At 40.7% G+C, this 72,089-nt stretch overlaps 1 pseudogene; it reads left to right on the forward strand.

Annotated features, from left to right (window-relative positions):
- The first annotated feature begins 3,233 nt into the window (after positions 1-3,233).
- On the forward strand, positions 3,234-25,461 carry LOC130232570 (uncharacterized; annotated as a pseudogene).
- Positions 25,462-72,089: the final 46,628 nt, after the last annotated feature.

The raw sequence follows: 72,089 nt of genomic DNA on the forward strand, positions 1-72,089 counted from the left end.
TTTGAATTAGTAAAATTAATCACCTTTTTAATGACATTCTAATTAATTGACATCCAACTGTATAAAGATATCTGGTCATCAATGTTTTAGAAAACAAATAAATCTGACACAAAATAAGTCGATTTATTAAACATAGTAAGTTTATACAGGGAAAACACTTCTATCTTAATCCTACCTGTATCACATGTAATTTAAACTCAGTATAGCATTTGTAATGAACTATATGATTTTTTCGACTCATGTTTAGTTTTAGCAGTCTACCTGCAGACAACAACAAAATATCACGACATTAAAGTTCTTCCATGAACCCGTTTTCTGAATCCCAGAATTTAAAATATCCTTTACAGCACAGCTCGAGGCTATTTGCTTGGTTTAGATGTCTGCGCGTTCACAGTCACGTGCATGAGACAAGCACGTTCCCGAGTGAAATTTTTACTGAAGAGCGCACCTTGGTCAGTTTTCGACGAGTCACAGATTTAATCACAACGCCGGACATCACTAACTTATATGGGTTATTCAGTTGAACGGATCGTTAGAGAAAAGGAAAAAAGCTGAAATTCGCCGTTTAAAACTAAGTGCGACCATAGTGTAACATTAAAGGACGCGCATTTTCAAAATGCAGCTGCCTCAGGGGCAGTCAACGGCGGGAAACCCCGCAGTGATACAGTGCTAGTCACAAACTAATTTTTAAGACACATAACGTTAAATATTTTGTCGCGAGAGGATTAAAACTGTATTAATCTGAAATCATAGCCATTTAACTAATCTTTTCGATATGTTTAGGGTCCACGTGCAAAATAAGCCAATGGCCTTACAACATGCTCAAATGAATTAACGTTAGCTTCGACGCCGTGCGACACTTCTCACATTTAAAAATATCTTAACTATTTGCTAAATGTAATTATAACGTTAGAGTATTTATTATCGTTTTATCAAACATTTCTTTAAAAAAAACGGCTAAAACTTACCACTTAACTCGGAGCCTCCAAGCCAACCTCCGTGGGATCTCCAACTGAAAAGACAGCCGCGGAGCTGAGCATCGTGGGAAATAGTGATGTCCGATTCGCGAACGAATCATTCAATTTACCTGGATCGTCTTAGTGAATCAGTTCACCAAGTCCAACTGAATCATTTGAAACTGTTCACAGTCTCCATTAATCACTAATCACAAATTACTTCAAAATAATTGCTTTTTAACCGTGCCTGACACTTTCTCTGATTAAAAAATAAATAAGTTAAATTATTACTTGAACAGCGTATGAACGTGCTTCACTTCATCGGCTTAAAAATTCCTAAAGAAACAGGTTCTCGTTCAGTGTACTGACGATTCGAAAACAGCTGCAACCGGTTCTCGAACCTCGTTCTGGTTGCAGCTGTTTTGGATCACATGTACACTGAACCGAGAGATACGTGAACGAAAAGCGGTTTCTTTCGGACCCGTCCGATTTGAGAACCTAAGAGCTGAAACTGTGCGCATGCGTGAAGTGCTGTGACTTCTGAAGCGGCCGAACACATTCAAGCTCATGACCGTTGTCTGAACCAAACTAATTCTTTGGACTATTTTGTAGTCCATCCACTATTTACGTATTATCATCTTATGAAACATTGATTTATTAAAATAAGATTATTTAATAACAATTGAATATTAATAGAATATGCATGTGCATATAGTTCACTGCTTCTGATGAGAATTAATTTTTTATATCATATAATTTATTATATCATCAAGACTCGTAAAACATACTGGTTTGATCACTGTTTGTCCTAAATAACCGGTTCAAGTAAAAAAAAAAAAAGGACTTCCCATCATTAATGAGAAATACACTGCATATTGGGTTAAAAGTTTAACACTGGAAAAAAAACTCTTAAATATACGCGTTTTCACACTCGTGGATTAAAATGTACTCCAGTTTTAACACTGAACAACACCAAAAGAAATCACACTGTATATTTAACACTGGAATTTTTGCTGTGTATATATATATATATATAGGTGTGTGTGTGTGTGTGTGTTAAAAAAACAGATCAAATTACTGAAGTTTGAGATCCAAGGTGTAATCATATCATTGTACTGGAGATGTTCTTCATGGCTGTAAACATTCTTCATTCCTACAGATGGCTGGTAACATGCATAAAGCCAGAACAGTCATAGAAATACATATTTTTGCATCCATGTTCTCAAAGAATTATTTGCATTAGAAATGTGCTACACAGTAGTTCTTCTGTGTTCATAAGACAAGAATAATAAGTATTGTTCAACAGTTTGAGGTAAACTTCAAAGTAACGTTTTTATCCACTTATCTTATCTCACACATACACCAAATAATTGACTGCTGTGGTCCTTTACAACATGTGTATGGAGTATGTGACCCTACTAAACACACAAAAACATTGGAATAAGCTCTTTCTTTGATCATGAAGTGGCTCTGAAAAGAGCCTTTTTAATGGAGGGCAGGCTGCCTCAAACCTGGTTGTACTGCCAGTGAACTTCACCACATGGGGAGTTAAAGTATTCTCTATACTTCTCCCTCACAGCAATGGCCTCCTGTGATGCAGTGTTGCTCCCCATCCGTCCACACGCATTTAGTGCAGCCCCTAGATCAGCACATCCAGTCATGGAGGAAGCATTCCGCTGACCCCATCTCAAGAAGTTGTGGAGGATGGTGGTTGCTTGCACTATTTTTTCCACATTACATGGCAACAACTCCATCACTCTGTGGTAGACACGGAATTGAGCTGCCATGATGCCAAATGCATTTTCCACAATCCTCCTTGCGTGTGACAGACTGAAATTAAAGATACGCTGGTCAGCAGGGATTGCTCTTCCTGGGTAAGGACGGAGAAGGTGCTTTTGAAGGGGAAATGCTTCGTCCGCTACAAACACAAATAGAACTGGACCAAGGTGTTGGCCATTCGGGAGGGGCTCATCTGCTGGCAGATGGAGCATTCCATTTCTGAGAGCTCTTCCAAAAGAACAGGCAGACAATAAACCACCATCACTACTCTTGCCATAGCCACCAATATCTACCACTTTAAACAGGTGGTTGGCATCCACCACTGCCAGAAGAACAATAGAAAATTGGCCCTTATAGTTATAAAAAAGGGACCCAGAATTAGCAGGAGCTTTAATTGTAATGTGCTTCCCATCAATGGCACCGAGGCAGTGAGGAAAAGCCCATTTAGCAGAGAACCCCTCAGCAGCCTCCCTCCAATCTGATTCCTGAGGCACGGGCATGTACTCTTCTACCAAACTCTCCCAAATGGCCTTAGCTACAGATGGCACAATTCCAACAACAGTGGGTTTGCCCACCCTGAAGCTCTTGGATATGGTTTGGTAGGAGTCACCAGTTGCCAAAAATCTCAAATTAAAGAAAGAATTCTAAAAATTAGTCTTTTTCTTTCTTGATACAAAAAATATTTTCATGAACGTGGCAGCGCATTTTCTTTGTAATTATATCATCAAATTAATGTTAACACTTAACAAGTAATTATATGGTAAAGAATGAGGTGGTGTGGTAAATTAATATGATGTGAAAGATGCATCATTTACTAAAAAACTTTTAATCTATAGTTTGTAATGTATATTACACACCTAAACACGTTATTCACTAACAGATGTCGTGACATTTAGTTTTCTGACGTTAAAATACTGACCGTAAACATATGGCAAGACGTTCTGCTGGACCTATTGCCTGACGCAGTATAGTGTCTTGCTTCTCTATTGCCGGGGCAACCATTGTAAGCAACCGATGAAAATCGGCTGTACTGAGGCGAAAATACTCCTTGTGGCGTTCTTCATCCAGACGAAGCTCTTGAATAAGGGAATGAAACTCCCCACTCATTCCTTGTCTGGAGAATAGGGTGAACCCACAATCTCTTCCTTTGCAGGCGTTTTCGTCGTCGTCGCAGCAAACACAGCAAAAGTACGTCGGAATCCATCTTCTGTACAAATCTAAACCATTTGACGTGTGACATCATATCCTATTACCCGCCCATATTCGCAGCGCCGTGCGACAGAATTTCGCACACACAAAGCCCAGTGTGACCGTAGCTTAAATCTTGGGCAACTTCAGGGTACAGATTATTTACTCTATAGGTAATATAGCCATTAATTAACTTTGATAGCATTTCAGGATTTGATCTCTTTTTGGGGGAGGGAGGTTAACAACAATGTGATGTTTTATTATAGACGCGTATGAGGAAACTCGACTCAAACTTTCACAGGCAACTGTGATGTCTGACTTGCAGACAGATGAGGACGAGGATCGCCCGTCATACACCAGAAAGAACAGGTTTCATTGCAATTATTTTAAACACATACTGTCAACATTATTTTATTGATCTGTTACAACCTGCGAGTATTGCCCTGGCACTATACTAAAATGATGTTTTGTTTTGCAAATGTATAAGGGGACATAAAAGACACAACTATAGTGACCGTGATGAAGGACATTTATTTGGAACAAAGAGGCTGAAAACAAAAGGCAGAATGGAGGATCTTTCAGAAGTTGATGCAGCACCACAAGTTCCATCACCACCACTGTGGCAGAATCCTGAAGAACACCATCAAGATGCACAGATACTGTACGTTTCAGTACAGTTAAGAACATTTACAGTCCTTGTTCCAGTGCAGTTGGAGATCAAGACGGAACTTATTGAAACTCGTCATGTCAGAATTCACAGCATCACTAAATTTGGAGATTAATGCAGCTAGAAAGTAAAGATCAACTAGAGAACATCAGCAGTGTCTAACCCACTGTTGTATTTACACAAGCTGTATAGGAATAAGCTACAGGTTGATTTATACTAATACATTATTGTTCTTTTTTAGCACTACTGACTGAAGTTTTAAAATCACGAGAGGTCATAAATCAGCAAAAACAAAAGCGTACTCTGCGGCCTGATGAAATTCCAGATATAAGCACATTTGACCTTCCTTTGTCCAATTTAATTGATGTGGTAAAGCTTGACAATCTACTAAAGGAGCAGCCTGAAGAAAGCTTTGGAATTATTGGCGTTTCACTAAGGAAGCAGTGTGGCGTGTCCTGGGATAACTTTTGGCTAACTCCTTGGCTAAACAAATTAACTGGAGTGGGGCAAACCACAAAGTGGCCTTTCCTGCACTCCTACTTAGGACTGTCATAGTCAGTAAGTTGGTTTTAAATATTCATTTCAATAAAATTATGGGCTGTTCCATCTGTGAATTTCTTTATCATTAACCAGAGGAACAAAATAAATCTCTATATATCATTTTTAGTCCCATTTAGGTTGTACTCATGTGAGAGCAAGCATGTTACTTTAACATTTGTACTTGTTCACAACAAATGATCTGTATATCTTTTAATCACAGATGCAGTGAGGACAAATGTCCATACCAAGAGCACCACTGATAAAGAGCTGGAAAATACATTACAAGGTGGCTACATTTTGCTCCTGACAGGAATGGAGGAAGGAAGGGAAAAGAGAAAGCTAAGGTAATGTGTCAAATGTTTAAATCACTTTATTATTTTTTTAAACAACATTTTAAGTATTAAGATGTTCCCTGATACTCGGGCAAATTGACCAATGTGCTGCACAGTACAAATTAAAACAAATAAAAACAAATATATATATATAAAATGATAGCTAAAACAGACAATTTTCACTGATCAAATGCTAAATCAAAGAGGTCAGTTTTAACCTAGATTTAAAAACAGACAGGGGTGAAACAGATCTGATACAGAGGGGCAGAGCATTCCATAGCCTAGGACCAGCTACTGCGAAGGCACGGTCACCTCTGCATTTCAGCCTCGACTTAGGGATGCATAACAGTCTCTGGTTAGATGATCGAAGAGACTGACCAGGCTGATGCTCAATCAACATTTCTGACAGATAAGACGGTGCCAGGCCATGTAGAGATTTAAAAACCAAGAGAAGCATTTTTAAAGTAACTCGATAGTGGCGGACACAGAGAACTGCGTTTTGCAGTGTTTATTCTGTAACAGAAATAAATATCCTCTGGCAACAGTCTGCATTTAAACATGCATCACCTCTCTGCATTCAGCAACCATCTCTGCTGGAGGCCCAAATGACCACCCGAGAGTGTTGCCTAGGGTTGGGTACTGAAACCCTATTATGGCACCAGTACCTTGCAGCGGACCGAATCAGTATGCAGCGGACCGAATCAGCATATGAATTTCGGTGCCTAATTCTGGTGCTGCGAAAAAGAACGTAAAGCAGATCGCACACCAGAAGCGCCACTCGGCGACGCGCAGCGCCATGCATTTTTGAATTCGCAAGTCAGAGCTGTCCGCGCCGCCCAGTCACGACTCAGGACAGGTTCATATTTCAGCCGCGCCACAGAACTCCATCTGAATAGTTTCATTTTAAATAACATGCCAATGTGCACGTCTGGTGTGTGACACTATCAACTGTCATGTGCGCTCCGTGCCGCAGCTCTGAGCAGCACATCCGCTGTGTGACGCCCTTAAGAAGCATCAAGGGGTGCATCAAAGGCACACACAAGTACGCGTTGTCACACCATCGCTAAATGTCTAATTCTAAACAGCTTTGAGGGATGCGGATGTCAGCGATGTCAGGCGTTTGTTATTGTTGCTTATAAGATGCAAAGTGTGCAGTACAGCACATACGGTAAGCGGCTCACTTCATCAACACGCATGATCACATTCATCTAATTTGCTTAAACTAAGCACTCTACAGTATGGCTGTACTTTACAAGCTAGGATTCTGACACACCGACATGCAGCAGATGCTTTACAAACGTTGCATGTAAGGGGGAAACACATCAAACATGAATCATGAATGAAACATTAATAAAGCAGCTCGTGTAAACACCTGAATCATATTACTGTCTTATTCAGATGAAGGCAGATCATTAGATCACTGATGTCCATGTAAGAGTAGTCACAAGAACCCAAACCCAGAAAAAAGCTGTTCCCTGATTTTGATGACAGCCTTTCCACAGGTTAGTAGTAAGCTAATGTAATGTTAAGAGCATAATGCTAATCTTACATTCATGCTAACAAACACATGATCAAAAGAAATATATTAATGCGAATTGATGTTTACTTTGAACTTATTATAAATATATATATATGTGCGACGCAGTGGCGCAGTAGGTAGTGCTGTCGCCTCACAGCAAGAAGGTCGCCGGGTCGAGCCTTGGCTGGGTCAGTTGGTGTTTCTGTGTGGAGTTTGCATGTTCTCCCTGCGTTCGCATGCATTTCCTCCAGGTGCTCCGGTTTCCCCCACATTCCAAGATATGCGATACAGGTGAATTGGGTAGGCTAAATTGTCTGTAGTGTACGAGTTTGTGTGGATGTTTCCCAGAGATGGGTTGCGGCTGGAAGGGCATCCGCTGCGTAAAAACGTGCTGGATAAGTTGGTGGTTCATTCTGCTGTGGCGACCCCGGATAAATAAAGGGAGTAAGCTGAAAAGAAAATGAATATATATATATATATATATATATATATATTATATATTTTGTCAATTAATTTTGTAGCTAAAAAGTATCGGTTTTGGCACCAGTATCGAGAAAAAAAAACCCAAACGATACCCGATACCCAACCCTAGTGTTGCACATAGTCATCTTTAAGCATTATTCATATGCAAAAGTTCAACATCCCTGGAACAGAAATATATCCTCTGGTAACAGTATGCATTTAAACATGCATCTAAAAAACAAAAACAAACTAAGGCCCAATCCCAATTCTACCCCTTAGCCCTTCCCCTTACCCCTACCCCTCGTTTTGCGCATGCACGCCAAGGGGTAGGGGTGTCCCAATTCTCTTTAGCTTGAAGGTGTAGGGCAACAAAGATTTGCCAGGACCACACTCAAAACCAAGGGGTAAAAATATTTTTGTCATTATTACAAATTTTTACGACAAACAAGCAGATGTTTTAATATTCTTAAACCGCGATCATGTTTTACTGTCATGCTTTAAAAAAATAAATCTGGCGATCTAAAATCTATAATAACTCCTGTACAGCAGGCCCACAACATTCTGACACTCGATGACACTCCAATACCCTGTCAGAAGAGTCTAGTGGCTGAGAATGAGCTGTTTACAGTGTCTGCTATAATGTTACTGTTGTGTTGGTGTGTTTACACAGATGAATATGGCCACTGTAAATACACAGTACAGTTATGATCTTATTACCACATTAGATTGTTATGATGACATGATATACGCCTTCAGTGATTTCCTGAAGATAAACACCAAAAAATGACCCAAATGGAATAACTACAGCAGTCACCATCGTCTGATCTCATATGAAGTAAGAGATGGCGATGACATATGATGACGTGTGCAGGTACTGTAGTGCGGTCCCAATTCTTAGGGGTACATTTTGAAGCCCTTCCCCTACACCCTTGGTTGTAAGGGGGAAGGGGGACAAAAATAGAATTGGGATTGGGCCTAATGGTAAGAATTCACCCCTGCTCATATTATTGTCATCATTACTTGATGTAGTAACCAGCAGTATGGATGCCATCTTTACTAGCACTCTAAATACTGTGGCACCCATCAAACTAAAAAAGGCTAGAGAGAATAAAACTACACTGTGGTATAATAGTCATACCCGCGCTCTCAAAACAGCAACCCGTGCCCTGGAACGTAAATGGAAAAAAACTAATTTAGAAGTCTTTAGAATTGCATACAAAGACAGTATGTCCAGCTATAGGAGGGCTTTAAAATCTGCCAGGGCTGAGCACCTCCGCAAACTGATAGAAAATAATCAAAACAATCCTAGATTCTTATTTAACACCATCGCTAAATTAACAAATAATCGGTCATCTTTGGAACAAAACGTTCCACCGCAAATTAGTAGTGATGACTTCATGAATTTTTTCAGTGATAAAATAGAAGGCTTTAGACAGAAAATAGGAGATATTAAACTTTCTGCACCGCCTTATACTTCAGATCCAGTAAACACGTCTCTGAATCTAAATAACCTACAGTGCTTTAAAATCATAGAACAGGAAGAGCTAGACAAAATTATAAATAGCTCTAAATCAGCTACGTGTATATTGGACCCAATTCCAACAAAGTTACTGAAAGAATTGCTACCTGTTATAGGAGAACCTCTTCTTAACATTATCAACTCTTCTTTATCTTTAGGCCATGTTCCAAATCCTTACAAGTTAGCTGTTATTAAACCTATTATTAAGAAACCACAACTGGAACCCAGCAACTTAGCTAATTATAGGCCTATTTCAAACCTTCCATTTATATCTAAAATACTAGAAAAAGTTGTTTCTGCTCAATTATGCTCCTTTCTGCAGACCAACAATGTTTTTGAAGTGTTTCAGTCAGGTTTCAGAGCTCATCACAGTACAGAAACTGCATTAGTGAAAATAACCAACGATTTACTCTTAGCTGCTGACCAAGGGTGCATCTCGCTATTAGTTCTACTCGATCTTAGTGCGGCATTTGACACCATTGACCATGGTATCCTTATTAATCGCTTAAAGTCTACAGGTGTCCAGGGACATGCCCTACAATGGTTTAAGTCATACTTATCTGACCGTTACCAGTTTGTAAATATAAATGGACAGCCTTCACAAATCAGCCCAGTAAAATACGGGGTGCCTCAAGGATCAGTTTTAGGCCCTTTACTGTTTACAATATACATGCTACCCCTGGGAGACATTATTAGAAGACATGGGATCAGCTTTCACTGCTATGCAGATGATACTCAATTATATATTTCAACTAAACCTGACGAGACGTCTAATCTGTCCAAGCTAACTGAGTGTATTAAAGATGTTAAAGACTGGATGACCAACAATTATCTTCTCTTAAACTCAGACAAAACAGAATTATTACTTATTGGGCCTAAATCCTGTACACAGCAGATCTCACAACTCGACCTACAATTAGAGGGATACAAAGTTAGCGTTAGCTCTACTATAAAAGATCTGGGTGTCATATTAGACAGCAATTTAACTTTTAAAAATCATATTTCCCATGTCACAAAAACTGCTTTCTTTCATCTGAGAAATATCGCTAAGTTACGAAGTATGCTATCCATCTCAGATGCAGAAAAGCTAGTCCATGCTTTTATGACTTCTAGGCTGGACTACTGTAATGCTCTGTTTGCTGGCTGCCCAGCATCCTCTATTAACAAACTTCAGCTAGTACAAAATGCAGCTGCCAGAGTTCTTACCAGGTCTAGAAAATTTGATCACATCACCCCAATTTTATCCTCCTTACACTGGCTGCCTGTTAAGTTTCGTATTGAATTTAAAATATTGCTTCTTACATATAAAGCTTTAAATAATCTAGCTCCTGCTTATCTAACCAATCTTCTGTCTCACTACAATCCAACTCGCTCTTTAAGATCTCAAAACTCAGGGCTTCTGGTAGTACCTAGAATAGCAAAGTCGAGTAAAGGAGGTCGAGCCTTCTCATTTATAGCTCCTAAACTCTGGAATAGCCTTCCTGATAACGTCCGAGGCTCAGACACACTCTCCCAATTCAAAACTAGATTAAAGACCTATCTGTTCAGTAAAGCATACACTTAGTGCACCACTTAGGGGGCTTACACACAGGTTATGCATCTTGCTGATATACACTGTGAACATCAGCTACGCTAATTATTTTCTTTATTCTCCATTTCCACCTGGGGATACTCTTCCAGAGGCCCTCAGACTATGCAGAGTCACTGATTCGATCCAAGACCAACGACGAGATGATCCCAAGGTTTCCATATCCTGGACCTGGCCGAATCCTGAACAACTACTGCGATGGTCATGGAAGAGTGGAGAACATGAGACTGTTTCCTATGACGCTCCAGAGACAGACGAGTCTTCGCTGAGGCCAGCTTCCAGCCTCCGCCACTGAGACTGCAGCTCTGCACAAGACGTTTGGCCAGCGGAGAAATTAAAATGGTCGTGCCCAACTGAGTCTGGTTTCTCTCAAGGTTTTTTTTCTTCACTTCCGCCTTTAGTGAAGTTTTTTTCCCTCTCCGCTGTCGCCACTGGCTTGCATGGTTCAGGATCTGTAGAGCTGCGCATCGTTGGATTTGCTCTTCAGTATTTGGACTCTCAGTAGTGATTATTAAACCACACTGAACTGAGCTAAACTGAACTGAACTTAAACACTACAAACTGAACTACACTGTTCCTATTTACTGTGACCTCTTATGTGAAGCTGCTTTGACACAATCTACATTGTATAAGCGCTATACAAATAAAGGGGAATTGAATTGAATTGAATTGAATTGCAGCTACACCACACGCAGTTGGTCACACACAGCACTTAATACATTTGAGGCAAAACATCACTGACTGTTCATATTAGGGCTGTATGTGATATTAACACCTGTTACAATACAGCACATTTACCTCCCGCCTCTCTCCATTCAGCAACCACCTCTGCTGGAGGCAAAGAGCCAATTACACACTGTTGCCACAAGAGGTCTCCCAACAACCATAAGATATACAATCCCACTGTTTTTGTTTTTGTTTGTTTTTTGTTAGTCTTCCTGTTTACTTCATTGTGTCCTTATTGTGCAGTTTTATTGTTATTTTTATACTGATACTCGCAGGCCGATTCTGGCTCGGATGCGGCAGCGTCGGCTCGTTTACAGCTGCCACATCTGGCACCATGGACTTGGGTTGGAATCGGGCAGTGAGTCCATAGGCATCCAGCCCGAGTGCAGCAGACTGAGTCGGGCCGAGGGGTAAGTCTCCTGCAGTCGAGAATCTAGCCAGAACTGGCCCGAGTGTATTTTGCTCTCTGGGTGTTCTGCTCAGGATGGGGATTGCTGATAAACACATTAAAGACTTTGATTTCTACAGCACTTTACATATTTCACACTGTCTTTAGCAGTTAAACGAGAACCATCAATATATACACCAGAATAAAACAGATTTATTGATCTGAAATAAGTTATAAATACAGCTGTTTATCACCTATCCTCAGATCTCGTCAGCATACACACTGATCAGGGCTCTTTTTGGTCTGCATCTACACGCAGTGACCAGCAGGTGTCAGCAGTGCATGCACTTTCACATGTTTCCAAACACCAATTCATTTAGCAAAGCGTTTGCTTCAAATATTTGGAGAGCTTAGGGGAGAGCGGGGCACAACGTAACACTTTCGGGTTTTGGCCAAATAATAAAGTAAGAACACAAGCCTCTCCTACAAATGAACAGCGAGTATGACTGCCGGATCAATGGTTTCTGTACAGTATTGCCAAAAGTGCCAGGAGTAAAAATGTTAGTACATACCTCACATGCAGGGCAAGCTGTTACAGACAGAGGGTTAGTTCTAACACATGCTTAAAAAGACAGGTTTCACATAATTAATTAAATTTACTTTACTTTAGTGTATTTCCCCAGTACCTAACTTTTGTTTATTTTACATATCAGCATGTTTATTTATTTATCTATTGGATGAACACATTTGGATTTATCGGCATTATTAGCAATACATTTATTTTTTTTTATTAAAAAACATTTTAATATTTAAAGTTCTCAACATTACACTCAAAATTCAACAATTATTTAGTTAGTTTATCTGGTGTCCAACAGTGTGTGGCTTAACTGTAACACCCTGTTACAACTAACCCCCTGTGTGGTGTTTTCCTCAACACTGGCCAGCAGACTCTGTGTGTCTTTTACATCTTTCAAAATGGTTTGATCTATTAGCCTAGACGACAGCAATCACAACAACAGGATTTCACTAACATACTTTCACAGATGTCAAGATGTCAAATTATATAGACTATAATAAAAAAATACCTTTATTAAAAATACTTTTATGCTGCAGAAATTGGTTCTCCTGTGTTTCTCATCCAAATTTTGCTGATCTTTTTCAATAATTGGCAGAAGATGTCTGCCGACAGTGTGGTGAAAACCTTGGAGGCATGCCATGGTTAACAATGAGCAAATACCTTAAAACTCTGTGTTACATTTTACCTCGTGTTACTTTGTGCCCTGCACTCCACTAGTTTCTCACATCGCCCGATTATCCACACTAAAGAGATTAGGTATTAAAATAATGAAGGTTTTTTTACATACTGAATGCATAATATCTATTAAACTACAACACAACAACAAAACCACACTAAACATTTAAATGATTATGGTCATCTTGATTTATCGAGCATCATATAAAACACCTGTTTGGTCAGATCAGATTTGGATTAAATATTCTCTAGTCTTTAATTCAGATTAAAGTGTCATTTAAAGACTTAACCATGTTAACTAGGAAAGTTGGAATAATTAGTCAAGTTAATGTATAACTGGTTTGTTGTGTAGACAGTCAAAAATACACAGTAAATATTTCTTAAGGCTAATAACACTGACCTTTCAACTCTTAATTCAATCTGCCTTTATTCAAGAAATAAACTATAAGAAATAAGACTTATTATGACTCCAGAATGATTCTTTTAGGAAATACTGTGAAAATCTCCTTGCTTTGTTAAAGATCACTTAGAAAACATTATTTTTAATTAATGGGAGAGCAAAAAATGAGTTCAGCTGCATCTGATAAAGTCTGCAGGTGTGAAAATGTGCCTTGATGAACTCGAATGTTAGAAATGTGTTGTTCTACTACAATAGAAAGCTACTCGTCAAATTAATGAACATGGATGTTATTTAATTATCTTGTTAATGAAGACTGCAGGGAGATGCATGAAAAAATGACTGAATAATTGTTTCAGTATTTTGTGATGCATGTTAAAGTGTGCCCCCTAAAAGCACAAGCGGCCCCTGCCCGGCCCCCCAGTCACTCTGGTCTAGAACCGCCAATCCTACAATGTGGAGTTTAATACCTCAGTATGCTTAACTGTTTCTTTGCTGAAGCTGTTCTGGAGCAATACCTATAAATGACCACCAGATGTCGCTGTAGAGACAGGTTTCTAATCTTCAACACATCTGCTTCCACTGTTTCAGTGTTTTATAAAGCCCCGCTCTGCTCACCACTAGCTCAGAGAAAAACTAATAATCTTCCAGTGGTTTCTGACTGCAGTGTCTTCTGTCTTCATCTCACACTGATAATGGATCATCAGCAGACTCCATCTGTGGGCTTTTATACTGATGGACTCAACAATAATCAACTCAACCAACGACTGCATCTCAAAATAACACACTTATTATTCATCCTCTAGCCTGTGTTTAATTACAGTACAGCTGTGTATACATAGTAATGGTAATCAATCAATAGATTATAAACCCCCTCCATCCACCACACTTGGTCTCTTCCACTTCCCATAATGCACCACAGCACAGGTATAAAACACCCCTCCAGCGTCTGCTCTGGTTTCTCTAATAAAGGAAGGTGTGTACAGGTAGACTAACATGGAGAAACAGGAAAGAGGAACTCTGATGTGGATGTGCTCCTACAGCTCCTGCAGCTCTCATCAGGTCTGTGTTTAATATGAAGCGTGTGATGTGGAGCATACAATAATGACATGTACAAAACACCATCCTGAAAGAAGAGTATCTGTATTTAATCTGAATTAAGATGGAGATCGATGAGATGAATGTGTTACAAGCTCATTTAGTAAAACTGTATTTATAAATGTCTCGTGTAGATACAGGAACACTGGTGTGTTAGACAGTGTGCTCAGATAGCAGAGTGGCACTGATTCACTGCTGAAAGTCTGTCAGAATCATCGGCTGGTTGAGGTGGAATATTCAGCATTTATTACATTCTGAATCAACATTAATAATTCAATCATTTCCCATTGTTGTACATGCTTACACTGACTGGACCAATGTTGATCATTTACTCATTTCCTAACACTGAAAATACTTACACTGAATTAGCGTTGATATTTTGGTCATTTACTATTGTTGAAAATACTGACACTGAAAAAATGTTGATTTCACACTGCAAATACTGACACTGAATTAGCATTGATCATTTACCCATTTATTAACACTGAAAATACAGTCAATCAGAGCTGATAATAAGAGAATGTTGATCATTTACCCATTTATTAACACTGAAAATACAGTCAATCAGAGCTGATAATTCAATAATTTGGCTTTGTTAAAATCACTGACATTTAATAAATGTTGATCATTTACCCATTTCCCAACACTGAAAAACGCACATGTAATCAACACTGATAATTCAATAATTTGGCTTTGCTGAAATCACTGACATTTAGTAAATATTGATGATTTCTTCATTTCACAGCATTGAAAATACTCAGATTGAATCAATATTGATGATTATTTTTTCTTTTTTAAAACTTCAGAAGCAATTTCTTTTATGTTTACATGCATATTATTATTACATAAAGTCTGAGCACAAAGTAAGCTAGCTATTATTTGGTAGTGGCTGTCTAACGCACAGCTCTGGCTCGACAGAAGGGGCACACAGACCGATCTCTCTCTGTGTGTGTGCGCGTGTTTGCGCATGCGCGCGGCCAACAGTGTCGCGAGAGCCGTTCAAATATTCACACAACCGCCAGATTTGTGTTCGCTCTCGAGGTACTCTGAGCCTTACACCGATTAATAAAACCGGTTAAGATGACTGAATAATCTGTCATGGAACTTTCCAGAGAATACAGTGGAAACCTGATGAGTTTTCAAGTTGGACCTTACGGGTTTTCAGTCTTGGACATGGAGTGACACAGAGTAAGTGTGACATTTTAAAGTAGATTAGCAAGTGTTTACAGTGTCATATGCATCGTCTGCCTCATGATATGTGTACCTTACAGCACACAATTAAATGTTTGTTGTAGATGAGTTGATCATGGATATTATATTCTACTAATGAACATAAATCTCCTCAACTCGCAGGTTCAGCCAAGTTCACTTGTTTTATGAACCTCAACAGCTGCTAATATGAAGATGTAAAGGTGAGGTGTTCCTCCACAGTCTAAAATTCTTCAGAATAACTCAGTTTGAGTCATTATAGCCATTAATACTGAAATTATATAAATATGTGTCTGCTAACATTAGGAGGTCATGTGAGTTTTATTTAAATGAAGCCTTGATAACAGTAAATTACACATGATGTGATCACAAATGAAATACTTATAAGTAGATCTTGAGTCTGAGTGTTTTGTACATGTAGGGATCGCTGATACTTTGCTTTATGATGACGTCCAGGTTCTGTCATTGTGGTTATAAGTACAAGGTACAGGTACATTTTCACAGCAATCTAAATTAAAATCTGAAATCTTAGATTCAGTCCAAACTGAATCTGAATTGATATGGGCAAATGAAATAAAACACAGCTGAGATATTCAATGTTTTCATTGTTGTATTATTCAGAGCATTTGTGAAGTCTAAATGTAGACTGAGTCAGCCTGAACTCGTCTTATTTCTGTTGTAGGTGTGTTGGTGTGACATTGATGCTGACTGGTCAGTACTGCATTTCATCATAAGAATAAGTCATGATTTATATTTAGCATTGCAGCTATTGTCATTTTACCATGAATGTGTTTGCTCTTTCAGAACTCGGGCAGTTGTGCTGGACCCTCTGTACTTTATACAGGAGACGACCGTAAACTTCCAAGTTTAAGAGGTCAAATGTTCAGGGTTTTTGTTTGATGCTTTTATTTGTATTATTTGGCTAAACCGATTACTGATGCTGTATTTTCACTAAGTGTGTTTACATGGACTCATTCTGCTTCACTTAATTTTGTTAACATGTACTCAAACTAAATAAAGTAACTGGGTTGATCTGGGTGTTTTATCCCACATGCGTCTGTCTTAAAAAGAAGACTTAAATGATGGAGAGCACTGAAATCACACACCCCACCCTCCCCTCAGATCACCATTCAAGACTGGATGATCAGAGACGACAGTACTCCTCTACATTGTGTCATTGACAGGTGAGAAATCTTTATAGTACAGTTCGTAACGGTACTACTAAACTATAATAATCTGTTTGCTGTTGTACTACTGTACCGCTACTGTAATCTGTTAAATGAACTAAGCAGTTCTTTATTTCTGCTATAATTGAAATGTTATGAGTTCTTTATTTTGGTTCTGTATGTTTAAAGAGATGAAGAAATAACTGGTCTACTGCTGAATCTCTGTTTCAGCCATCTGATGATGAGAAAGACATGTTCAAAGTGGGCATCCAGGCCTTCCCAGAGCATGTCCTGAACATGGCTGTAATACTGGTGGAGGGCACTATGATTTTCAACACAATCTCACGGCAATTCCTAACTTTCTGATTTAGTGGCTAATTCGTACATTTTCGTATGATTTGCTCATCCCCCAATGACGGTTGGGTTTAGGGGTGGGGTTTAGGTGCCACGCCTCCTTTTTATAATCGTACAATTTCATACGACTGAACTCATACGAATTAGCCACTATAGTGACAAAACGTAAAATACTTACATTTTCCCGTGAGATCAGGCTGGATTTTTGGATCTCAAAGGTTTCCCAGATGCAACATATTTTGAACTTTATGATTTGACCATAAACTATTTCATTGACTAAGATACACCATTGATCCAGCTAGTTTTTATGAAGATTTAGTTTAGCTGCATTTAAAAGACCTTTTTTTCAGGAGTGATGTTTCTGGTGATGTGATCTTCTTTAACATTTCTCAACAGAGCGATCCAATAGATGTCGGCACATGTGTTTTGAATATTGAAATTGCATATTAAAATATTGTAATACATTAGAATGTTCGAGGAGCTTTCAAAATGTACACTAAAATTACACAAACATTTCATTTAGCAAAAAGATGTTTGGCAAAACACTGTCATAACCTAATGGGGGATAAGAGTACAATTATATCATGTACAAATAATATTTTGTTTCCTCAATTAATTTTGTTTTTATACTCAACATGTACAACAAGTTAATGTTTGTGTGGGTTTTTTATTTTTAACTAACAATTTAAAAAAAACTGCATCCAATAAGTTCAGCATTTTTTCCAAAACTTCATTTTTTTCATCACAAGTTAGCTGAACTTCTCTAAATACTGTAAAACAAACAAACAAATTAACCAAGTCGCGTTAAAGGATTGTTAGCAGTGTAGAGTTATATACTTTAGCTCTCCTCTTTTCAGCCCAGTGGACTCTGATTGAAAGGAGGAAACATTTATTAGAATAAAATCATACTGTACTTACAGCAGGACTGAACTGATGAGTGTTTTCCTCATGTTAATATTGATTTAATTGTAGTTGAAGAAATGCAGATTTTGTGACCGTTTTAATCTATTTATCATCATTGAATTAACTTTATTTCTGGGTGTAAAACTGGCTAAAAGTCAGCTTAATATTTCAACATTGATTGTATGATAGTGTGGTTTATTATTTGAACACTTATTCAATGTTGGTTTCAGTGTTAATAGTGATTTAATTTTGGTTGAATAAATGCTGATTTTGTGACCATTTAATTAACATTATTTCAGGGTGAAAAACTGGCTATAAATCAATGATTAACGTTGTTTCAATGATAGTTTGGTTGATGTTTTAACATTGATTCAATGTTGATTTAACTTGCGTCTGCTATCTGAGGATGCTTGAGTGATGTTGGCTTGCACTAACCAGCAGGGGGCAGTAATGTGGCTTAAAGCTGTGTGCTTACCGCTGTTAAAGATAACCTGAAGCAGAGGAAGGTTTGAGAATGCAGTTCAACACAAAAACTAAGAAAGCAGAAGCAGGTGTGTTTTCTGCACTGTTCCAGCATCTGCTCCGACTGATCTAGACTGAAATGAGCAGATCAGCACACTGCAGTAAAGCAGCACAGTCAACATCTGACATCAGTTGGCAGTTTTAGTTCAGTTCATCTTTATTTCTGGAGCGCTTTTACAGTGTAGAGTGTGCCAAACACAGAGGATGGCTTTATAGCAGCTCTTATGTCAGTTATGGTGGTGTTTGTGTGTGAATGCAGAGTAAAGGTTTGTCTAATATGTTTATCTGTACTGAGTGTGTCTTTCCCTTTCAGGATCAACAGCAGAATAACCTGTACTGAGCAGCGACAGACCACCAGCGGTTCCCTGATCATCAGACAGCAGATCTCAGGACAGCAGTAAAGGTGTGTTTGTGTCTGTCTGATCAGTGTTCTGCAGGTGGCGCTGTGCAGGCGTCAGGAATAATCCTCCATCTGCTCTGAATGCAGGAGTCTGAGCACATGTGGCATTTATATTTGTTTATACTGCTTAATAATATCAGTTCAGATTAATGTTACTTGAAGAGTCCTGATCAGCCAATCACTATCACAGCACTGTTGACCGCCAGTTAAACAGGACTAATGTTGGTTTGAGTTTGTAGTTTACCGTCTGCAAGCTTACCACACTGTTATACTGTCATTAAAACACACACACACTCGCATACACACACAGATATTGTGATAAACAATGCAGTTTTACTATTTAATTCCGGCAGCAGGAAGAGTGTGTTGTTTAACCCTCAGATATGTTTAATTTGCACATGAAGTGTCTATTTAGACATTAACATCAGGGTATTCTGAGATCTTTGGTTTTATCGATTATTATTTAATCCCAGGTTTGTTGTTTTGACAAGTGTCTGCGTGTTTGACTGTAACATTAAACTTTTTATACTTTATACTTTAATAATGACTTTAAACATGACATTCAGCAAGAGAGAGAGGGCTGATAGGTGGGCATAGATTAATCTCACTGTACTCTTGGAATTAATCTAGATTAAAATGGCTCATTTCAGTTCTGCCGAAGGCATTCACAATATGTGTGCTACCCAAATAATAAGTCTTTGAGAACGGGTTTCTCGAGCCAGGTGGCGCATTAGACCAGGGGCTCATCTCCCGTTTCCAAAATGCATCACAGACTGCTGGAGAAACTGATCTACTATAATAGTTGGTGATGAAAATAAATGATGTTCAATAAGATGTACTTGTGTTTACTCACTGTTTATTCAGGTAAACATCAATGTTGAACTGTAGGCCTACATCAGCTCTAAACAGCGATTTTTAATGACCTTAATTAGACTAAAGTCATCACTGAACTAAACAGAAATGGACTTAAGTCATGTGGAGTATGCAGATATTAGAGGCATTACTGAAGTAAACACTGCAGTCAAACTATTACCGTCATGTAGGACTTTCACCATATTTTCTGGCAAGATCCACACACACGTCTGTCAGTAAAGGACCGCACACACACACACACACCCATGTGAAATGCGGAAGTTTCTTCTTTCCATTCGGCGTGCGTTATTAAATTCCATAACACTCTCACCTGTCCTTACTCTTTATTTGTGTCTAATAGCCCAGTTTGTCATGGGGGCATGAAGGAAATGTTCATGAGTGAAGGTGAAACTGCCGAACTGCAGTTAGAGTCACCAAAATTACAGGAAACTTACATGAAAGCACTTCACGTAAACACCTTCATTATGTTAATATCTATTAAGGTAAATAACTAGATCACAGATGTCCATGTAAGCGTAGTCAGTAGTGTCTTCAAATTAAGTGAAAGATCCAGAAGGGCATCCTGCTGATTTGATCCAGCTTAATGAGTTCATTACACCGCTGGTCAACCAAACGCACTCTGCAGTTGTCATAAATCTCAAATGATCAGTGTTTTCAATCACAAGTGACTTATTTTAGATTTCAAATGCTGAAATACACATTAGTAGCAGAACAATCATTTACAGTTGAGGAAATACACCACGGTTGTCTGTGAAAATGACAATAATCATATAAGCATGATCTGATAACGTGTTTACTTCATACAGTACCAAGTGTGTATAATTAGACAGTTTGTGCTGTCCGTATCGGTACTTTTGCGCATGCGGGTCAGTTTAGGACCAGGATCTGTTCACACTGCAGATCTGATATTGGCCACATCAATAAGAGCAGTGTGAACAGCCATGCAGAACGATCAGATCTGAGAAAACAGCAGATCTGAGCACTAAGCCGTGACAGCAGTAAATACCTGAACAATTATTTGAACTGTACAATCATTTGTCAATTATAAATGATCACTTTTATTCACAGAGTGTGCAGCTTTTGTCACTGCAGTGTATCTTTATGGGCTCCTGGAAGAACCTTTCCTGAGCCTCTCGGTATGGAAAGTCAGAAATGTCTGGCCCATTTATTGAGACGTTTATTAAACATGTCTCTTATAAAAATGTAGATGTGAACATGTCATGGCCAGGAGCAGCTGCACAGAAAATAATTCATCCACTCATTTTACTTCAGCTTAGTGCTTTATTTATCAGGGGTCACCAAAGCTGAATGAACCGCCACAGAAAATGACAAACAATGCAATTAGGAACCATTGCAGATGATGAAAGATCTATAAATCTAATACTTGTTTACTAAAAGGAAACAGGCTCTTAAACCACTTATAGCAATGAGTGTATTACAAGAAGTGATATTATTAAATATTCATGTTAAAAAACTAATAATTCCAGCCAGCTTTTAGTGGACGTGCAATATTGTCAACACTGAACGTTCAGTTCTTATATGTAAAAAGGCCTAAACACATGCAGAACCATTCAAATAATATGCTCATCTCCAACTATTGACAGCAGATCACTGAGGGATTTACACTCACGATATCCTTACTGCTCTATTCATTTAACCAATCAAATGTCATGTTTAGACCAGCACTGTGCCTCTCGCGATCTGTTCTCTTGCTCTTTCACTCTTGTCGCCATGATTTCTGGGTATTTTAATTAATTTAGGGGGATCACAGAGCCGGTATGAATTTACGGAAGACACACAGAGCTTCCAGGAGAGGTCATAACTAGACAATAGGAGATAGCTCCGCTCACATCACAGCATGGGATGTGCACGATGTATCTGAAGAGCGAGGAGGGATGCGGGACGTATTTGAGGACCGGGCCGGAGACGTGCGATTTCCGGGAGATTATCATTAGTTTGCAGGCATCCGGGAGTCTCTATGCATTTGTAGGAGACTCGCTGAACTTGTCTGCATCTGTATATTTTAGCCGTGACGCGAGCGCAGAACAGAAACGACATGCTGCTGTGTAAATGAGATATTACATACGCTGTTCAGCTTGTTTATTAGAAGAAGTTGTGATCTGGCGCTATATGGATAATACAATTAACGTGACTTAGAGAGGGGGCGGGTACAGCCGTTGGGAGAGCAGGGTGCCCCCTCTTACATAATGGTAGGTGAAACAGTATTTATGGACAGTAATGGACAGTATTTATTCAGAGGATAGTGCAAGAACATTACTGAATACACCAGAAATAAAAAAAGACAACTGTAAAACTGTCTCTCTCTCTCACAGATATTGAATTAGTGCAGGAGTTGTGGTCATTTTCTGTTTGTTGCTCTTGTTGCTGTTGTTTTCTACAGTGACTGTTAAGACTGATCATGAATGTTTCTAGTCCTCCTGAAGTGAGTCTGAGCATCACGAGACACATCCATCACTTTAATGACACTTCCTCCTCCGTCTTCTCCTTCACTGATAAACCTGTCAGCTATTATACTCATCAGTGATTTAAACACTCTCATTAACACCATAAATGAACTTCTTCATCCTCACAGAGCAGACCATTTCACTCCTCCTCTCGCTCTTACACACTCTTAGCTAATGTACGGTGGTAATGTGCTTTAATAATGTGATGCTGTCAAAGACCGGCTTTACAGTGAGGATAATCACACCAAGTCAATAGTGTTCAAGACTCGTTACGTCTGGGCTAATGTCAGGACTCTCAGCAGAACTGAGCTGTGTTTCCCCTGTGTTAGTTGACTCTGCTCATGCTGTGTGTTTTCAGCCATGATTTATTCCTCAGAGACACGTTTGGGGAATATTCCTGCGCTGGTAGCCTCTGTGATTGTTAGCTTGATCAATCGCAGGGCAGAATCCGATGAGGAAATCAGCTCGAGAATCAACTGCAAAGCAGTGTGAGGTCAAAACTGCGTCCTCTGGAGTTATTATTGAGGCTCGCTGTGAGATAAATGACAGATACAGAATCAAACTACAGCTCAGTCTACGTTTACTGTGAGGAATCATGACAGAATGAGGCACAGCGAAAGAGTCATGGATGATCAGAGTCAGGTCAAATTAATAAGAAATACAACACACACACACACACACACACACACAGAGAGAGCATGCAGATGATGTTTAACGGTGTAATTATCACACACAGATGCCCCTCAACAGAACAGGTGAAGTTATAATCTGAGAGGCAGGTCTGCAGGACAGATGTGTGTGTGTGTGTGTCTCCTCCTTCACTGCTGTAAAGCTCACACACTCTCCGTCCTCTTCATAGAGTACAGGTCTACTCATCCCTAACCTCTGCTCAGTTACTTTACTGAATAACACTAGCTCGATGAGTGACGGTGACTTCAGAGAATCGTCTGATGTACAGAGCAGTAGACCAGTGATGGGTAAACTGTGCCGGCTCTAGTGTTTAATGTCCTGGTGTCATCAGAGGTCACCGCTGTCTCCGCACTTCAATAGCCGCATATTCAGAAACAAAATGAAGGTCTCCACGCAGAACAGCCTGTGGTTCACATCAGTAAACATAGCAGGGTTTCCTCATCCAGATGTGCGACACGCTGCAGATGAGTCTCTACGACACATACAGATGTGTGTCCTCAGCAGACTGTTCTCCTAGTCTAACACAGCCTCTGTATGTGTTCTGTTCTCAGCCATACCCGGGTGTCCAAACTCGGTCGTGGAGAACCGGTGTCCTGCATAGTTTAGCTCCAACTTTCTTCAACACGCCTCCCTGGAAGTTTCTAGTATACAAAGTAAGAGCTTGATTAGCTGGTTTATGTGTGTCTGACTGGGGTTGAACTGAAATATGCTGGACACCGGCCCTCCAGGACAGAGTTTGGACCCCCACTGTGCTTCACAGTTAATACAGCTCTGTTTGGCTGACTACTGTACATTATATTCTCTGTGAACGCAGCTCAATAAGCAGGGCCTGTTGATCTTTCTATAGTTATCATGTTTTCTACATGGTATGATGTTCAAGATGTTTTTATGTTAGATTATGCATGATGATTGTAGATGAGGAGAGTGGTGCAGATAGATTTAATAGTTTAACCGTTTACAGTACAACAGAGTTCTCTGAGGAAACACTCTGCTATAATCTTCAAGCTTTAAATAAAGAGGTAAAGGATGAATCTCTCTCAGAGAGTCTGTGTGTGTGCTTTAGTTGTGTAATGAAGCCTGACGGCGGCCATGCTGTGTCTAATGCAGGACAATCCTGGTCTTACATTGACTCAGGACAGACGGATCTCTCAGACAGATCTCTTTTATTAAGGACAGACGGATCTCTCAGACAGATCTCTTTTAGTAAGGACAGACGGATCTCTCAGACAGATCTCTTTTATTAAGGACAGACGGATCTGCTTTATTAAGGACAGACGCATCTCTCAGACAGATCTCTTTTATTAAGGACAGACGGATCTCTTTTATTAAGGACAGACGAATCTCTCAGACAGATCTGCTTTATTAAGGACAGACGGATCTCTCAGACAGATCTCTTTTATTAAGGACAGACGGATCTCTCTTTGTCAGTGTGTGGATGTAGAGACGGACTGATGATGCTGAATGAACATGAGGTGTGTTTCTGACAGAATGAGGAAGATGATTAGCATCAGAAGATAAATCACATGAACACCTAAAGCTGCGGTCACACTAGAGCTTGTGTGTGTGAAATTCTGTCGTACGGCGTTGTGAGAAGGGGCGGGATTAGACATTTGAGAAGCGAGCGATTGGTCCATATTTTACAGTTCTGTCCAGAGAGGTCCAGTTTTGATCCTCGATTGGTCTCACGTAGTCAAGTGAGGCGATTTCACAGGTCAGAGTTCACCAAGCTTGAACTTTGCAATGCAGCAATCTGCGAAACTTGTCGCATGAGCTTGTGTTTCCAGTCTGACGCATTGGCGTGCGTATGAATGGAAGTCTGTGGGGAGAAAAGTCCAGCGGGACCCCAGCTTTATTCAGTAAACTTCACTAGAGTTACACCTGCACTTAGTTTTATCCTCATTACATTAGTGTGACGGCCAGGCCAGGCTCTCCCTACTTTGTCACCGCAGTCACCCTGAACACTGTTACCTGAACACTGATCAGCCCCGCACCTGCACGTTATTCTCTTTCATCACTCCAGCACCATAAGAACCCTCACCATCCCTCACTCAGTGTCCGGCCTTGTTGTACATTTAAAGGACTGTGCTGTCCTCATAGTCGGTGTCTAATCTGGTCTCCTAGTACTACCCTTTGTTCTCCAGCCTCTGCGTCTCTCCTTCTCAGAGTGGGTTCTCCTGGCTCCTCCTCTGGTTGTTGTTGAAATGCTTCAGTCATAGTTAGCTGCTCGACTGTATCGACTGTAGGACACAATACTCATACCTCATTTTGTTTGGCTTCATCTCTGAGAGGTATATCATCGTATGGGTCGCATATATCAACCATTTCTGTTTAATGTAACTGTGATAATTCACTGTGTACAGTTTATAAGCAGATACGAGGATGATCAGGGGAAACCAAACCTGAACTCTGTCCACCACTCAATGACTTCCCTCAACGCATATCGTTATCCAAACATCATTACAGCCTGATGGAGTTTTCCTTACACTTTCACCATTAATTATCAGCTAAAAACACTGAAAGATTCATCAGTAGAACAGAAGCTTTCCATCAGGCATCTGGGTGTGCTGAAACTGCTGTCTGTACGGCGTATACTGGAGAAATCCTGCATGAACACACTCACACTGGACGAGCTTAATGAAGATCGCTGGACTGTTCATTACAGCAGCTCTCCTGCTGGATTACAGCTCTGGACCCGGGTGAGATTAAGCTGAAATTCAGCTCAGTTTCAGTGTGAATGAATGAACATCTCCAGCTAACAGCTTCTGTTTGCGTTCACTGCGCTTCTTTAATAGCCTTGAGGCTCAGAACGGTGACCCTACAGCATGTACAACCGTAATCTCTGGAGCCCTTCATTAATAAATCATACAGCAACATGCTCTTATCCCTGACAGTGTAAATCCAGCAGGCAGATTGCAGATCCGCTGAGCAGGAATGGAGGAAAACTGATGACAACGGCCTACAGCAACAGCAATATATAGACTTTCCCACTTTCAACATGCACAGAGTAGCTAAACAGCGGCCTGTGATTGACTTAACTCATTTCTTCGAGGTTTAGATATACGTGTGTTTCTGTGGGAATAAAGGACACTGTTCTGCCTGGTGGAGCTTCCAGACGTCCAGGAAAGCAGCCAAAAAGCTCCAGTTCTCATTAGCAGCTGTGCGTTGTGCCGTTGTCCTGCTGTCAATAGCAGTTTCTCATTAGAATAGAACAAAGCCTCATTCTGTCAAACGGCAGACCTGAGCACTTTACAGCTGACTTTAGATGAGAAACTGCTGCTTTACAGAAGGGTTTTATCAGTCAGAGTCTTCACCAGCGCTCTGCAGAAGTCATTATAAGCATTATTTAGAGTGTGTGCATAAAGCCTCATAGATAAGAATCTCCATCAGCTCCTCAGGCATTCAGTGAAACTGCACAGATTCAGCCAACATCACAGCTCTGGTGGATTCAGTAAGATATAATGGATCACTTTACCATTCCTCAACACAGAGTTAATACTGAACTGAAGAGAATCTGGGCTTTAGATTGAGCAAATCTGCTTCTTGTTTCTCCTCTATCTTTAAGAGGAAGCTCATGAAGGGAGAGAGAGAGAGAAGACAACAGGAAAACAACACAAACCTCAGGAAACGTCTCTTCACTTTACACTATAAATAAACTCATCTGCTATGAACCACAAATATAGCAGCAGATATTCATCTACACAACAGAAACCCTCGCGCTCGGCTGCCGCTGTCGACAGCACTAATTGCTTCTCCTGAGTTTGGGAAGGTAAAATATTGTTGATGATGCAAACCTTTAATAGACGGTAGAGCAAAATTCATTTGTTTTTGACACATTTTTATTTAGTGTGTGTGTGTGTGTCTGCGTGTGTGTGTGTTCAGGGGCCTGTTTCAGTAAGGAGCTTCAACCAACTCTGTGTTTAAACTTGGTCTCTGAGTAGATTTACAGAGATTAAAAACTCAGAGTTTTGGGTTTCAGAACAGCTGATCTGAGTTGGGTCAATCAACTTTGAGTAGACCAACTCAGAGTTAAGCACGCACACCGTGACTATAAGAAGGCATTATCAATGGAGCGCAGATATTACGAGTGACCTTGGCAACATCTGAATAGAGATCAGCATTTCTCCAGCTGAACCTGATGTGCTCGAGAGTTATAGCAAATATGAGCCGATATTTAATACAGCGACACTGCATCAGGGAAACAGAGACAGTTAGTGTGGGAAAACAGCTGCTCAATGCATAATTTTACACTCAAAGTATTTAAATATTTAAGTATAATGAAATTAGTAATGTTATGTGTGACGTTTATTAACTTTTCACTTGTAAAAAGTGGAGAATTGGACGTAATTTTGAAGCTATTTCAGATGTAATGGCATTAAATGACATAGAATAAGCTACTGCATAGTTTCTACTACAAATCTGACAAAACAGGATGAACTCAGTGTTCAGTGGACGTGTTGAACTTCCCACTTTCACACACGCTGATCAGTTTAGGAGAACATGTCTAAAGTTGAGTTTGTAAGAGATATAGAAGTGCACTCGTGTGTGTGTCTGACTCTATTATTGATCAGTGATAGAGGTTGATATGGGAATGTAAGCAGAACTAAACAATAGTTTATAGAGCGAGTAATAATCCATTAATCTAGTTACAGCACATGTCCCTGTCGAAGGGCAGTGAATTTAAGATAATTATTCATTAATAAAGCACAAGCCATTCTCATACGTGACTGTGTTCTCTGTGTGACTGTAATGTAGACAATAGCTGTGTTTCCATCCAAAAAAGTGAATTAAATGTATGTGGAGAACTGGAATAAAGCATATAAAACATGCGAATAAAGCAGCGTTTCCATCCAACAAGTCAAAGAGAACAACATCGAGACTTCCTGATTAAACAGACGCTAAATATCAACAGTAAACACAGAATTTACTGCGGTAGAGGAAGCTGCGTCAGTCTTTTCTTTATTTAATAAATGACTTTCACCTGTTTGAAGCCATGAGCTGTAGAGAACAGACGCTGCAGAGGCTCTGGAGGTCATTAATAATATAATAACACTAATACTGAAACAGTTCAGGCGTTTTAGATTGACCAAAGCAACAGTTCAGATGTGTTACAGTGTGGAGAACAGACGCTCTGGAGGTCATTAATAATATAATAACACTAATACTGAAACAGTTCAGGTGTTTTAGATTGACCAAAACAACAGTTCAGATGTGTTACAGTGTGGAGAACAGACGCTCTGGAGGTCATTAATAATATAATAACACTAATACTGAAACAGTTCAGGCGTTTTAGATTGACCAAAGCAACAGTTCAGATGTGTTACAGTGTGCTCAGCCTGCTGGATTCTCCATTCACACACACTTTCATCATCACTTATAATGATCACTTAACAAAATCACTTGACTTTTTTTCTGTAATGTGTTCAGTGAAAGTGTTTCCATTGTGTTTTATGTGCCTCTTATTGAATAAACGTTTATCCTACTCCGTTATGCTCCCTTGTTTTTCATGCGTATTTTCAAAAGTTATGCATATCTTGGCGTTTCCATCAATGGTTTTTATGTGCATCTCCAACATGAGCATTAAAATAGGTGTGTGGAAACGAAAGGCTAAGGCCAGAAATACAGCTTCATCTTTAATAAAGTGAGGAGACGGACAGAAACTCTGAGTTTAGAGGATAAACCTGCTCCTGACCAGAGTAAATGACCACAGTAACTGACTCTGAGTTAAAGTCTCCTCTCTTTCAGACACAGGCTTGACTTACCCTGCTGTCTCCAGTTTAACAAACCTGCCATGCTGAAACAGAAAACCCAGAGTTTCTCTCGTGTCAGGGTTAAAATACTAGTTTTCACTTAACCTCCTTTAAGAAACAGGCCCAGGTTTGGTGTGGGTTAGGGTTAGTGTATTTCAGATATTCTGTGTCCTGCTGAACCGTAATGCACAATACCAGCAGTGAGTTAACCTTTCATTAAATGCCGTCCTGTGTTCTGCAGATTTCCCTAACCCCCCTCATCAAACCAAATTAACTCAATATTAATATTCCAGATCAGCACTACACAGGCTTTCAATCTAAACTGGCTGAATGACAAACCTCCGCACGTTCCCTTCCATCACTCCGCTCTTCTAATCTGACACATGAGATGCAGAAAAGCCCAGTCAAATCAATGTGCTGCTGATTGCATTGGGCTGTTGAGCGTTCATCAGATCAAGCACAGCTGATAGAGGAAGAGCGAATGTAGGACGCTGTCAAACTCATCAGTAGATTAGCGCACACACACACACACACACACACACACACACACACTTCAGCTATAGCTAACTTCATTACAGCAGCTAATGAGATTGTATTTGTGTCCGTTCACCACCGATATGTTCTGAAGACTTGATTACTGCAGAGATGATTGTGACAGAGGCCTGTAGACTCCATTGACTGAGCTGGAATGCTAATGTAGAAGATGTGATGGGGTTTCCAGCAGTGGAGTTCTTCTTATTGGGTGATGCGGTGGCGCAGTGGATAGCATGATCGCCTCACATCAAAAAGGTCGCTGGTTTGAGCCTCAGCTGGCTCAGTTGGTGTTTCTGTGTGTAGTTTGCATGTTCTCCCTGTGTTGGCGTGGGTTTCCTCTGGGTGCTCCAGTTTGCTCCGGTGCTCCCCCACAGTCCAAACACATGCGCTATAGGGGGATTGCGTAAGCTAAAATTGTCGTGTGTGTAAATAGATAAATTGATAATCCTCCGCTAATCATCTGGATTGTGTCTGTGGTTCTGGTAAACCCAAAGCTTTAGTCTGCGTGTTTTTAATGTCTGCTGGGATGAAGAGCAGATCTGCTGCTCACGCTTCAGAGATATGCTGTCCTCCTGTGTGTGTGTTTGTTTGGGCTTCCTAATGAACACCGCCCTTACTAATTAATAAGTGCCATTGTCTACTGTCGGCTGGTGTGCAGCAAATTAACCTGGAAAAGGATTAACATTCTGTTTACAATGCAAATCTGAGGAATGTGAGTCTGCTTGCTAATGTCAGTCTGTTCGGGTGCCAATGTGACCAGTTGAAGACTCAACATGCTGAAGCAAATCTAGTTAAGATAGTAAGAGTCAAATGTTCATCACTGTGGAGATATTGAGCGCCGCAGGAGAGTTAAATAGACACTGATTCAGTTCAGGTTAATGTGATGTCAGTGTTCAGTTCATCTGTAGTGCACAAAACTAGACTGAAGACGTCAGAAAACACAATAGAGAGAGAGAGAGAGAGAGAGAGAGAGAGAGAGCAATACATTCATTACTCGAATAACCTAACGAGTAATGAATATATTAAACTACACTGACATATAGACATGCACTAATAAAGTATTTAATAAAGATACACACACACACACACACACACACACACACACACACACACACACACAGAGATGTTCTTAACTGATGTAAGTCCCCTATATGTGCCCGTCCTGCACTCCAGCATGGAGGTTAACGCTCCTGTGAGCTGTTGTCTCTGTGTTTATTACGCGAGCGTGCGGTCGTGTCCTCGTATGAGTGTGTGTGTGTGTTTCTGCATCTGCTTGAGTCACTGCGCTCTAAAGCTCACACAGATCTCACACCCACAGGCTCTTGTTATTCTCCTCTTCCTCTGTTTCTGTCCTCATCCGCTGTGACGTGCAGAAGAGCAACAGAAGTAAATAACTCTGTCCTGATCCTGACGCTCACTGTCTGCCAAACCTCATCCGATCAGCATCGCACGCAGCCTGAAGCGCAGATAATTAAACGCTCATGAGCGAATCTGCTCTGTGTGTGTGTGTGTGTGTGTGTGTGTGTTCAACCCATGAGTGGGCATCTGATGCAGAATCCTCCACATTAACCCTTGTGTGTTGTTGGGTCAGTCACTCTGGGCTGTTTCTGAGTCTTAATTTGGCCTCAGCTTTCTCTGTGTTTCAGCAAATGGAATATTTTTTCCTGGCTCTTACACGTCTTATTAATTTAGAAACTAAACGATCTGCTCTGTTCAGATTGAGTTTGGGGCTGTTTTGGCCACATCCACTTCCATTATAATCACTTCCATGATCAGTTATTGATTGCAGAGCCATGACAGCAGATAATCATGCATTCTTGGTTGCTGGATTATGAGGAACAGTTGTTTAACTGTTAATCATCAGTTGCAATGAAATAACTGCTAAGATGATCCCTTTATATAGAGTTATATAGAGAACAGTGTAATTAGTTTATATGGCAGAACATGTCTTTCACCAAGAAGCTCCATACAGATTCCAAAGGCAGATACTGATTAGATCAGGGCCTGGTTCAGACGTGTGCGGGACTTTTATCATGTGGTCACATGTTGATTGGTCAGTTTGAATGTCTCAGTATTTGGGCTTTGGTCACATGGTCAAGGAAGATACAAAATATAGCTGCGGTCACACTGGGCTTTGTGTGTGCGAAATTCTGTCGTGTGGTGCTGTGAAAAGGGGCGGGGTTAAACAAGATGATTAGACATTAATAAAGCCAGCGATTGCTCCATGTTTTAAATTTCTGCCCAGAGAGGTCCTGTTTTGATCCTCGATTGGTCTCATGCAGTCAACTGAGGCGATTTCGCAGGTCAGAGTTCACCAAGCTTGAACTTTGCACCGCAGCAACCTGCGAAACTTGACGCCTGACCCTGCGTTTCCGGTGTGACGCATTCGCGTGCGTATGAATGGAAGTCTATGGGAGGAAAAGTCTATTGTGACCGCAGCTTAAGTGGTAAACTTTTCTCGGTCCGCTCTTCCTGCTCTGCCCCTCTCCTGTTCCAGAGTCTGTCTTCTCAGGCTCTACTGCTATAGCAGGCTCTCTTTGAGGCATACTCTCTCTCTCTCTCTCTCTCTCTCTCTCTCTCTCTCTCTCTCTCTCTCTCCATCTCTCTCTCTCTCTCTCTCTCTCTCTCTCTCAGGTAACGTTATTTTACATTTAAGCTAGACACAATTCTTATCATATGTGTTTATTTAAAGTTATTTTGTATCTAATTCAGTGTAACCATAGGTTATTATCATTAACTCATCTCTTTTTTTAAGTGTTGTCATTTTACTTTTGATTTAACATCAACACTTCACATAATCACAATCACTTCAACACAATCACATGACAGCAGCGCGCTCCCACGTTTGAGCTCTCATTACAGCCTTTATTTACAGTATAATGTTGCAGAAGGACGGTTTGACTAGAAATGTTCAGTCTTCACCATCATACTGATTACTTTATAGTCATTAAGCAGAACTACATTTTGAATCCCTGTAGTTTAAACCCATCCCCACAATTGTTTCTTAATTTGCTGACGTATTTTTTGCATGTGTTTTCTTAAATTACAGCATGGAAACTCTGTTGGCCACCGTAGCTTTGGGTCTAGAGTTTTGAAAGTTTACATCAGGGTTCTGGGAAAAGAAAAGATGGACAGAACATTAAAGGGCTAACTGTAAAATGTATGCTTATTAATATAGCTCCATGTTTTTACACGTTTTGCTTCCACATTTATTATAAATGATAAATATTTAATTTATTTACATTTGTGATTAAAAAGAAAGTGATTTGTTACAGTAAACATGTTTATTCAACAATATGAGATGAAAAATAAATTAAATAATAGTAAAAAGCATTACTGTACTCTGGTCACAAAGCCTCGAGGACTCTACAGATTATGGCAGGGGTTCGAAACACTGTGCAAGAGTGACCAACACATTCAATTGATAAAAGGGGGTACAAACACCCCTGCGTAATGTAATGACACTAATTGTTTCTGTCTAAGTTGGTCCCTGAGCTCCATTTAGCAGCAATTAAAATGAATAAGTAGAAAACTTACTCATACTTGAATGGGTTATAAACTGCTGTTCTGTTATCTGGAGTGTTCAATGAATAACCCAGTGCACATTACACTCAAATCATGAAGACATTGTACATGTACAGTTGAAGTCAGAATTATTTGCCCCCTTTGAAACTTTTTTTTTTTTTTTTTTTTATATATTTCCCAGATGATGTTGAACAGATTCAGGAAATGTTGACAGTATGTCTGATAATATTAGTTCTTCGGGAGAAAGTCTTATTTGTTTTATTTCAGCTAGAATAAAAGCAGTTTTTAATAGTTTAAACACCATTTTAAGGTCAATATTATTAGCCCCTTTAAGCTATATTTGTTTTCAATAGTCTCCAGAACAAACCATCATTATACAATAACTTGCCTAATTACCCTAACCTGCCTAGGTACCCTAATTACCCTAGTGAAGCCTTTAAATGTCACTTTAAGCTGTATAGAAGTGTCTTGAAGAATATCTAGTCTAATATTATTTACTGTCATCATGATAAAGAGAAAATAAATCAGTTATTAGAGATGAGTTATTAACACTATTATGTGCAGAGATGTGCTGGAGAAATCTGCTCTCTGTTAAACAGATGTTGGGGGAAAAAATAAACAAGAGGGCTAATAATTCAGCGGGGCTAATAATTCAGGGGGCTAATAATTCAGGGGGCTAATAATTCAGCGGGGCTAATAATTCAGCGGGGATAATAATTCAGCGGGGATAATAATTCAGCGGGGCTAATAATTCAGGGGGATAATAATTCAGCGGGGCTAATAATTCAGCGGGGATAATAATTCAGCGGGGATAATAATTCTGGCTTTAACCGTATTTGTGTGTATTTCTGCAGGTGTAATATAGACAGAACAGAACAGCTCTGTTTCATTGCTCCAGCTTTACTCACTGATGCTGCAGATACAGAAACATCGGCTCCATGTTTCAGAAACGCTCTCCTGTAGATGCCGCCTCTGTTGATGGTGTGTGAGCGGACGCAGGACGGTGTGTATCGTCAATATAATACACACCGCACCATACATTCATCAGCAGATCATCAATATTATATACACCACAGCATGCATTCATCAGCAGATGATCAATAAAGTACAGTGTTCTCCGCTGAATGACACTATTCTTCCTTGATAAAACTGAATATGATGACATGTTATACGTGCAAACTGGCAGCAGACTGCACAGCCCAGGCATTGGTAGATGTTTCTGACTGGTCATGTGACTCAGATCTCAACCTGAAGAAAAAGTAAAGCAGTTTTTGTCCCACAAACATTAGCTGTGACCCATCATCTTGATCTATTTGCTATATGAGGAAAGCTCAGGGTTGTCTCTAATTTGAAAATATTTAGGGCTAATTTTCATTTAATTCACAATTATCATTCTAAAGGGCATGGTCAATTAGTTAAATTTATCTTGGACAACTTTAGGAGCATACAGCCTTTCTGACAGTAGATGCAACTAAGCGTAATGCATTCCAGGATTCTTTCTCTGCTCTTATATTATCTTACTAGTTGGTCACATGCCAGTACAACAGCTCTAAAACCAGTTCAGGCGCTTAATAAACAGACACTTACAGTATTTGATCAGAAGACTATTAACTGACTCTAATATAATACAGAAACATTATTTACTGAGGTTTGATCATATTAAATGTTTGGCAGATGCTTGTTTGATGTTTAAAATGTTAAATGGTCATGCTCCACCTCCATTATGAGGATTTGTGACAGTAATAATAATAGTAATAATAATAATGATAATGGTGATCTATTACTAGAAGAGACACACATTCAGTTTAGTTTAAACCATAGACTGTAAAAGATATGGACGTAGTATCTGTGTAGTCACTCATAGGTTTCTGAAGAGCGCAAATTAAGCTACAAGTGAGCATGGCCAACTGTCGCCATTTTGTTCACACGTCATTGTACCAACTGGGGGATACCAAATAAGGGTAAAAAGGCGGAGCTACAGACGCCTGCTGGCATTTTGCTCAGATGAGATTTACTATGAGAGAAACTCTTAATACTGTATTACCTGCGACCCGTTTGTGTTCTGACCACATGTGCTTGGCTGTACACTATATCAATAAAGTGTTTAGACTTTTAAAAACACTGCTGTAACACATTGAGCCACTAAACATTGCTCTTATGACACTTTTCTACAGGAGGAAAATGCAAATTACCTCCAAACACTTCAGATATAGTGTGTGTTAGTAAATGCAAGACTACTGATGAACTCCAGCAGAATACTGTATGACAACATTTCAAACAAATACATTTACAGAGATGGTGTATAAGTGTATAATTTCACTCATCTGGGAAATGGAGGCCACGTGAATAGTTTGTGAGCACAATTAAGTGCACACAGCATCCCATATCATCTGATAATTGTAGGAAATAATCCCAAAAGACTAACTAACTGTGTAAAGCCACATAAAACAACACAAAAATATGATGAATATGCTGAGTTTAGCAGCTAATCAGCCGGAATCAGCTGAGGTGAAGTGACGGTGATCAGCGAGACCTAGCTGTCACTCACACACCTGTCAATCCTCCTGTTTCTCCCAGGATTCTCCCGTATTTTACAGTTCTATCCCGCTATCATCCTGTGAAGGTATATCTCCCGTATTTTAGGTCTTTCTCTAAAGGGTGGCAAATAAACATTAAAGAGCCGATCCTCCCTATAAGCAACCCATACCGCCGAACCAGCAGGGGCCGCCCTTGCTCTTAAATGCGAGTCTGTTCTGTGCTTTTAGGCATGAAAACGCTTTTAAATGTAAAAACGGCAGGATTCGATTCCTTTTCATTACAGGTGCCGTCTTCCCTTCATATGTTCCATTCAGTGCATGGCTGTCAGCTGACGCGCTCCATAGTGATCAATAGACGCTGTTTCCCAAATGGATTCTGTACACGCGATTTGAAACGGAGCAAAAGTCTGGGATTTGGTTACATGTTTAAACAGACATGTAGACATAATAATAGCATCTAAAGATGTAGATCTTGGTGTGTTTTTTATTATAGTGCGCATACCCCTTATTTTCACATCCCAATGTTGACAGGTATAGTCACTCAAGTGGCCACGCCCTTAATTATGCAGACTTAATAAAACCTAATATAAATGACACAGATGAGTTATAAAGAAATTCACCCCCTCACAGTTGTCATGTTGGGTAATATTAGCTCTATAATCCAAAATTGTTCTTTGTAGCAGGCTGTAAACACCCTTTTTTTCTGCTGTAAAGTCGGCCATTTTACCAGTGGAGTCAAGAGAAATCTGCTCAGTTATGGAGTCAGGACTAGCAGGATTTCCATGAGTTGCAGTTTCAGTTACTTCTGTATTAGCTTCACGAGGGAGAGCGGGAGGTTGCCGCTTGGTTTAAACTTAAATCCACACACTTACACAGACACAATGCATTTCTAAAGTGAAACATGACCATGATCCAGACTAGATTATATTCACTTAAACAAAACTAATATTATCTACTAATATTCTTCAGTTATAATGAAAAAATATGGCAAAAACCAGAGCTTCACGTCTTGTTGATCCAGCTGTACAGCACTATTTCAGCACTCATTCATCGGTTTTCCCTCTATCTGGTGAGGAATCTTTATACAGTGTTTTGTTTAGTTCATGTCTTGAACAAAAGTCTCATTTTCCCACAATTCCAGTCACTTACACATGATATCATGTATTGTCTCTGCATAGTGAATCACTGGATGTTTTGGGTGAACGTGTCTGCTAAATGTCATTACTTTATCAGAGATGGAGAAGATGGTTTCACAGTCTGACCAGCCTGATCTCACGAGAAAACGTAAGTATTTTACGTTTTGACAGTTTAGTGGCTAATTTGTACGAGTTCAGTCGTACGAAATGGAACGATTTTAAAAAGGAGGCGTGGCACCTAACCCCAACCGTCATTGGAGGATGAGCAAATCGTACTAATTTGTACGAATTAGATCGTACGAATTCGTACAAATTAGCCACTAAAAAAAAGTTACGAATTGCCGTGAGATTGTGTTGGTCTGACAGATAACACTGAGGATCTACTTTTGTCCACACTCTCATTTGCTTTTAGTAATGTGCCTATATTATATAGTGCTGTAGATTATTTCTAAATCCCTGTGAAGTTAATTTATCTCCACTGTATCTGACTGAGCTCCTGCTGTATTACTTGTTTAATTCTAGATAGTTGATTATTCCTACAGAACTCAGCAGCAGACCCTACTCTAATCTAAACAGCCTTCCATACAGTTCCCTGATCTGGCATGTAGTTCTGATAGATGCTAAATCAACATGGCCAGCAATGGACATTAGCCTACAGCACCACCTAGTGTCCAACAGTACAGATCCCTGAAGTGTGTGAAAAACAGGAATAATCAAGACCAGTAAAGCTCAGTCATGATATATAAACCCACACAGTGCTATCAGTGGCCAAATGCAGAGTCTGGAAATGAGTTTCCTCTTGAATTGTATTTGTAATGTGTGTTTATCATTGCTTTGGCTTCTGAGATGCAGTAACTGGGTTATGATTGCAACTAAAGACAGTAATTCACTAAACGTGTGTCAGATATTTTTGCTCAGATCAATTGTTTCTCATAATGTACATCGTTTATTTTAGCAGATCTCAGGTATTGTACAGGCGTCATGACCTGTATGTGAGATTTGACCTCTGACCCCTGGGTTTGACCTCTGGCTTATGTGACTGATGAAGAGCAGAGATGAACAGATGCAGCTCATCTAATTGACATTCCCGTGTCATCTTCACAGTCCCTGCTGATTAGACTCTCAACATATCACCTGCAGAGAAAATTAAATATTGATCTATTTTTCCCTCCGCACCTCTTTTTTCCTCTCTCGTTCCCTCACAATGACAGAATTTCATTGGACTTTGTCAGAGCCGAGCGAGGTGAACAGCACAAGTGACACTTCAGCTGGAGTTTTTTGCGTAATTTTGCCCTTCTGTGCTAATCTGACACCAGTTTATCTGTGTTCTCCGTTATCCTGCTATCTATCAGACTGCAAAAACTGAACCTACTATGTAGATAACACCAGGAAGGGCTGGGTACCCATATAATCCAGTGAACAGTCTGTGTAGTATAATAATAATAATAATAAAGACATTTGATCTAAACAAACATGTGAGTTCACAATGCTAATGCTAGCGGTTATGAGTAATTAGCATGTGACAGAGTCGTACAGCAGCTGAGATGAATATCTGACCTCTACACACACACAGAGTCTTTCAGAGGCTGAAGACGCCCTGCAGGAAACAGATCAAATGTGTCTGCTGTAAATGTTCCTCCATCAAAGCTTATAGCGCTTGACGGGACTGTATTGCGATTAGCTAAGCAATCTCTCGGCCCACATACAGAGTGTTCTCTGAGCAATATCTGGGCCTGAAACGCCTGACCTTTCAGTTTATTGACCATTAGGAGCACACACCAAAAACACTATTGTCAGATTCTCCTTACGGCTGTAGATTAAAGTGCCATCGGACAGGAAGCTGAAAGACAGAAGGAGCACATCTGTCTGTTATCGCTCTGCTTGAGAACATTTCAGTCCATACTAGAGGATAGGCAAGTTAACAAGCAAACCAATTATTACTGATCAACAGACAATGGAAGTGAAAACTCAAGTGACATGAGCTGTTGGCTCCGTTCAGTACAGTAGTGTTAAAATATATGTATACACATCACATGCTTGATCTACTCCTGTGTCTATATCACTCTATAGTGTCTTTATCCCTCTATAGTGTGTCTATATCAATCTATAGTGTGTCTGTATCAATCTATAGTGTGTCTATATCACTCTATATGGTGTCTATATCTCTCTATAGTGTGTCTATATCAATCTATAGTGTCTATATCTCTCTATAGTGTGTCTATATCAATCTATAGTGTGTCTATATCAATCTATAGTGTGTCTATATCTCTCTATAGTGTGTCTATATCTCTCTATAGTGTGTCTATATCACTCTATAGTGTCTATATCTCTCTATAGTGTGTCTATATTAATCTATAGTGTCTATATCAATCTATAGTGTGTCTATCTCTCTATAGTGTGTCTATATCTCTCTATAGTGTGTCTATATCAATCTATAGTGTCTAAATCTCTCTATAGTGTGTCTATATCAATCTATAGTGTGTCTATATCAATCTATAGTGTGTCTATATCTCTCTATAGTGTGTCTATATCTCTCTATAGTGTGTCTATATCACTCTATAGTGTCTTTATCCCTCTATAGTGTGTCTGTATCACTCTATAGTGTCTATATCTCTCTATAGTGTGTCTATATCTCTCTATAGTGTGTCTATATCAATCTATAGTGTGTCTATATCTCTCTATAGTGTGTCTATATCAATCTATAGTGTGTCTATATCAATCTATAGTGTGTCTATATCTCTCTATAGTGTGTCTATATCTCTCTATAGTGTGTCTATATCACTCTATAGTGTCTTTATCCCTCTATTTTGTGTCTATATCAATCTATAGTGTGTCTATATCAATCTATGGTGTCTATATCTCTCTATAGTGTGTCTATATCTCTCTATAGTGTCTATATCAATCTATGGTGTCTATATCTCTCTATAGTGTGTCTATATCTCTCTATAGTGTGTCTATATCAATCTATGGTGTCTATATCTCTCTATAGTGTGTCTATATCTCTCTATAGTGTGTCTATATCAATCTATGGTGTCTATATCTCTCTATAGTGTGTCTATATCAATCTATGGTGTCTATATCTCTCTATAGTGTGTCTATATCAATCTATGGTGTCTATATCTCTCTATAGTGTGTCTATATTAATCTATAGTGTCTATATCAATCTATAGTGTGTCTATCTCTCTATAGTGTGTCTATATCTCTCTATAGTGTGTCTATATCAATCTATAGTGTCTATATCTCTCTATAGTGTGTCTATATCAATCTATAGTGTCTATATCTCTCTATAGTGTGTCTATATCAATCTATAGTGTCTATATCAATCTATAGTGTGTCTATATCAATCTATAGTGTCTATATCTCTCTATAGTGTGTCTATATCTCTCTATAGTGTGTCTATATCTCTCTATAGTGTGTCTATATCAATCTATAGTGTCTATATCTCTCTATAGTGTGTCTATATCAATCTATAGTGTCTATATCAATCTATAGTGTGTCTATATCAATCTATAGTGTCTATATCTCTCTATAGTGTGCCTATATCTCTCTATAGTGTCTATATCTCTCTATAGTGTGTCTATATCAATCTATAGTGTCTATATATCTCTATAGTGTGTCTATATCAATCTATAGTGTCTATATCTCTCTATAGTGTGTCTATATCAATCTATAGTGTCTATATCTCTCTATAGTGTGTCTATATCAATCTATAGTGTCTATATCTCTCGATAGTGTGTCTATCAATTTATAGTGTGTCTATATCAATCTATAATGTCTATATCACTCTAGTGTGTCTACATCAATCTATAGTGTCTATATCTCTCTATAGTGTGTCTATATCTCTCTATAGTGTGTCTATATCAATCTATAGTGTCTATATCTCTCTATAGTGTGTCTATATCAATCTATAGTGTGTCTATATCAATCTATAGTGTGTCTATATCTCTCTATAGTGTGTCTATATCTCTCTATAGTGTGTCTATATCACTCTATAGTGTCTTTATCCCTCTATAGTGTGTCTGTATCACTCTATAGTGTCTATATCTCTCTATAGTGTGTCTATATCTCTCTATAGTGTGTCTATATCAATCTATAGTGTCTATATCTCTCTATAGTGTGTCTATATCAATCTATAGTGTGTCTATATCAATCTATAGTGTGTCTATATCTCTCTATAGTGTGTCTATATCTCTCTATAGTGTGTCTATATCTCTCTATAGTGTGTCTATATCACTCTATAGTGTCTTTATCCCTCTATAGTGTGTCTGTATCACTCTATAGTGTCTATATCTCTCTATAGTGTGTCTATATCTCTCTATAGTGTGTCTATATCAATCTATAGTGTCTATATCTCTCTATAGTGTGTCTATATCAATCTATAGTGTGTCTATATCAATCTATAGTGTGTCTATATCTCTCTATAGTGTGTCTATATCTCTCTATAGTGTGTCTATATCACTCTATAGTGTCTTTATCCCTCTATTTTGTGTCTATATCAATCTATAGTGTGTCTATATCAATCTATGGTGTCTATATCTCTCTATAGTGTGTCTATATCTCTCTATAGTGTGTCTATATCAATCTATGGTGTCTATATCTCTCTATAGTGTGTCTATATCTCTCTGTAGTGTGTCTATATCAATCTATGGTGTCTATATCTCTCTATAGTGTGTCTATATCTCTCTATAGTTTGTCTATATCAATCTATGGTGTCTATATCTCTCTATAGTGTGTCTATATCAATCTATGGTGTCTATATCTCTCTATAGTGTGTCTATATCTCTCTATAGTGTGTCTATATCAATCTATGGTGTCTATATCTCTCTATAGTGTGTCTATATCAATCTATGGTGTCTATATCTCTCTATAGTGTGTCTATATCAATCTATGGTGTCTATATCTCTCTATAGTGTGTCTATATTAATCTATAGTGTCTATATCAATCTATAGTGTCTATATCTCTCTATAGTGTGTCTATATCTCTCTATAGTGTGTCTATATCAATCTATAGTGTCTATATCTCTCTATAGTGTGTCTATATCAATCTATAGTGTCTATATCTCTCTATAGTGTGTCTATATCAATCTATAGTGTCTATATCAATCTATAGTGTGTCTATATCAATCTATAGTGTCTATATCTCTCTATAGTGTGTCTATATCAATCTATAGTGTCTATATCTCTCTATAGTGTGTCTATATCAATCTATAGTGTCTATATCAATCTATAGTGTGTCTATATCAATCTATAGTGTCTATATCTCTCTATAGTGTGCCTATATCTCTCTATAGTGTGTCTATATCTCTCTATAGTGTGTCTATATCAATCTATAGTGTCTATATCTCTCTATAGTGTGTCTATATCAATCTATAGTGTCTATATCTCTCTATAGTGTGTCTATATCAATCTATAGTGTCTATATCTCTCTATAGTGTGTCTATATCAATCTATAGTGTCTATATCTCTCGATAGTGTGTCTATATCAATTTATAGTGTGTCTATATCAATCTATAATGTCTATATCACTCTAGTGTGTCTACATCAATCTATAGTGTCTATATCTCTCTATAGTGTGTCTATATCAATCTATAGTGTGTCTATATCAATCTATAATGTCTATATCACTCTAGTGTGTCTACATCAATCTATAGTGTCTATATCTCTCTATAGTGTGTCTATATCAATCTATAATGTCTATATCACTCTAGTGTGTCTATATCTCTCTAGTGTGTCTATATCAATGTATAGTGTCTATATCTCTCTATAGCGTGTCTATCAATCTATAGTGTCTATATCTCTCTATAGTGCGTCTATATCAATCTATAGTGTCTATATCTCTCTATAATGTGTCTATATCAATCTATAGTGTCTATATCTCTCTATAGTGTGTCTGTATCACTCTATAGTGTCTATATCTCTCTATAGTGTGTCTATATCAATCTATAGTGTGTCTATATCAATCTATAGTGTCTATATCTCTATAATGTGTCTATATCAATCTATAGTGTCTATATCTCTCTATAGTGTGTCTATATCAATCTATAGTGTCTATATCTCTCTATAGTGTGTCTGTATCACTCTATAGTGTCTATATCTCTCTATAGTGTGTCTATATCAATCTATAGTGTCTATATCTCTCTATAGTGTGTCTATATATCTCTATAATGTGCCTATATCTCTATAGTGTGTCTATATCAAGCTATAGTGTCTATATCTCACTATAGTGTGTCTGTATCTCTCTATAGTGTGTCTATATCAATCTATAGTGTCTATATCTCTCTATAGTGTGTCTATATATCTCTATAATGTGCCTATATCTCTATAGTGTGTCTATATCAAGCTATAGTGTCTATATCTCTCTATAGTGTGTCTATATATCTCAATAATGTGCCTATATCTCTATAGTGTGTCTATATCTCTCTGTAGTCTGTCATTATCTCTCTATAGTGTGTCTATATCCATCTATAGTGTCTATATATCTCTATAGTGTGTCTATATCAAGCTATAGTGTCTATATCTCTCTATAGTGTGTCTATATATCTCAATAATGTGCCTATATTTCTATAGTGTGTCTATATCTCTCTGTAGTCTGTCATTATCTCTCTATAGTGTGTCTATATCCATCTATAGTGTCTATATATCATTATAGTGTGTCTATATCTCTCTGTAGTCTGTCATTATCTCTCTATAGTGTGTCTATATCCATCTATAGTGTCTATATCTCTCTATAGTGTGTCTGTATTCATCTATAGTGTCTATGTATAGCATGGAGACCACTAGGGTGGCGCTGTATATTCCTCAGTTCTTTCTTCTGTCCACCTTTCATGATGTCTTCATATTTGGTAAGTGTGTCCCTGCCCCGTGTTTCAGTCATTTAGGCGTTCGTCCAGCTTAGTGTCATTGTGGATGGTTGTATTATGAGTATTAATGGAAGTGATGGGTTTAAAAAGCATGAGCTGAGATATTCATCAGTCTGTACACTGTCTAGTTTGGGTGGAGGTTATGTGATTCATGCAGAGAGTGTTAGGGGTACGGTTAGTGTTAGGGATAGAGTCGTTTAGGCTTATAGAGGGATATATTATCTAGTGGCTGTTCCCATCCTGATTGTCCAGTTTGATAACAGCAGGCCGAGAGACGAGCACAGAACTCATCCTGCGACTCTGACTGTACACAGAACTGGAATAAGTGTCTAACATCCTGAAATGAGTTGTGTGGCACATGAAATGTTTATTACTGCACACTGTTTCTCCTGCTGTTTTAACAGGAATCAGCAGTTTTCAGCTCATGCTGCCATTTTGTGGGTCTGCTTTGTGTTGCCATGGTAACCGTCTCTCCGTCAGGTGTGTGAGATAATCACCTGTGCAGCTCTGCTAATCTGCTGTGAATAAGATGATCATATCCCAGAGCTCTGTGCTGTGAATACACTCGCTGTATTCTTCAAAACATCACCGGCATCAGGCCCCAGCCATGTTACTTGATGTTGTTTATAAGGTAGGCATGTAAATAAGTCAGAGTATAACTAATATAATCAGAATATCAGTACTATATTGTCAGGTAGACTGGCATGACTGTGCAAGTCATGAAAAGAAAATAGGCATTTTTGTAGAACATACGTGAGCAAACATAAGCTTTAGTGTTCATGAATTTGGTATATCTCATATATTACATCCCTATAGTCATGACGCCCTCTTGTGGTTCGGCTGTGATGTGGTTTGACTGTGATGTGTACACTGAGGTGTGAAGGTTAACGCCAGCTTTACTCGTCTGACATCAGTGTGTGTGTGTGATAACCTGCTCTTCTGAATGCTCCAGCTCTCTGAATGGACGCTTCAGTGTTCAAATATTCCTAAACAATCAGAACTAAAGGAGAAGCACAATCGCCCAGAATGCAGGTCTGTTCTTTATACATGAGACTGCCTGAAGATTATTCAGAGATCTGCTTTTTATTTAGAGGCAGAATGTGAGATAAAGTCACACAGCAGACACTCTCTGCTGGAATGATAAAAGACAACAGGCATACAGAAGAGCAGAAAATATCCTAAAACAAACATACGGAGCATGCTTGCGTGGACACCGTATCAATTACTGCCTTACACACACCAGCGGCTTCTCTTCATTACTATTTTCTAATTAACTTGTGTACTGATGCTTGTATCTCGAAAAGAGCAAACAATAGTGCTTTTATCTGAGGTCATGACATTCAGGCAAACACAGCAGTGTGATGTGCTGGTGACACACATACACAGTCCTCTGACAGCATCAGTGTTGATCTGATCTCCTTTATACTGTGAATGTACGTAATCTTCACAGCAGTGTAAAACTCTGAAACACCAGTGCTAATATCTAAAACACCAGTGTAAATCTCTGAAACACCAGTGCTAATATCTAAAACACCAGTGTAAAACTCTGAAACACCAGTGTAAATCTCTGAAACACCAGTGCTAATCTCAGAAACACCAGTGTAAAACTCTGAAACACCAGTGTAAATCTCTGAAACACCAGTGCTAATATCTAAAACACCAGTGTAAATCTCTGAAACACCAGTGTAAATATCTGAAACACCAGTGTAAATCTCTGAAACACCAGTGCTAATCTCTGAAACACCAGTGCTAATCTCTGAAACACCAGTGTAAATCTCTGAAACACCAGTGCTAATATCTAAAACACCAGTGTAAATCTCTGAAACACCAGTGCTAATATCTAAAACACCAGTGTAAATCTCTGAAACACCAGTGTAAATCTCTGAAACACCAGTGCTAATCTCTGAAACACCAGTGCTAATCTCTGAAACACCAGTGTAAATCTCTGAAACACCAGTGTTAATATCTGAAACACCAGTGTAAATCTCTGAAACACCAGTGTAAATCTCTGAAACACCAGTGCTAATATCTAAAACACCAGTGTAAAACTCTGAAACACCAGTGTAAATCTCTGAAACACCAGTGTTAATATCTGAAACACCAGTGTAAATCTCTGAAACACCAGTGTAAATCTCTGAAACACCAGTGCTAATATCTAAAACACCAGTGTAAAACTCTGAAACACCAGTGTAAATCTCTGAAACACCAGTGCTAATCTCTGAAACACCAGTGTAAATCTCTGAAACACCAGTGCTAATATCTAAAACACCAGTGTAAATCTCTGAAACACCAGTGCTAATATCTAAAACACCAGTGTAAATCTCTGAAACACCAGTGTAAATATCTGAAACACCAGTGTAAATCTCTGAAACACCAGTGCTAATCTCTGAAACACCAGTGCTAATCTCTAAAACACCAATGTAAATCTCTGAAACACCAGTGTTAATATCTAAAACACCAGTGTAAATCTCTGAAACACCAGTGTAAATCTCTGAAACACCAGTGCTAATCTCTGAAACACCAGTGTAAATCTCTGAAACACCAGTGTAAATCTCTGAAACACCAGTGTAAATCTCTGAAACACCAGTGTAAATCTCTGAAACACCAGTGCTAATATCTAAAACACCAGTGTAAATCTCTGAAACACCAGTGTAAATCTCTGAAACACCAGTGCTAATATCTAAAACACCAGTGTAAAACTCTGAAACACCAGTGTAAAACTCTGAAACACCAGTGTAAATCTCTGAAACACCAGTGTAAAACTTTGAAACACCAGTGTAAAACTCTGAAACACCAGTGTAAAACTCTGAAACACCAGTGTAAAAATCTAAAACACCAGTGCTAATCTCTGAAACACCAGTGCTAATATCTAAAACACCAGTGTAAATCTCTGAAACACCAGTGTAAATCTCAGAAACACCAGTGTAAATCTCAGAAACACCAGTGTAAAACTCTGAAACACCAGTGTAAAACTCTAAAACACCAGTGCTAATCTCTGAAACACCAGTGTAAATCTCAGAAACACCAGTGTAAATCTCTGAAACACCAGTGTAAATCTCTGAAACACCAGTGCTAATATCTAAAACACCAGTGTAAATCTCTGAAACACCAGTGCTAATATCTAAAACACCAGTGTAAAACTCTGAAACACCAGTGCTAATATCTAAAACACCAGTGTAAATCTCTGAAACACCAGTGCTAATATCTAAAACACCAGTGTAAATCTCTGAAACACCAGTGCTAATCTCTGAAACACCAGTGTAAATCTCTGAAACACCAGTGCTAATATCTAAAACACCAGTGTAAATCTCTGAAACACCAGTGCTAATATCTAAAACACCAGTGTAAATCTCTGAAACACCAGTGTAAATCTCTGAAACACCAGTGCTAATATCTAAAACACCAGTGTAAAACTCTGAAACACCAGTGTAAATCTCTGAAACACCAGTGCTAATATCTAAAACACCAGTGTAAATCTCTGAAACACCAGTGTAAATCTCTGAAACACCAGTGCTAATCTCAGAAACACCAGTGTAAATCTCTGAAACACCAGTGCTAATATCTAAAACACCAGTGTAAATCTCTGAAACACCAGTGTAAATCTCTGAAACACCAGTGCTAATATCTAAAACACCAGTGTAAAACTCTGAAACATCAGTGTTAATCTCAGAAACGCCAGTGCTAATCTCAGAAACACCAGTGTAAATCTCTGAAACACCAGTGTAAATCTCAGAAACACCAGTGTAAATCTCAGAAACACCAGTGTAAAACTCTGAAACACCAGTGTAAATCTCTGAAACACCAGTGTAAATCTCTGAAACACCAGTGCTAATATCTAAAACACCAGTGTAAAACTCTGAAACACCAGTGTAAATCTCTGAAACACCAGTGTAAATCTCTGAAACACCAGTGTAAATCTCTGAAACACCAGTGTAAAACTCTGAAACACCAGTGTAAATCTCTGAAACACCAGTGTAAATCTCTGAAACACCAGTGTAAAAGTGTGTGTGTGTGTGTGTGTGTGTGTGTGGATAGCCAGAATCTCCATAAAAACACTAAATAATATTTTTGTGTATGATTTGTTGATTATAACTGGCCTTGCTTGACACAAATAATAACTGGACTTCTAGTTGATGATCTGGTATCAGAAGTGTCTTATATGAAAGGTAAAGGCTTCTAGATGAGGCTTATTTGAGCTGATTTGAACTTGACTGATTTGTGTGAGAATCTTGGTCCATGATGGTTCCAGTAGGTCTTCTGCAGTATTGATGATGATTGGGATGCAGATCAGCAGATGATTGATCAGAGAAATCCACCTTCTGACACTTTATGATCAACTAGAAGTCCAGTTATTATCTGCTGCTCTCACAACTGAGCTCCACCACAAGACTTCTGTCAGGTACTGGTGTAAATACAGTATGTGTGTATATATATATATATATATATAATGTAACACACAAAATGACTTTATTCATGAAAGCCCCTTTTCTTCAGTTGATAGTGTAAGTCTGCATGTGAGCGCCTGATTTCTGCACTTAAGTTTTCTCCGAAGCTCTTGATCACTCTGCTGTTGAGGAGCGCCGGCAGCAATAACAGACTGTTAAGATTAATCTGGGCATGTGTGTGTGTGTGTGGGTGTCCACGAGGCTCTCGGCCGCAGGGGCTGAAGTCTCTGCTCTCGTTTGTTTAATTGCCTTCTTCAGTCATTGATCAGCAGCGGCTCCAGCGGCGGCCATTTTGTTTCAGTGGCTGCAATGAAGCTGTGAACGGCAGGAGCTCCAATCTGTTACACTGTGACTGTCCATCAAAGTCATGCTCCCCGGCAACCCTGTCGCCTGGCAACACTCATAGTTCAAAAAGAGAGAGTGTGTGTGTGTCTCTGTGTAACGCTGGTCTGTCGGGCAGGTTTCTGCATAACACATGCAGGTCAGTTTGGTCTTCCCTGGGTTTCCTTGTTTCCAGAACTAAATAAAGCAGGGTTAGGTTTCAATTGAATGTGTACGTTTTTATTTAAAGGATAACCTCTTGATAAGCAACAACTCATTTTCAGGAGGGTCCATAAAGACCTTTGCACGTGTGTGTGTGTGTGTGTGTGTGTGTGTGTGTGTGTGTGTGTGTGTGCAAAGCTTTCCCTGTCAGACAAATTCAAATCTAAATAAGACGTCTGTTTGGGAATCTTGAGATGTTCCCGATGTGCTGCGACTCTGGAAGCGGCACATTATTGATGAGCTGAAGAGTGTGTAGTGTTGATCAGTGAGTGCAGGATCTGAAGCTCCTCCACTGGTGTGTTTGTCTTTATAGTGTCTTTACACCAGCTGACCTGTGCCTCAAGTTTACAGCAAATATATAGTTTGGTTCTCCTATCCATATATATCTATATATTTCATATATGTGAAGTTTAGATTATTCTGTCATCATTTACTCTCTCTTCCTTACAAACCTGGAGTTTTCTTCATGTGTTCTTTTGTGTTAGAAAGAGGTGCATGCTCTTTCTGCGCGCACCCGTGTGTGTGTGCATGCATGTATGTCACCGTGTGTGTGCGTGTGTGTGCTGATGGAATCTGAATTGCGTGTGGGGCGTCAGGGCTTTTACACACTTCAGCCGCAATTACCTGCTAACAGCTGGTTACAGCACAGCAATCAGCAAACCATTAACACTCCACATCCAGCCTGACTGATAGCTTTTCTCTCTTTCACACACACTCGGCCTCTTCACACACACAAAACATACCCATGGCTGTCCATATGGGATCACACAAGTTTTATTTCTTTCGCTTTACTCATCTGTTCCTTTAGGTTTTGATATATTTTTATGGTACCAGCTCATTTCTTTATAAGTATTGACAAAAGAACAACTAAATTAACGTTTATGTATGACATATATATATATACATTTAAATTTACATATATTTGTTTGAATACATTCTCATATTCTGAATAAAAATGCAGACATTATATGTAGTACAGCCCCAAATCAGAAAAACATTGGGACAGAATGGAAAATGCAAATAAAACAAAGTGTTTTCTAAATTTACTTTGAAGTTTCATTGCAGACGATACAGCAAACATCATTTAATGTATTCATGATTTCTTAAAAAATAAACACACATTCCAATTTTAGTTCTTGAAACCCATTTCAGAAAAGTCATATCAGTAAAGCATTTAGCACTGTGTAATGTTGTTGTTGCTTTTCACAACACTTAAAGGTGTTTCAGGACTGAAGACACCAAGTGCTGAAGTGTTTCCGGTGTAATTCTGTCCCATTCTTCCTGCAAACACGTTCTCTATTGGAGACAGGTCAGGACTGCAGGCAGGCCAGTTCAGCACCTGTCTCCTCTTCCTCTGCAGCAGGACTCTGTAATGTGTGCTGAATGTGGTTCTGCATTGTCTTGTTGAACTCTGCATGGGCGTCCCTGGAGAAGAAGGCAGCATATTGTAACATAACACAACCCCATACTATGACAGTGCCTGGCTTTTGGACTTGTGGCTGGGAACAGTCTGGATGATCCTTTTCTTCTTTGGTCCAGAGCACACGGCGTCCATTTCTCCCCCAAAACACCTGAAACACTGATTCATCTGAGCACAGTACACGTCTCTACTGTGTGATGCTCCATCCCAGATGACTCCGAGCCCAGAGAAGTGGACGGCGCTTCTGGACACTGTTAACATACGGCTTCCTTTTGGCACAGTACAGTTTTGACTGGCGTTAGTGGATGTAACTGTATTGTGGTACTTGACAGGTTTACCGCAGTAGTCCTGAGCCCATGTGCTGATCTGGCTTATAGATGAATGAGGATTCTTGATGCGGCGCCCCCTGAGGGGTCGGAGGTCACGGTTGTTCAGCTTAGACTTGCGCTTTTGTCCTTTACGCACTGAAACTCCTCCAGATTCTTCAGTCTTTAATGATGTTCTGCACTGTTGAAGCTGAAATATCCACATGTCTTCCTCTCTTTCTCTGAGGAGCATTGTGTTTAATCAGTTCACTCATTTCCTCTCGTATCTGTGGTCAAACTGGCGATCCTCGGCCCATCTCTGCTCCTAAAGGACTAGACCTTTACTGATGACCAGATCATAATCACCATCACCTGTGGACATCACCTGTGTCACATCACATCATTATTCAGCAGTTCACCTGATCACTGGCCTAAACTGCTCCTGCCACTGTTTCTGGAGTGTGTTGCAGCTCTGAATGACAGGAGAGGATGGAGATTTACAGATGAAGTGAAGCTGAGCAGACAGAACATCAGATATTGTGTTCATATTGTCAAACACAAGTTAAAATACACCTGAAAATCACCACTGTCTGTTTTTGTTGTGTGTGTTTTCCATACTGTCACATCCCTGTCTGATTTGGAGCTGTACTATGTTTGCGCTGCCAGTATACAGCATTAACCAAAAGTAATTTTGTCCCTGTACATTTTTATGCACCAATGACTCAATTTAATAAAGCAGATAAATATATAATATATTGTAAATCCAACTAAGATAAACATAAAATGGAGCACAAGTGCACTTTCCTAAATCCTATTAAGATGCATAAATGAGCAGATTCTGCAGAATACAGCAGACAAGTGTGTTTAGAGAAGAGGAGGAGATCTGTGAGCCTTCGCTTTTATTTCTACAAGACGTTTCACACAGCAAAGAATAAACACACACACACACACACACACACACACACACACACACACACACACACACACAGAATAATGAAGCGGAAACGTAATTGTGGCGTATGAAAGTGGTGTGTCCCAGTCAGAGGTCAGATTTACTGGCGTGCTGTAAAACACACTGTCCAGTTTTATTTAGCTCGTCCTACTTTCCTTTTGTAACGCTGCACCGTTTCTCTGAGTCCTGCCTCTGCTTTCTCTATAATCTAGAGCTTTTCCCACATTTGAGTCTGTTTGTCCGGAAGAGCAGTGTGTGTTTCTGTGCTGTAGCTGCTGGGGGTCAGTGATGGAGAGGACAGGGTCAGGGGTCAAAGTTAGGGGTCACTTCATGTGTTTATTCTGATTGGAGAGCTACAGTATCTGATCATGAAAGGACAGATGAAAATTCCCCCAAAACTGCGTGCGATATGAACCCGATCACTCAAAGCACATGTTTAGTGTTTAAGACAAATTCCAGATGAAACTGGGCTATCTTTTTCTTCATTTCATTCTGTTTTTGACAAGTCGTTAATCAGTAAATGATATTAGTGAGATGTTAAGTTATTATGACATGCCAGCATTATAACTGAGATGCCATTAATTATAAATATAATTTTATATATATATAAATTTTATTAAATATAAAACCTGAGTTCTGTATTTGGTGGAGTAGGTTAGAGATGAATGTAAACCCTTTACAGTGATTCATGATGTCTTCGTGTATCTGTATGACAGAAAGAGATGCTTCAGTTAGCTAGTGAAAGTAATGTAACGTGTGTTTGTGATGAGGTTTGGGACACCAGTGAAGCTCAAAGCCTCCTGTAGCCTACAATAAGAGATCAGCCAAATAAGATAAATCCACTTGTGCTTTTTCTGCAAAAACCTCTAAATCCACATATTGAGATAAGACAGTGTAATTAGTTGATGAATCACTAAAGATGCAGTTAGATAATATTTCACCAAACATAAAACACATTACACAGACCACCTAAAATAGAGAGGCATTCACTGACAGTCAGTCAGGCTCATCCAGTTCATCAAACTCTATTTTTTAACTTCGATATTGGAATAAAACAGTCTCCTCATAAAGCCGGCGTATCAGCGCGCTGCTACATTGAACACATGATTCGATTCACACCTTCTGATTGGTTCTCGGGATATAGAGGATTTTGCTGTCGAGGCGAGTGGCGTTTAGCAGCTTTTGCCAAAAAACTGTTATTTCTGAATGAGCTGACGCTGGGATTTAGATGATTAGAAGCAGATCTGTTTGTTGATAGTGTACTACGTGCCTAAAGCATTCACTCAATGTCATTAGCTCATTTTTAGCGGAAGTGGAGTTTAGCGGCTGTTGCATTGGAACACTATATATATAGCTTACATTTATGTAAAAACAATATTATTTATATCAAATATGCTGTATCTGATGCTTTAGTCGCAATACGACTGGAATGACGATGGGAATCGTATCGTTTTAGCAGAGATTTGTCAATTTATTTTCGAGAAATACTAAATCTAGCATGCTAAATGTTGCGGAGAACTCGAGTCATCGTGGGGTCAGGTGTACAGACGAGCTGCAGCCAATGAGAGAGCAGGTCATGAGCTGATGACTGCCATGTTCAGAGCTCAACAGAAATGTCTGTGATTGGCCAGAATGGTGTGTCAGTGATGTCATCATCACACATAAGCTGAACAATAGTGTTCAGCGCTTTCTGATGGCTCCGCCCTCCACATTTGATTGGCTGTGGTTTGGCTGAATCACCGGCTGTTTCTTAATATGCGTTCTTCAGTGTTCTTGTGTCCTCATGTAACGTCATCAGCTGCCAAAGTTCAGTTCCAAAACTTAAGACTGCAAGAACAGAGGATGCGTGAAAGTTCCTGGATGTGTTGGTATCGAGGATGGTCGATGCAGACCTGAGCCCCGATCTCACTCTAGAAGTACCAGAAGTCACTGGGACTGATTTTGGGAAGTGCAGCATTTTATATACATTTATTATTGAAGTTCAGAGATATCACTGATTTACCTCAGGAGTTTCCCTAAATGAAACTGTGAAAGTAAACCAACATGATAATCTTAAAGGCATGAACACATTAAGGGTGTCGTATTAAAATCGGGGTTATTTGTATTGTGCAGCGTATATTTGGGAAGTCTTTATGCATAGTATATATATATATATATATAAACTGCATGAAGGTCATGTGATCATCAGGAAGAACGCAGCATCTCGTTTCTCAGAGGTCGCGTCCTGTGTTCTCGTGGTCTCCTGAGTTCGTTCCTCCGAGGTGACCTGGCAAGACCTGTCTTCACTAGAACACTTGACTCTTCACGCTTCACACCTGACTCTTCTATCAGTGCTCGTGTGTCTCTGTGTTGATCAGCCGCTGGACAGATAAAGCTGGCATGAAGTTAGTTGTTAATTCTTGGTAAAGGCTTCATGAACAGCAATGATTCTGAGAGAAATGCAGTTTTGATTGCACTCTGATCTGGACGTTTCTGTCAGCCGCAGGCGATTATTATGTCAGACTGATATGAACAGGAGCAGGCGGCGCTGACAGGAAAACTCCACTGACAGCCCATTAATGTCATGCTAATGCCAGCGCTTTGCTAACCTCATGTATGCATGAGACTCACCAGCCAGCATATCCTCCAGACAGTAATGGACGCCTGCAGATTCTGTTCAGAGTCTGGTGTTTTTGGTAAATGACGCGCCATTAGACGCCATTAGCTGTCAATGCAGAACGTTTACATCTCAGCTGTCGGACGCTACGCTAGCAGATTAGCTCATCAAATCTTCTGCTCCTGTTTGACTCCATTACTCTGGATTTCACATTTAAACGTGTGTGACTGTGAGATGTGTGTGACGCAGAGCTGATCCTGGACCTGTGCAGAGCTGTTGGAGTCAGTGTTGGGCAGGATCTGGAGTTCCCACAGAATGCAGCCAGCCGTGTGCTGACGGACGGATATTTACTCTCTCTCCCCATCTCTCCCTCTCTCTCTATGTGATTGTCAGGGTCTGACAGTACAGAATGAGTGCAGGGGTTTGGAGGTTTGCTGCTCTCTCTGCTAGTCGTCAGTTAGCATGGCAGCAGGCCTCAGAGTGCATGCTGGGTAATGAACAATAGCCATCTTCATCCCTCTGTACCCCCGAGAGAGCAATGGAAACCCTGAAACCGTGCAGCGCTTCACAGCGAGAGCTTTTACACCAGCGGTCAGAGATCTGGATGCGTGAGACTCATCTGATCTTGGCATGATTTATTAGCATTAGCATTACCCAGTACAGCCAATAGCTGTTCAGTTCAGATGTATTAGCACTTTTCATGATGCACATGGACCCAGAAAGAACACACGTCTGTAGGGTGCAGGGTTTAGTGTATATCAGAGATCATGATGTCCAGACACAAGCGCTTCAGCAGCTCAGATTTATGTGCTGGTGCTTTTCCTGCATCTCGTACTGGAGTCTGGCTGGACGTTATTTCAGACTGCCATCCCTTTTCAAGTCTGTAGAGACAGGGGTAGTGGGATCAAAGGGCGGCAACAGAACTTTAGTTTCAGCCTCCCGCTTCGAACTTAGCTACATCGCCATTATACCCTACATCCTATATACCCCACAAGTCACAGGACTGCACAGCCTTTCAACTGAATAATGAGACTCACTCTCATCTGGAGCATCACTAGTGATCTTCAAAAACCCATTTCAACCAAATGTTCATAAAGCATTTTCTTCACTGTTTACTTCAAAAGCTGGCGGCTTACTGAAGTTTGGAAATATTCAAAAAGATCATCTTTATGTGACTTATCAAATTGTTCTACTGAAGGACTACTAAGAAACGCTGCCAAATTGAACTACGCCATATTAAGGCCCAATCCCAATTCTACCCCTTGGCCCTTCCCCTTCCCCCTACCCCTTGTTTTGCGTGTTCCCATGAAAGGGTAGGTGTGTCCCAATTCTCTTTAGCTTGAAGGCGTAGGGTTAAGGGAAAGGGGTGAATACCCATTCGAACAAAGATTTTTCAGGAGCACACTCGAAACCAAGGGGTAAGAATATTTCCCAAAATACACCAGCCGGCAGGATAACTGCACCTGGAGTGAAGGAGATCCACAAATGAGTGTTTTTTTTGTCATTATTATGAATTTTTACGACAAACAAGCAGATGTTTTAATGTATTTATAACTGCGTTCGTGTTTTACCGACATGCTTTAAAAACAAAAAACAAAAAATAAAAACCTAAAATAACCATTAAATTTGGTGATCTAAAATCTATTAATAACTCCTGTACAGCAGTCCCACAAAATTCTGACACTCGATGACACTCCAATACCCTGTCAGAAGAGTCTAGTGGCTGTGAATGAGCTGTTTACAGTGTCTGCTATAATGTTACTGTTGTGTTGGTGTGTTTACACAGATGAATATGGCCACTGTGTTAAATACACAGTACAGTTATGATCTTATTACCACATTAGATGGTTATGATAACATAATATACGCCTTCAGTGATTTCCTGAAGATAAACACCAAAAAATAACCCAACTGGAGTAACTATAACAGTCGCCATCATCTGATCTCATATGAAGCAAGAGATGGCGATGACATATGATGACGTGTGCTGGTGCTGTAGTGCGGTCCCATTTCTTAGGGGTAAATTTTGAAGGGGTACAATAATAGAATTGGGATTGGGCCCAAATTTTGTCTCTAAGCAACTATCTAGAAGCAATAGACAAGTCTTAACCAACCTCACTCGTTTGCAACTTTTACTGTAGTAAACTAAGAAATGTAATTTGTTTCACCATAGGTTTGAATTTCAGCTAAAACCAAAATCCTCAAACCAATATTGGGAACGTTGGTATCCCGGACGAGCCCCCAAAAATGTTACAAGCCCTGATAGTCTAGGGGAGCGGGGTTGTACACTTGAGCTGAGGATTCGGCTACGCAAAAACTCAAAAACAAATTGTGTTACAAAGTAAAGATAGGACAGGTGGAAGGCAGGGATTGGCAGGAACTGGAGCAGAAACCAATCAGAAAGCTGCAGTAACGGGATTGGTTGCAGCAAGGACAAGTCAAACAGCCAATCAGGGGCAGCAGTGGGCGGAGCAAGCACAGTAGTGGACTGGATGACGGACACATGATGAGACATGAAGATGAACAAAATAGTGCTGCTGGCACGTAACAGTGTTCAGATTGACTCCTCTTTGGTGATGTTGGGGCTGTTTCTGCCCCTTTGACTTCCATTATAATCACATTTATTGATCATAAAGTGATGGCAGCAGATAATCCCGCATTCCTGATCGCTGCTGTTTCCCCTGTCGGGATTAAGAGGAACAGTTTTAAATCTGTCCTGCTGGTTTGAGTTGCTGATGAATATCCAGACTCTACACACTCCTGTGTGAGGTGACGCTTACAGGACACTGTCTAGACCTGCTTATGTTTTCCAGATGTGGCATTAAAGTAAAGGATGCACTGTGTGTGTGTGTGAGAGAGCTGCCAGCTGGCATCTGTGAGTGCAGGTAAACAGGGGTCCTCAGAGAGCAGAGCCGGGGCTGACCCTGCGGCTGCCTGACTGCATTACGTTCGCTGTAATTCCATCAGGGCAGCGCTGCAGTCACACACTGGCCTCCTTCAGGTCCTCTGATCAGAACAGATGCCTTCATTCTAGGAGACTACACGCTGGGTGTGTGTGTGATATGAATCTGTCACCGCCACACACACACACACACACACACACACACACACACACACACACACACACACACACAGGGCTGCGTGTGCCATGGTCTGAGGATGGAGCTGGTGTAGGTAAAACACTGAAGCCTGTGACTGAATACCTGCTCATTCCTCCTGTACTCTACAGTGCAGATGCAGATGAATTACTACATGACTGTGTCTAACACATCCTATAATATATGGAAATAACCCAGTAACTCTGAGCAGAACCCATCCCCGACTGAACCGGCTCTCTCCAGGGTTTCCTCTGTCTCCTGTGCTTATATTAGACTCGTATCATCCAGAGATGTACTGATGTGAAAGCATAAGCCCAGCCTTAACAGAGTCACCTGGAGGAAAACTCTGATGTTCTGCTTTCCAGTGGAGTCAAGACAACAGTACAGTCCGTCAGTGAAGAAGCAGCTCTGCGATGATTAAATCTGTCTATTAGCGCTGAATACTGCTGAATGGATGAGCTCAGCTGATTGACACTCTCGGTGTGTGTAAGTGGCTTTGTTGATCTCTGTGGACGATCAGTGTTTGTAAAGCTCTGTAGGAGTAAAGCCGGTGCTGTGACTGTGATACCTGCTCAGTGTCTCGCTGATCTTATGGCACATTATTGGACACAGTTCTGTCTGTTACAATATCATCCTCAAATATACAGTGCATCGGGAAAGTATTGATAGCGCTTCACTCTCTCCACATTTGTTCCAGCCTTATTCCAAACTGGATTAAATATTTTGATTTCCTCAACATTCTACACACTATCCCCCATAATGACAATGTGAACAAAGAGTTTTTGAAACCGTTGTAAATTTATTACAAATAAGAAAGCAGTAAAATCAGATGTACATCAGTATTGACAGCCTTTGCTCAACACTCTGTTGATGCACCTTTGGCAGCGATTACAGCCTCAAGTCTGTTTGAATATGATGCCTCAAGCTCAGCACACCTGTCTTTGGGAATGTTTGCCCGTTCCTCTTTGCAGGACCTCTCAAGTTCTATCAGGTTGGATGGGAAGCGATGGTGTACAGCCATTTTCAGATCTCTCCAGAGATGTTTAATAGGATTTAGGTCTGGGCTCTGGCTGGGCCTCTCAAGGACATTCACCGAGTTGTTGTGAAGCCGCTCCATTGATATTTTGCCGGTGTGCTTTGGGTCATTGTCCTGCTGGAAGATGAAGCGTCGCCCCAGTCTGAGGTCAAGAGCACTCTGAAGCAGGTCTTCATTCAGGATGTCTCTGTACATCGCTGCGTTCATCCCCACAGCATGACGCTGCCACCACCATGCTTCACTGTAGGGATGCTATTAGCCTGGTGATGAGCGCTGCCTGCTTTTCTCCAAACGTAACGCCTGGCGTTCACTCCAAAGAGTTCAGTTTGAGTCTCATCAGAGCAGAGAGTTTAGTTTATGATGCTCTGAGAGTCCTTCAGATGCCTTCTGGCTAATTCCAGGCGGGGAGTGTCTTCAGTCTGGCCGCTCTACCATACAGGCCTGATTGGTGGATTGCTGCACAGATGGTTGTCCTTCTGTAAGGTTCTCCTCTCTCCACAGAAGAGCGCTGGAGCTCAGACAGAGTGACCATCGGGTTATTGATCACCTCCCTGACTAAGGCCCTTCTCCCTTGATCACTCAGTTTAGATGGCCGGCCAGCTCTAGGAAGAGTCCTGGTGGTTAAACATCTTCCACTTACGGATGATGGAGGCCGCTGTGCTCATTGGAACTTTCAGAGCAGCAGAAATGTTTCTGTAACCTTCCCCAGCCTTGTGCTCCAGACTATCCTGTCTTGGAGGTCTACAGACAGTTCCTTTGTCTTCATGCTTGGTTTGTGCTTTGACATGCACTGTCAACCCTGGGCCCTTATATAGACAGGTGTCTGCCTTTTCAGATCAGCTGAATTGAGCACAGGTGAACCCCAGTGAAGCTGCTGAAACATCTCCAGAATGATCAGAGGAGACAGAATGCTGAGCTCAATGTAGAGCTGCACACCAAAGCCTGTCAATACTGATGAACATCTGATTTATCAGCTTTAATCTTTAATAAATTTACAACAGTTTCAAAAACTCTTTGTTCACATTGTCATTATGGGGGATTGTGTGTAGAATGTTGAGGAAATCAATCAGTTTAATCCATTATGAAATAAGGCTGGAACAGAAACACATGTGGAGAGAGTAAAGCGCTGTCAATACTTTCAGGATGCAGAGTATATAAATTAATATTTAAGAGCAAGGAATACCTGGAAACGTGTGTGTTTATCATAGTGTTAACTGCAGTGCTGTTCATGTCCACGGTGATTCAGATCCACTGTAAAACATTCAGCAAAGGGAAACTGCTCAACACTTCCTGCTAAAGCGCTGTAAACTTTAGCACAGACACTAATTATATTAACTCCACAGATGGAGCTGGTGGGCCAGCTGAGGAGTGTGTGTGTGTGTGTGTGTGTGTGTGTTATTTTTATCTCTGGCTGACATCTGAGTGACTACAGTAGCATTAACTCAAAGGTTTCTGTCTGTCCTGGAGGTAAACAGACCCTCATTGCTAAGTCAACATCAGTTCCTGTTAGCGCGTTATGCATAGCGGCTAGCCTGCGTGCGGATCTGATGCCCATTATTTTATAAGATGACAGCAGCAGTGGCTGAGGAGAGACAGAAATGCTGCTAACGCTAACAGTGAAGGATGCATCTCTCTACGGCCTCCAGAGTCGCGCGTTAGCATTGTTATTAGCCTATTACTGTGTGTGTGTGTGTGTGTGTGTGTGTGTGTGTGTGTGTGTGTGTGTGTGTGTGTGTGTGCACGATAATGCATTCACTGTATTGGACTCAGTTAATCTGTTAATAAGGTGTAATATGGAGCTGGTGCTGCTGTTGGGGGAATGCTAGTGCTTTCCTCCGTTCTCAGGGTCCTACGTTCCCCAGATTTATCTGGTATGTGCCTAGTCACTTTTATTTCTGTGGTGTTTAATTCAGTGTAGGGTTCGTGTCAAAGCCGGTTATCAGGACTGAACATGCGGAACGAGTTTATAATGTCCAGCGCATTAACTTAAGCAGAACGCATGATTCAGTGATGAGTCAGTTCAGTTCAGTGATGATTCAGTTCAGTGATTATTCGGTTCAGTTCAGTGATGATTCAGTTCAGTGATGAGTCAGTCCAGTTCAGTGATGATTCAGTTCAGTGATGATTCGGTTCAGTGATGATTCAGTTCAGTGATGATTCGGTTCAGTGATGATTCGGTTCAGTGATGATTCAGTTCAGTGATTATTTGGTTCAAATCAGTGATAATTCAGTTCAGTGATGATTCAGTTCTATGATGATTTAGTTCTGTTCAGTGATTATTCGGTTCAGTTCAGTGATGAGTCAGTCCAGTTCAGTGATGATTCAGTTCAGTGATGAGTCAGTCCAGTTCAGTGATGATTCAGTTCAGTGATGATTCGGTTCAGTGATGATTCAGTTCAGTGATGATTCGGTTCAGTGATGATTCGGTTCAGTGATGATTCAGTTCAGTGATTATTTGGTTCAAATCAGTGATAAATCAGTTCAGTGATTATTTGGTTCAGTTTAGTGATGATTCAGTTCAGTGATTATTCGGTTCAGTTCAGTGATGATTCAGTTCAGTGGTGAGTCAGTCCAGTTCAGTGATGATTCAGTTCAGTGATGATTCGGTTCAGTGATGATTCAGTTCAGTGATGATTCAGTTCAGTGATGATTCAGTTCAGTGATGATTCAGTCCAGTTCAGTGATGATTCAGTTCAGTGATGATTCAGTTCAGTGATGAGTCAGTCCAGTTCAGTGATGATTCAGTTCAGTGATGATTCGGTTCAGTGATGATTCAGTTCAGTGATGATTCAGTTCAGTGATGATTCAGTTCAGTGATGATTCGGTTCAGTGATGATTCAGTTCAGTGATTATTTGGTTCAGTTTAGTGATGATTCAGTTCAGTGATTATTCGGTTCAGTTCAGTGATGATTCAGTTCAGTGGTGAGTCAGTTCAGTGATGATTCAGTTCTATGATGATTTAGTTCTGTTCAGTGATTATTCGGTTCAGTTCAGTGATGAGTCAGTCCAGTTCAGTGATGATTCAGTTCAGTGATGAGTCAGTCCAGTTCAGTGATGATTCAGTTCAGTGATGATTCGGTTCAGTGATGATTCAGTTCAGTGATGATTCAGTTCAGTGATGATTCGGTTCAGTGATGATTCGGTTCAGTGATTATTTGGTTCAAATCAGTGACAATTCAGTTCAGTGATTATTTGGTTCAGTTTAGTGATGATTCAGTCCAATTCAGTGATAATTCAGTTCAGTGATTATTCGGTTCAGTTCAGTGATGATTCAGTTCAGTGGTGAGTCAGTTCAGTGATGATTCAGTTCTATGATGATTTAGTTCTGTTCAGTGATAATTTGGTTCAGTAATGATTCGGTTCAGTGATGGTTCAGTTCAGTGATGATTCAGTTCTGTTATTATTAATCTAGGGTCCATTCCAGCTGTAACCCATCTCTGGGAAACACCCATACACTCTCATTCACACACATACACTACGGACAATTTTGCCTCCCCAATTCCCCTATAGCGCATGTGTTTGGACTGTGGGGGAAACCAGAGCACCCAGAGGAAACCCACACCAACATGGGGAGAACATGCAAACTCCACACAGAAACACCAACTGACCCAGCCGAGGCTCGAACCAGTGACCTTCTTGCTGTGAGGCGACAGCACTACTGAATTCTCTCTGAACTGAGTCCTCACTAAACGGAATCCTCGCTGAACTGAATCATTGCTGAACTGAATCCTCGCTGAACTGAATCCTCGCTGAACTGAATCATTGCTGAACTGAATCCTCGCTGAACTCAATCCTCGCTGAACTGAATCATTTCTGAACTGAATCATCGCAAAACTGAATCGTCACTGAACTGAATCCTCACTGAACTGAATCCTCACTGAACTGAATCCTCACTGAACTGAATCCTTGCTGAACTGAATCCTCGCTGAACTGAATCATTACTGAACTGAATCCTCGCTGAACTGAGTCCTCGCTGAACTGAATCCTCGCTGAACTGAACACTCATCTCTGCTCTTCTTCTGTGTGTATTCTCTGTACAGGTCTGGTGTGTGAATGATCAGCGTTCGTCAGTTTTAACACACGGTGTCCTTCTGCTTGTGTGTCTGTAGATCAGCTTTGACTCACTCTGTGTTGTGTTGACTCTCTGCTGATTTCACTGTGGAGTCTGATACTGACCATATTACACACCAACATCTACAGGCTACCAATCATAATCAATCAGAGCAGACACATGAACCCTTGACTCACACACACACACACAGTTCTCCAGGCGGGCTCCAGCTCACCCTGGTGTCGGTTGTAGACGTGGGTCTGAGCAGCCGCTGAGATCTCTCCTCCTCTTCAAATATTGGGGATGATGGCAGCTTTATGAGTCCTCCAGCTGAACGAGCTCTCAGCACAGAACACTCGCTGAAACCTGGAGATATTACAGCTCTCACAGGCTGATCAGGAGAATCACACACACACACACACACACACACACACACACACACACACACACACACACACACTATGTCAGACGGCAGGATTGTGTTCACAGTCTTTATAATGGCCGCTCTCTCCTTTGCTTTGCTTATGTGGAATTTCAGACACAATTTTTATACAGTGCAGGACAGACGTACGTGTGTGTGTGTGTGTGTGTGTGTGTGTGTGTGTGTGAGACAGCTGAGGAGGGCAGGAGATCATGCTGGATTACACTGGATGGAAAAACACCAGGAGACATTGTCACTGGAGAGCATGAGACACACACACACACACACACACGCACACACACACACACAGAGAGAGATAGATGCACACACACACTGAGACGCTCACACACACTGATTCCCAAACATACACACTTGCACTTATGCACACACACAACACACACTCTACAAAAACTCACACACCTACCTACACACACACATACACACACACACACACACACACACACACTCCTCTCCTGAAAGGGCAAGCAGCTGGTTTTACGTGTGTGTGTGTTTGTGTGTGTGTGTATTGGCTGACAGCCTTTTTGACACACACACATACACAATCTCTCTTTCTCTTTCCTCACCTGAGAGGGCAGGCAGCTGGTCTTGCGTGTGTGTATTGGCTGACAGCATCTTACACACACACACAGACACACACACACACACACACACACACACACACACACACACACACACACGGCATCTGTCTGCTTGATCAGTGAAGCGTTTTCTGTCTGCCTGCAGGACAATAAAACACATCACAGTGTCATCTCTGTCTGTCCATCAGTCATCTGTCATTCTGTCCTTCACACACACACACACACACACACACACACACACACACACACTCAGGGTTTTCTTACAGGTATGTGTGTTGTGTGTAAATAATCTGCAGACATGCAGCATAAATACATCAGTGTGATTGGTGTTTACTGCCACGAGGGCGAGGTCAACCTGTCACTCACATCTGACCCACCAACTGTTCTCTGTGGTTAAGATCAGGCCCCGCCCACAGCTCCTGGCTTAAGGTGAAGCTATGAGGAAAAGAGGACTGTAGCGAAGATGATGATGATGAAGATGATGATGATGATGGTGGTGATGATGAAGACTGTGATTATGATGGTGATGGTGGTGATGATGATGATGGTGGTGATGATGATAAAGACTGATGATGATGAAAACTAATGGTGGCGATGATGATGATGATTGTGATGATGATGATGATGATGGTGGTGGTGGTGATGATGATGATGAAGACTGTGATGATGATGATGATGATGAAGACTGTGATGATAATGATGGTGATGATGATGGTGATGATGATGATGATGATGATGGTGATGATGATGAAGATTCTCTCTCTACAGTATCTCTAGCTCTGCTTGTTTGCAGTGTGATCAGTGTTTGGCAGCTGAAGATGTGTCAGGGTGCAGTTCGTAACATTTTAATAATTTGCTGTGGCCTGTAGGATGATCTCTCTCTCTCTCTGTGTGTGTGTGTGTGTGTGTGTGTGTGTGTGTGTGTGTGACATGCTGGAGTGTGTGACAGACATTGTTTTTATTTCTGACCTGTGTGATCATCCAGCTGTGTGTTCTGGCTGAGCTCCACAGTGTGTGTGTGTGTGTGTGTGTGTGTGTGTGTGTGTGTGTGTGTGTGTGTGTGTTGTACGTGAGGGAAGCATCATTGCCTTCAGCTCACAGTGATGTCAGTAATGGAGTCTTGATGCGCTGCTGTGATGTTCTCATTATGACTCTCTCTCTGATTGGTCTGTTCTGCAGTCTGAGATGATGATATGCAGATGAAGAGCAGAGAAACACATCTGTCCATCACACACACACTATACACCCCACTCACGCGTTATAGACACACACTGCATTACATCAGTGAGTTCTGTAGAGTAGGAGTGTGTGTGTGTATCTATCAGAAGCACACTTCAACATCTCCCCTGAACAGTAGGCAAGGGCTGGTCTCTGTGCAGTGAGACACTACAGCCCTCCACTGCAGGAGCACTGCACTAACCTACACACACACTCTCTCCTGGTTCAGGTGTGATCAGTGTTGGGCAATAGCGTGTCACTGCTGACAGTACCTATACTGTAGCGCATCAGTCTTTTACTATAGTAACTGCGTTATCGTTACAGTATGATGCGTTTGTCCGTTACTTGGTAAGTTAATTAATCTTGTCTGCAGTCTAGCCCACATCTCTGGAACAGGAGGAGACTGTGGAAGCTGCTCAGGTGGAGGAGAGCAGAAATAACCCTTGAGGAGAGCCGGACTCTTCTGGATTAGACTGGACTGCTCCGGTATTAAATCAATGACCCCCTTTATCCCCTATGGAGTGTGTAACAGAAGCCGTCTGATCATTGAACACACCGGTGCTGGAGTACTTCAGCAGGGATCAGGAGGGTGAGCGTGGAGGTTAGATTCACTTCAGTGTATCTGTATTTCTCCAGCGCTTCTCCACTGTAGAGTGTGTGGCAGCAGCTGAACACAGAAGTTCTGGGAAACTGAAGCGGTGTCAGTCCAGAGTTTAGTTCTGTTCAGTTCAGTTCAGTGTGTGTTAATCTTCACTGCTGAGAGTCCAAACACTGAAGAGCAAATCCAACCATGAGCAGCTCTACAAGACCTGAACCAAGCAAGCCAGTGGAGACAGTGGAGGAACAAACTTCACCAATTGACCAAAGTGAAGGAGAGAAACCTGGAGAGAAACCAGGCTCAGATGGGACATTTCTCCTCTGGCCAAATGTCTTGTGCAGAACTGCAATCTAGGCGCCAGAGGCTGGAGAGCGCTGAACGTCTATCAGTGGTGTTGGAGAAGTCTAACAAAGAAAACGAATCAGTTTTGATCTCCATCTGAACTGACTGTGGAGATGCAGGAGAAGCACACCGTCCTGCTGAGAACGCTTTACAGCACACTTTACACTGCACTGACCTGATCTCTGCACTCGCTGATGCTCACTGAACCAGCTGAAGATACACTGGCTGCAGTGGAGAGAGGAGGTGGAGGTGTGGAGAGGTGGAGGCAGTGGCATAGCGGACAGGCCCACAGGGCACGGACTGCGACGGGGGCCCACGTCATGAAATCCAAATCCTCTACAGGAGTGTTAGTCTGCTTTATTGAGGGGAGCCGGAGCCGGGAACACTTCCCTAAAGACATTATAGTGTGAACGGCATCTGCGCTTATGTTAGTCTGTGTTTATTATTCCAGAGGTCTCCATAATCCTGGACCAGGCCGTATCCCTGTAAGACTGATCCCTGTAAGACCCCAGTGACAGACGAGTCCTCGCATTGATCCTGAAGGGTCAGCCTGAACACCAGCCGGTGACCTCTCCCACCTGCAGCTTCTCCACGACGGACGTCCAGCGCTCTCCAGCCTCCGGCCCCTAGACTGCAGCTCTGCACAAGATATTTGGCCAGAGGAGGAATGGTGGTGCCCATCTGAGCCTGGTTTCTCTCCTTCACTTTGGTCAATTGGTGAAGTTTGTTCCTCCACTGTCTCCACTGGCTTGCTTGGTTTGGGTCTTGTGGAGCTGCACATGGATGGATTTGCTCTTCAGTGTTTGGACTCTCAGCGGTGAAGATTAATCCACACTGATGGTGTGTGTGTGTATGTGTGTGTGTGTGTGAGCGTGGTACAATTCTTCTGCCAGTGACTCAGAGACTGTAATAATGAGAGGAATTGACTGAATGGCAGCACTGCAGGCTGCTGTCACTAACACACACACACACACACACACACACACACACACACACACACACACACACACACACACACACACAGCACAATAGAGTGTGTTTGACTGTAAAGCACACCTGCAGATCGCTGTGGTCCACCAGCGGAGGCTTTGTTTCCTCTGTGTCTGAGAAGACAGACAGAATGAAGTCTCAGTTTGAGGATTCCTGAAGGTGGAGAGCCTCACGATACACAGTCCAGCACCAACACACACACTCACACTGCTGTTTCCACCGTCTTCAACACACACTCATGGCATCATCAGAGGAGCATTCGGGGGTCAGTGCTTTGCCTCCGAGGAAGGGCCTGCTGTAATGCTGAACACAGTCAGTCTGAGTAACTGCACCTCTCGTGTGTGTGTGTGTGTGTGTGTGTGTGTGTGTGTGTAAACCTGATTTATGAACTCAGCAGACTAATAGCACAACTGCTGCCCACACCGTGTCCAGACTGATCTTCCATGATGTGTTTTCCAGCATGCTCCTCATGATCTCTTCACGTGTTTCTGGGTGATGGAGGATCTCCTGCTCTTCAGGGTGAGCTCCTCCAAGCTCTGCTCTGCTCATATCGATCATGTCAGCTTTATTTGACAGAGACGATGCAGATGAATGATAGCACACATATGCATTATGATGATCCGCATCTCAGATCTCCACAAGTCGTCTACTGTAGACTCAGATCACGGTTGAACATCAGCACTTCAGCAGCGCCAGCTTTATTCAGTGATGATCATGACGTGCTTCATCTCCTCTGGTCTGATGCTGAGAGACAGACGTCTTTACCAGGACGGACTCGGGCTCACAGGAGCTTCATTTAAGTGTGTGTTCATGATTGAGTCGCAGTGAGCCGCTGGGATCCAGAGCACCGGCTGTCCTCCTCCTGCAGAGAGAGAGAGCGAGCGCTGATAAGGGCTGCGCTTGAATAAATGTGGACAGATTATTCCAGAGCGTTCTCCCCTCAGGCCCAGCCTTCACATCAGGACGCAGAGAGATCTGGAGGGATGAAGGACGTCAGTGTTTAACACACTCTCTCCATGCGCAGGACAGCTGACGTCTGCGGTGTAACCCTAGCGCTTCTCCATCTGCAGTTCAACACGTCAGATCAGACACACACCGACGCCGTTTCTGCGGACGGTGACTTCATTAGAGATCAGCCCCTCACTCAGATTCAGTAAGGTCATCACTTATAACACGTCACCCAAACACTGCTGATGAGGGTGTGTGTACTGCAGGATTACCGCAACACGAGCTTGATCTGTACCTTCATTTATCCTCCCTTTTGTGTGTGTGTGTGTGTGTGTGTGTGCATGGAGAGAAAGAGAGTGTGTTTATGTGTATGTTGGTGCAAGAGACAAATAATTTGTTTGTGTGCATGTGAGCGAGCGAGAGAGAGAATGTGTGTGCGCAAGAGAGTGGGTATATCCGTGTGTCTTCATGCTTGTGTGTGAGAGTGGGTGTGTGTGTGTGTGTGTGCATGTTTATTTGTTTTGTGTGTGTGTGAATTTGTGATGTGTGTTTGCGTGCATGCATATTTGTGTATGTGTGTGCATGTGTTCATATTTGTGTGTGTGTGTGTGTGTGTGTGTGTGTGTGTGTGTGTGTGTGTGTGTGTGCGCATTAATTGTGCTCGGCGGAACACACTGACAAAATCCGAGAGAGAAAAGGAGGAGAAGAAGAGCATGTCAAACACACTCGACATCAAAGCTGATGGATGTGTGTTTAAGGGTGGGAATCAAAGGTGTAGGTCATGAGATGAATAACAGATCTGTGTGTGTGTGTGTGTGTGTGTGTGTGTGTCTTCTGTCAGGTCTGGATCAGGGAACACTGCATGCTCTTTATTTATTATGATGGAGTCAACATATGTGATGTTCTGAAGATTATGCTGTGTGTGTGCGTTTATAGTGTGTGTGTGGTGTGTGTGTGTGTGTGTGTGTCTTGCATTAGAGGAAGAGTGAAGGTGAGGAAACACACAGATCCCGCAGTGAATTATAATGGTTGGATTACTGCGTTCTGTAGCCCAAATATCCGCACAAATTCCCACCGTGGGCAGAACAGTGGCTCAATGGCGTCATGTTGTCCCCTCACAGAGAGAAGGTCAATGGTTCGAGTCCCAGCTGGGCCAGCAGTGTTTCTGTGTGGAGTTTGCATGTTCTTCTGTGTGCGTTCGCTGTGTAGAACATAGGCCAGAGTAATTGTTGGTTCATTCCTCTGTATGAATACGTTAAAGTGAGTGAGAAATTCCCAGCGTATGCCCTGGGAAACTCCAGCGAGGACATCATGGATGGGTTACAGACGCTACAGTGACTCTCCACACGCGGAGGGATCTACCGTTTCTTCACACTCTGTTCTGGATTGTTCCATTATGACTGAAGCTATGGGTGTGTCTCGGCAGCTCATTACTCAGTGCAAACATGAAACTATCATCTTAACACAGAATACAGTCAGGCAGAATAACCCAACACAACCTCACGGCAGTTCATAACGTTTTGATTTAGTGGCTAATTCGTATGAATTTAGTTTGATTTGCTCATCCTCCAATGACGGTTGGGTTTAGGGGTGGAGTTAAGTGCCACGCCTCCTTTATAAAATCGTACAATTCCGTACGACTGAACTCATACGAACAAGCCACTAAACTGACAAAACGTACAATACTTACGTTTCCTCGTGAGATCAGGCTGGAATAACACAGACGCACAAAAACAACAATAAAGGAGCGTCGAAAAGAGGAGCCATGAGCCGCTGCGACCTGCCGTTACTCGGCATTCTCTTCAGTGTTAGCGTTAGGGTTAGATCTGGGCTAGGGTTAGACCTATGCAATCGTTATATCAAAGATAGTGTAAGATTTGGGTTAGGTCATATCCCATTCAGGGTTATATCTGGGTTAGGGCTAGACCTGGATTATGTTAGGTCTGGGTTATACGCAAGGCAAAGTTTTATTTTTGTAGTTATTTATAGGTTAGAATTAGATCTGAGTAAGTCTATATCTGGGTAAATCTGTGATCGAGTTAGATTTGGGTTAGGTTATATCAGGTTCAGGGTTATTTGATAGTTCTCTTGTGTTTTTTTTCACATGGTTTACAGGGGAGTCCTAGTGTTGACCCTCCTGTTGTCTCTCAACCACCAGCAGACACATCACCTTACAAAAATAGAGCATTATTATGGCCCAAGGTTATTATAGCTAAAGAAAACGAACGAAAACTAAAATGTGAAATAAGTGTGGTTAACTGAAATAAAAATAAAACCAGAGTTATTTAAACTGTATTGTGAATCTGTATTGTGTTCATACAAAACGAACTGAAACTAACTAAAATTATAGTGAAAACCTCCTTAGTTTTCTTCTTTGTAAATGTATTTAATACATAATCTTACTGTGCGCCTTTTAGAAGTAAATCTATTTACTCCGCGCTGCAGGTGTTTGACCCGTACGCCACCTCAGAGTCTGTATCTGTAACTCTGCTATCATTGGCCAGATCGAGCAGGTCCTCAATGAGTGGACACGACAGCAGCACGGTGACAGCTTTAAATACAGAGACTTAAAACTATCACTTTAACACGTTTGTGCCCAATAATGGGTTTTATTTCTGTATCGCGATCGCAAACGAATCTTCTAGTGAACTGCTTGAACTAGTTCACCAAATCGAACTGAATCATTTGAAATGATTCACGTCTCCAGTAAGCACTCTTATCCACAAACTACCTACTTTTAAATAACCCTAATACCCCCTCTGACTCTAATTAATCCAGGTGATGTTTTATCTGATAGGAATTACTATAGCTGACTGCATAATTTTGGTACGTTGAGTCCTAATATCTGCAGTAAATATCTGAACCTCCCATCACTACTGTGTGTTTAACCTCAGAAGCCTTGCACACATATGGTACTGAACACTGCTGTCTTGTGGGCTGTTGTATGTAGATGGCAGTGTTCATGTGTCCTCTGAATACAGGTTTCAAAAACTGTATGTCTGAGTTATTATTATACAATAGTTATTCTGATGATTTTTAATCTTGCACCTAACAAATGTCCTTATTTAGGAAAAACCCTAAAACAAACACTGAAACTAATAAAAACTAATCAAAAACTAAACAATTTTAAAATATAGAAAATAAAATCTAGTAAATCTGCCTCTAAACACTAATCAAAACTGACTGAATCTGAAAACAAAAAGTCAAAAGGAAATAATTAAAACTAATGAATAATCCCAAACTATTATAATCTAGTTATGGCCCCACTCACCACTTGAACAGCAGGCTAGACCTAGTGCTGCTAACGTCATCAAAATGGTTCCAGGGCCCACCAGATATGCCTCAGTCATGTTCAGGACATAAAATCAGCATTTCAGCTTTTCATTACACCGTCAATTGAACATTATATACTTGAAGTGACTAACTTAGAGGGGCTGAGGGTCTATGGGGACAGCTGGAAACACTTTGACCTGACTGATTTGCAAGACTACATTGGGTTGCTAATTTTGGCAGAAGTGTACAAGTCCAAAGGAGAAGCTAAAGCAAGCCTTTGGAATGCTGACACTGGAAGGTCAATATATTCCAGCCACCATGTCAGAAGACATTACATGTTGTCTCCTGTATCATACACTGATGACAAACAAAACAAGGTAGGGCAGTCGAGAGCGTGACAAACTTGCATCAATATGGGATGTATGGGACAAGTGGGTCCAGTGATTGCCATTTATTAATGACTCTAACCTTTTGGAATAAAAATATCCTGTTCTGGAGGTTTTCAATTGCTGGGGTCAACATGGACAGTGGTGCTCAGTGTGTGTTGTGTTTTCTCTGGTAGACATCAGCTCAGTAAAGCAGAGTGAAGCTCCTGGTCTGAGATTTGTCCATGAGCAGATTCCCAGACTATAGAGAGCTCTGGAGCCTTCATGTGCAGCTACAGCGCTCATTCTGTTGAGGAATCAAGTGTACATGGAGGAGAAATACAATAATTCTCCACCCTTTCTCTCTCTCTCTCGCACACACACACACACACACACACACACACACACAGAGATGTGAAATGTCACTCTTGGCCTCCCAATCAGGTGAAAATGAATGAAGAAGAGCAGCTCTCGTCTGCTCAGAGACTGATAACACCCTCCTGCCCTGCTGGCGCCTGCTGGCATTTCACACACACACACACACACGCACACACACACACATACCCACTGCAAATCCATTCCAGTAACACACACTCTCTCTCTCACAAACACACACTCATGCACACTGCAAATCCGTTCAAGTAGCACACACACTCCAGATTAATTTGAGTAACACACACAAACGCACACAAAAAACATACACACACACATTCCAGATCCATTCGAGTAACACACACACACACACACACACACAAACACATACACACACACTGCAAATCCACTCAAGTAACACACACACACTGCAGATCTGTTCGAGTAATATACACACACGCACACACATATCATAAATATGCTAGAATAACAACCACACACAAACACACACACACACATACATTAAAAATTCGCTCAAGTAACACACACACATCATGAATCATTGGCACACAGCTACAGCACACACACACACACTTATGCGTTCCAGAGTTCTCCTCCGGACAAACGCTGACAAACTCGGCTAACAAGAGGAATGAATGAGGTCAGAAACGCTGGAGTGTGTGGAGGTGCGGAGTGTGTGACGCTGGAGTCATGCGGGTCAGAACAGCAGGAGCGAGCCTAGAGAACTGACCTGGAAACACACACACACACACGTATTGATGAGCCCTGTAGAGTGTTGAGCAGGAGTGTGGGTGACTCTGCTTGATTCAGTAATAACTCAACATGATCAGAGAAGCTTCTGGAGGTACACAGGAGTGAAGATAAGAGCTTCTAGATCAGCAGAGCTCCAGAGTTACTGTTTAATAAAGCAGGAGACGAGACACACACACACACACACACACACACACACACACTCATTCATCTTAATTTATTAGTCTTGTGTTGATGATGACTCTGGAGAAACACCTCAGTGTGCTTTCCTAAATCACAGCACAGATGACTCCGCTTCCCCTTTGGCAGATTAGAAACTCTCTTCATGTTGACCCATCATGTCTGGAAACAGCAGGAATCTTCAGATATCTGGACCGGAAACCAGAGCTGTAGTGTTCCTCATGCTGTAGCTGT

The sequence above is a fragment of the Danio aesculapii genome, chromosome 7 (assembly GCF_903798145.1).
Source record: "Danio aesculapii chromosome 7, fDanAes4.1, whole genome shotgun sequence".
NCBI lineage: Eukaryota > Metazoa > Chordata > Actinopteri > Cypriniformes > Danionidae > Danio > Danio aesculapii.